The sequence below is a fragment of the Calonectris borealis genome, chromosome 4 (genome assembly GCF_964195595.1).
Source record: "Calonectris borealis chromosome 4, bCalBor7.hap1.2, whole genome shotgun sequence".
NCBI classification, from domain to species: domain Eukaryota; kingdom Metazoa; phylum Chordata; class Aves; order Procellariiformes; family Procellariidae; genus Calonectris; species Calonectris borealis.
In genome coordinates, this window is record NC_134315.1 from 64,857,614 (window position 1) to 64,929,702 (window position 72,089).

Genomic DNA, 72,089 nt, shown 5'->3' on the forward strand with positions numbered 1-72,089 from the left:
AAAAAGCAAGCACTTTATTAAATATAATCATGCATTACACTAAGGGTATTTAGCAAAGCGATTGTCTTACCAACCCGAGGCGCAGAAGAAAGATGAACCATCCGTACATTCTTGCATCGTCTTGTGTCACGAACTCAGCCCAGCAGTTGGTAGGTGTCAGCTTTACGTGGGCGTTCCCACGGAGGCAATGGTGACTTTGCTGTACACCGGCCCACTGTTCTTCGGGAAAATCCCGGTATTTATACATGTGCAAAGGAAACGGGTTCCGACACATGTGGCTAGCAGGTGCCGAAACGCGCCTCGATTGGAACATAGGGAGCCTATAGTACATGAGCTTGCTGATCAGGCGCGCTGCACGAGTCATAGCCACCCCGTCTATTGGTTCGTAGGCCTTGTTTACGCGACATATTACCATAGTTCAATTAACCTATACTCACGCCAACAGCAAAATGTAACAAAGCAAGCAAAATTATACATTGTAGTATATATTTTTTCATTATTGCACGTCTCTCACATCCTTCGTGTCCTCCCCTAACATTTTCTCAACCTTTCTTATCCACCTGTATTCAGCATTTTCACACAATAGACAATAAACCTTCTACTTCCTATGCTGACTACGGTTTTCTTAGTTATCTATTTCTTACTCAGTGTCCATCCACGGACCAAAGTCCCATCTTTTAACTTTTCCATATACATGTTACCGCGTGGTCCATGGTTGGAACACGACGATATTCTACTATTTGTACTACATGTTGGTGCAGCAAGGCATCAATCATTTGTTGTATTAGTTGGATAATGTAAGGGGCAAAATACATGATATATAGAAACACAAGACATAAAATAACAAAACCTAAAATGAGTTGTTGTAACTATGTCTACCCCTATGTCCATCCAGCAAAGGGGTTCCACCTGTTTGTTCAACAAGTTGGTGATTTAGTCTTTATAGCTCCTGCATGTGTGCATGAATAGATTTGGAGTGATTACTCAGGTTCATGCAACAGAGTTCGTCAAAGTCTTGGCAACCATGTCCATTAACAAGTAATAAAAAGTCGATTGCAGTTCTGTTTTGTAAGGTTGCATGTCTAATGCTGTCTACATCTAACAATAAGTCAGATAATGCTAAACTAGCATTATATTTGGCTAGCCAACATCCCAGTTTGTTTAGTTGAGATAGAGCTGCAGCATTTGCTACTCCAGGTGAGAATATGGATGCTGCAATAATTTGTGGAGCTTTTTAAAACTCCACGTTGTTCTTGCAGTTAGGAGCAAAAGCATGTATTTGCTGTGTTTTCCGATTACGGTTTTTCTGCATTCAAATCGCAAGGGTGATGTTCGGGGCTAGCAAGGTGAGTCGGCCCAGGGTACAGGGTCCATCTTTGATGGCCCGTGGTATCCCTCGCCAAGCTCGGTCACCACATATCAGAAACAGTTATGACGGCAAAGACATATGCGTAGAAAAGCTCATTGTAACAGTCTTGGAGGTGGTGTTACACCATCGCGACGCGTTGGAATATCTTGGTAGGGTGGCATTAACCCACCACGACTCACTCTCCTTTTTGGCGTACCTGAAATAGGTACACCAATCTGCATTTATGGATCTTAAAGTTTGCAGTTCCTGGGGTGGCAATGAAGGCGAGTGCCTGATTTGTGAGAACGAGGCATTCTAATTCATTGAGTTTATGGTTACTCGTGCGGCAGTTGTTGACAAACCTTTGAACTCCTTTGATGACAACGGAACTCCGATTAGGCACGTGGAAAAGGGGTTGTTTGGTGTTGCGGTATTGAGACACAAGGAATCTTGTCCGGTCACGTTAGTCAGGGTTACCCAGATGTTTTCCTTGGGTTGCGGCAGTATTCTTGACTGCGTCCATCTGTGAACACAAGAGGGGCGGGGGGAAAAACACTATACCCTACTCCCGCCTCAATAAATGTTGTGTTGGCGCACGCCGCCACGCAGATTCTCCCTGCACTACAATAGTTACAGCTTGTGAGTTATCAGCGGCTATAACTTCAGCCGCAACTGGCTGTCCCAACGGGGGTTGATGCTATACCCGCGCTCCAGCAAACCACCATGTGGTCTCTGTAACTGGTGGTGTACTCAGGATATGATATACTAAAACTTATGGAGCGGCAGGCAAGACCACCGCCTGCAAAGAGGTATTTTTAATCCCAAGCATGAGTGGTCGTTGTTCAGATTCCTGAGTTGGGTTTAATAATATAAGGCCTTGAGCCAGGAGTCCTGGTGTTAAGCACAGTAAACGCAGACAGTTGCCGGAGGCTGGATACAGCGTGACATCAGTACGAAGCGTCTCCTGACTAGTCGTGGTTATATCTGTAGTATTTTGCACTGCATATCCACCTCCTTGGGGTGTAGCCGTATAGGCCGTCTCTTGTAAGGTGGATATTCCTGGATTTGCCACTTTTGTGGTTCTGATCTGTTTTTGTTTTATGCGTAAGATGGGAGTTGAGCTTTGACCAATGATACGATTATTCAGGATGCGTACTGCTTCAGTTAGATGGTTTACCCACCTGGTGAACGTGCCACCTCCTAAGCGTTTTAGCTGCTCCTTTAATAATCCATTAGTGCGCTCTACTAGTCTTGCACCCTGGGGGTGGTAAGGGAGATGTCATGTCCACGTAATTCCTCGGTCACTAGTCCACTGTGCTACCTTGACATTTTTAAAATGCATCCTGTTATCAGATTGGATCTCTACAGGGGTACCATAATAGAATTCTATTATTTCTAGACATCTAATTGTGGTGTATGCATTGCTATAGCGGCTAGGAACTGCTACCACGAGTCCTGAATATGTATCCACAGTTACACAGATATAGCGTTGTCGCCTATGTTCCTGTAATGGTCCAACATAGTCGATTTGCCATACTTCACTTTCATTTGTGCCCTGTCGTATGCGCCCTACTGGCTGATCTAAATAAGGATGTTTCTTCAGTAACTGACAGGTTTTGCATTGGGCAATACACGTTTGAACATTTTTGGCTGATAGTTGAACACCTCGAGCCTTAGTCCATGCTAAGGTGGCATCCCTTCCCCCATGGCCGGCTTTTTCATGAGCCTACCGTGCCAATGCAGCATTACTCTGTTCTTCTAGTTTTACTGTTTGAACCTTTGCAAGGGCATCGGCTTGTGCATTTTCCAAATGTGTCTTAGACTGTTCTTTTGTATGTGCATCCACATGAAACACACGAACATCTCTACCTTGAAGGAGAGCCCAAATGCGCTCCCAGTAAGGACGGCCCCATGCGTCCTTACTTCTAATGTGCTACTGATCGGCATGCTACTTTGGCAACTAATGTACAAGTCCCTGGGCTACAGCCCAAGAGTCAGTATAAAGATAACAGATATGATTGGGTGGGGTGGCATCTATAGTTTGCCAAGCTGCTATTAATTCTGCAAGCTGAGCACTGCTTGTTTCACCTTCAGTATTGAGAGTTGTGCCAGTGGCAGGGTTGTAGGCGATGGCCCTCCAGTGGCCTTTTGCAGAACAGCTGCCGTCAGTAAACCAGGCTAACTCTTTCTGTTCTTTTGTGAGCTCTTCATATGGCACACCCCACAAACCCAGCTGATAATTTACCACATCGTTAGCGGTTTTCCCTTCCTCGAACACCCCATTGCTTACTGCTTCATGAAGTTGGTGTGTACCCTTTGGTCCTGGCTTAGCTCTCTTCTGTAGATACTACTGTATTTTTATAATTGTGGCTTCCTGTGCATGACCAATTTTATGTGTTGTGGACGGGGTGATTGCCCAAGCTATCACAGGTGTTTTAGTCTGAACTAAGACATCGTGTCCAAGGGTCCTGGCTTCAGTATGGAGAAGGGCCTAATATACAGTAACTAGTTGTTTTTCAAATATAGCGTACCGCAATTCGGCCCCAGTAAGCCGGTGGGACCAAAACCCCAAAGGTCGTCTGCGACCATCCTGTAGCTGTCATAAGTTCCAGAGAGCTACATCTCACTCTAGTGAAACATGTAGCTCAATAGGCCTGTCTTGGACAGGGTGTAATTCCAAATATTCTTGGACTATGTGCTTTGCTTGCTCAAAAGCCTTCTGTTGTGTTTGTTCCCACTGGAAATGGGCTTTCTTCCGGGTCACAATATACAGGGGCTTCAATATAACAGTTAGGCGAGGCAGGTATGATCGCCAGAAGCCGAGTATCCCTAAAAATTGTTGCACCTGTTTTTTAGTGGTTGGTTGTGGCCATTCCTGTATGGTTTTCAACACAGATTTAGGAATTTGTTGTTTTCTTTGATGCTACATAATACCTAAGTATTTAACAGTGTCTGAGGGTTCTTGGACTTTCTTGGGGTTTACCACCCACCCATCTTGTTTCAGTCTGTCTAGGATATAATCAAGCTGTTGTTGCACTTGCTTTTGGGATGGTCCCTGAATCAAAATGTCATCAATATATTGTACTATTTGGGTTTCAGGTTCTCTACTGGCCTGTTTTAGGGTTTTGTGAATAGCTTGGTGACAAAATGTTGGGCTGTGTATATATCCCTGGGGTAATCTGGTAAAAGTGTACTGGGTCCCGTCCCAGGTAAAGGCAAACTGCTCCTGAGCGGTTACAGGAATAGGAACAGTGAAAAAGGCATTGGCTACATCAATTACAGCGTACCAGGTGCCTGGGTGCACCTGGATCTGATGCACAAATTCGGCTACTTCAGGAACAGTAGCGGTTATCGGTGGGGATACCTTATTTACCCCTCTATAATTTACAGTCATCTTCCAGCTTCCATCTGACTTTTTTACCAGCCAGATAGGACTGTTAAATGGAGAGTGCGTATAACGCACCACGCCTGCTTGTAGCAGATCTTGTATTGTTTGTTCAATTTCAACCTTCCCTCCCGGAATTCTGTATTGCTTTAAGTGTACCACTGTGTGAGTCACAGGTATATTTGCCTCATCAGGGATCTTTCCTACTTGGATAGCCTGAATATGCAGTCGTCGTGCAGAACCAAAAGCCTACAGACCATCGGGTAATTTTAGAATTTGGCTCTGGAGTATGTCCATACTAATAATATATTTTCCAATTCAAGCTATCATGATTTTAAAAGACCTGGGGGGCTATTCCCCAATTTGCAATTTTACATGCGTTAAGCGTTCAATAACTGGTTGATCTCCCAAACCCCATACGGGGCTTGTTTCTTCTTTATGTTTGTCTGGGTTGCCACGTATAATCGTGACCTCCGCCCCGGTGTCCACTAGAGTTCGCACTTGCTGTTTATTTACAGGGGATCACCAAATTGTGCAAGCTACAAAGGGACGCGGGTCATGACGCTGTACAAGGCAATGCAGACCCGGGGCTTGGTCTGACCCTCATTCGGATTGTGGGTGGAACTGGGCTATAGTTTTGTCTAAATTTTTCCATGGGTATTGTGGAGCCAGTGAAGGCCTGAGTTCGGGATGGGGTTGATCATGAAAACCAGGCATATTACTCTGGAGTTTACGGACTTGCTGCTGGTTTCCTTGGTTGGCCAGGCATCGTAACACAGATAGAGGCTGTCTATCTATCTCTGTTTTAGAAACACCTTGTTCTAACAGCTGTTTAAATAAATTATTTTGTTCTCCCGGCTGTCCTTGTTCAGGACGAGGGTCTCGCCTGTTTGGTCGGGGAGTATTATTCTCTGTTGTCACAATACCTGGCAGGTCCCCCATTTGGCTCAGCTTTTCTATTACCTGCGATATGGGATTTCCTTGCTCTGACATTAAAAGAGGAATCAAATAGGGTTTCCAATATGTCGGACATCCTTCAAGGAGAGCATTACGGCTGCCTGGGAGCAAGGGCTGATCAAGATATAGATGGGGATCCTCCATAGATACTGCTAGTTTTATTCCTTCTGCTTTTAGTAAAGCAGCAGCTTGTTGTAAGGTAGCCCAGCTCTTTGCTCCCGGGGACCAGGCTCCATCATTAGTGTGTTGGTCTCCCAACCCCTCGGCCACTACTGCGACTAGGGACACATTATTTCCCGGAGGAATACGGCGTAAAGCCAATTGGATATAGGAGTTGGTGGTAAGCCCCAAAAATTTTCTAGCATTCTCGTGGTCTAACAATACTGTATCTCCCCCTTCTTCCATAAGTTGTACTAGCCAGTTTTGTGGTTTTTCTCCTGACCTCTGTTTATATTTCTCTAAAAGGTTTTTAACATCCTCAGGGGAATAATTTTTCATCTGGTCTTGTCGGATAAATACACCGGTAGGGTCAGCCACCGCCTTTCATTTTACTATGGGGGCAGCTCGCTTCCCTAACTCTGGTACTGCAGGGGTTGAGGGCACTGCCTCCTCCCCTTCTGTTTCTGTGGAATCATTTTCACTACTTCCCCATATATTTCCATCCCATGTTTCTGGATCCCACCCGGGGTTAGTTACAATCGCCTGGACATGAGGACCACCCTTCTGCTTTCGGGATCCTTTTTTCCTCCATCGGGCTACTCGTACCGCAAAACGGGTAGCAAGATTGGCACATTTTTGCACCAACTCCTCCCGCTGATTTGTTTCACTAAGGAGAGCTTGTTGTTGTACAACTGTAGTTGCTTTAAGCTCCCGCAACTGATTCTTCAGCTGCGTAACTTCTGCCTCTAATTCCTGTGTTAGCCCCCATTATACTTTATAAGCAGATAAGAGGGCTCCCTCCATTCGCCCAGCATGTTTAAGGCGGTCCTTCCTTTTCATATGTGAAGTTTCTATGAACCTTTCCCAATACTTTAAAACCTCCATAGGAGATTCATTGGTCCATGGTTCTGGGCTTACTTTAGTACAGGTTTCCCACTTATCCCAAAGAGTATTCCAAGGTTCCAGGGTCCAACCTGATCACTCAACTGGGGGTGCCTGTGGGGACCCACCTGTCCCTGATCCAGATTTCCAAAAAGTAGCCATACCGGGTAGTCAAAAAAAAATTGACTTTTAGTAGAAATTACAATAATAGTACGCTAATCATGCCTGAGGCAATAGGAACCATCTCACAGCAAACAGACAAAAAATCACAAAAGAAATTCAAGACTCTATCTAGTCTCAAATCTCGGGGCAAAAGGTGTCTCCTACACTACTTAACAAAACACACACAATATTTACACAAAAGAACAAGGACCAGCAGTAGACCTTATCATCAAATATATATTCCTAACTTTTGAACGGCTGCTCATTCACTAAATTACCAGCTGTATAAACCACAATGTAAATTAACAAAGCACGGACAATTCTATACAAAACAACAAAAACTCCATCTAGCAGTGAGCCTTGTTAACAAATTTTAACTCTGCAGATTCATGCAGAAAACTTCCCATTCACCGACCCTCCCGCATCCAAGTGGCGCAACTGACAGATAGCTATATCGACTTCACTATCCACGTCTCACCCAATTGTCTATGTGTCTCCTTCAACACAGGAATCCCATCCTCGTCGCCAATTTATGTTTTGGAGTGGGTTTCGAGGATTCCTTTAGAAGGTGAGCACACATAGACAGACTATAAGGAAGGGGAAAAAAAAAGCAAGCACTTTATTAAATATAATCATGCATTACACTAAGGGTATTTAGCAAAGCGATTGTCTTACCAACCCGAGGCGCAGAAGAAAGATGAACCATCCGTACATTCTTGTATCGTCTTGTGCCACAAACTCAGCCCAGCAGTTAGTAGGTGCCAGCTTTACGTGGGCGTCCCCATGGAGGCAACGGTGACCTCGCTGTACACCGGCCCACTGTTCTTCGGGAAAATCCCGGTATTTATACATTTGCAAAGGAAACGGGTTCCGACACACGTGGCCAGCGGGTGCCGAAACGCGCCTCGATTGGAACATAGGGAGCCTATAGCAAATGAGCTCGCTGATCAGGCGCGCTGCACGAGCCATAGCCATCCCGTCTATTGGTTCGTAGGCCTTGTTCACGCGACATATTACCATAGTCCAACATTTACGTATTAACCTATACTCATGCCAACAGCAAAATGTAACAAAGCAAGCAAAATTATACATTGTAGTTTATATTTCTTCATTATTGCACGTCTCACATCCTTCACGTCCTCCCCTAACATTTTCACAACCTTCCTTATCCTCCTGTATTCAGCATTTTCACACAATAGACAATAAACCGTCTATTTTCTATGCTGACTGTGGTTTTCTTAGCTATCTATTTCTCACCCAGTGTCCATCCACGGACCAAAGTCCCATCTTTTAACCCTTCTGTATACAATCACCATAAAAATATGTGCCAGGAGAGAACAGCCCTTGTGAAACCTGTACTCTACCAAGAGTCAATGTTGAACACAGAGGCAATGCTCCATTCTGGGGCAAGCCATGATGCTCCAGCTTGAGTGAGGACAGACCCTGGGACATGAGAAGGTGCCTTGCAGGAGGGCTGTGCAGTGGTGCCTGGGAGTCAGTTTTAGAGAACAAGGCCTGCAGGATCTCCGCTGCAGCTCAGTTGTGTGCCCGATAGTCACGTCAGGACCTCTCCAAAGGGCAGGGGAAAGCAAGCAGGACGAACACTTGTCAACATGGCCCGAGCTGGGCCCTGCATTTACCTTTCTGCGAAGTGGAATGGGCTGAGGACCGCGGCTTGTCCCTGCGGCTCCGGATCCTGCCCGCCTGGGACGGGGCATCCGCCTCCTTGCCGAGTCTGGCCACCGCACCGGAGGCTCCCCACGCCCTGCAAATCCCTGCCTCTCCCTGGGCGGGGGACAGCCCAGCGCCCCTGCAGCGCCCGCACAGCCGAGGCGGGCGGGCACCGCCGCGGCCGCTCCCCCTCCCGCCCCCTCCGCACCTCCCGGCCGCCCATGACGGGCAGCGAGCGAGGCGGGCAGCGGCGTTTCCGCCCGCCCCGGCTCCGCAGCGAGCGCGGGAGCATCAGTCTATCCCTACCGCCGCCCGGCCCCGTCCTGTTTCGGGTCTCCTGGCCCAGCCAAGCGCGCAGGTGAGGGCAGCCCCGCGGGACCGGGACCGAGGAGGAGGCGCCGGCGTGTGCATGCGGGGACCTGGGGAGGCCGGGACCGCGCCGCGGCGGCCGGGGAGCCTGGAGGAGCTGTGGCCTCCCGGGGGTGACGCCGGGCTCCGGCGGGGCAGGGGTCTTGGCGGTGGTGCTGGCCCGGCAGCACCGGTACCTCGCGGCCCCGGGGTGGACCCGGTTTCTGAGGAGCGCAGCCCGGGCACTCGGCGCCGACTTGCGCTGAATCCCTTGAGCAGCCCGCGTCGGGTGGGCGGGCTGGGGCATCCTCTTCTCTCCCGGTGAGTTTTGATCTGCCGGGTTCCCGGCTGCATCTCTGCCAGTGGCAAACCCCTCGAAGAAGCATGTGAGGTGCCTTGTAGTAAACATAGAGCATGCTCTATTTTTGCTTTTTGTCTCATTACTTGTCAAACCTTGGAGGCATAAAGTTTTAAGCTTTCTGTTAGAATTAACTACTGTAATGCTGAATTACCTGTCAGTCTTTTCTTAATTCCTGCTATATACTTGGCCATGAGTTTGCTGTACTAGTAGCCAATAAAGAGCACCATGTGGAATCAGGGATCTGTCAGATCTGACTGCTTGTCCATTGTACACTGACGATTATTTGTGCATATACAATGGGAAGACAGAGGTTCCTAACGTTTTCACTCTAGTGCAGTTGTTATATTATGAACTTTAATCATAATCTCTTTATACAGTAAACCTGTTCTGTTTCTGGATACAATCTAAATAAGTAGGTTTTTCTGTGCCCTTGGGGCAGTCACCCTGTCCTTTTGTAAAGGTCATTTTAAAATGTCTGTGATATCCTTTTTTTGAAATGCGGTGACTGCCACTGCATTTAATAGCAGAAGCTGCCACCGTGTTGTGTGTGATGACATATTTCCTGTAATCTCCATTGTTACTCTCTATATTGTAACATTTAGTTTAGGTTGGTTCGTGTTTTGTTGTTTTTTAAATATGGTTGCATGCTGAGCTAAGATCTTTGGTTGAGCCATATGCAGTGACACATAGGTCCCTCTTCAGAGTTATTTGATTTGGTACCTTGATGTGCAATTTGTTTAAATTCTCCTGTGCAATACACATTTACCTTTATTTCTGACATATTACCCTGTTACTGAGCTGAAGCACCAGCTGTCAAAATGCATCCAGGAAATTGGGGCAAAAGGAAAATATTATGCAAAGTCACAATAAGCAAGACAGAGTTGAGAAGAAAGACTTATAAGGAAAACTAGATTTGCAATGTAAGCAAGTATTTCAATTCTAACCCATTGAATGCTTGTCAAGTATTTCAATTCTAACCCATTGGCGGCTGCAAACCAGATTAGAATTGCGCATCTGGTAAAAGTATGGTTATACTAGCCAGTAAAATCAAATTGCTGACGCTTCCTAATTTATTTCTTGTTGCCTGATCAGTGTACCTTGTCAGGGGCATGTTCTTACCTGGTTCCAGTGAAATGGTAAAAGAGATCAGCTTAAGCCACATCACTTGGGGTTCAACCTGAAAAAGTTGTACTTCATTCATGAGGCAGACCAACAGCTACTTTGGGCCTACTGATGACTGATCACAACAGCAACATGATTGCCTGGTTAGTGCACCAGTACTTATATAAAACTTACTGAAATAGCTTATTAATGAGGCAAAAATCAGAGTCCAAGTAAACAATTTTCTGTTTCATCTAAGGCAGGTATTTCCTGTGCTGCCTTCTGCAACAGCAGGATATAATTGAACAGGATTCATCAAGAGCCAGAGCAGGGGTTTTGAGAAGAGCTCTATGTGGTGCTAAGGCCTGAACAATACAGCCCTAAGTTCATTCCTTCTCTCTTGGTGGAGGTGTCCTTATCCTTGAACTAAACCAAACTATAACCTGGCACTGTTGTGGCCCACAGATGGGATTTATAGGCAGGCATTGCTCCCCAAGACTAGTTCTGGGGTACAGTGGATTAGTGATTGTTGAACACCAGACTCCCAAAAGCAATGCATTAGTTTTTTCCCCTCATCAACTTGTGCATTTAATATAGTCTGACCTAAACAGCAGGCACTTCTTCCTTGCTCTTCTTAAAACGATACAACAAAATATGCCAAAGATAGTGCCCAGGGAAGAAGGTGGATCACTGCAAATCTACTGAAGGCTGCTAGTTGCAGGAAGTGCTTGGAGCATAGGTGTTCAGACAGGAACAAGCTCTTTTTTTTTCCTGGTCACTTTTCATGAGTAGAGAATGGAAAGAGGTAATTCCCCATAAAAGGTAGTTGTTCCTTGACAGCAGTAGCTGCTATTACACTAACAAATGTGAGCCAGTTTTAAATTATTAAGAGAGCTGCAGAAACAGTGCCAGCTGCCTGCTTTTGGTAGGAGTAAATTAGGTCTAACTCTGCCCTGAATTTGTCATCAGCAAAAGACAGCGAAGTTGGTCAAACTTTTGGAGTCATGTCTGTATGAGGAAGGACAGAGTAAGCTAGGACTTGTCATTCTGGGAAAGAATTCAGGCATACGTTCAGGCAGAGAGGTAGGACAGAAATTTACAAAATAGTATAGAAAAGGTTAATAGAGATAAGCCTTTCTGAAGCTGGCTTTTTCTAACTTTGATGTCCCTGGTTTTGTACTGGAAGAAACAAATAAAAGGAGGTGGTTCTTCAAGAAGCAGACCTGTGCAACTCCTTGCTAGAGTCCTGCCAGGGTCTGCAGATACGAAGTTTACAGGGGTCAGAAGGGAGATGGGACAAGTACTAGGATTAGTGATCCATTGAGGATTAAATAAAGCATATCAGGCTCAGTAAATCTGAAATTTCAGACAGTATTTCAGTAAAGCAGCTTATACACTCATCTTGTTGATACCCTTTCCTGGGCATCTACTTATGGAGACAGTTTACAAGCTAGCCAAACCCCTGTTCTGAGCAGTATGACTGTTCTTTTATGGTTATAACCCTTAAAGTTTTTTTTTTACATTATTATTACCACATATGCTTAATAATCCTTTATGCCAGGCAGGTATGCACCCACTGGTTAAATTAGTCTTGTACTCAATAATTATTCCTCAATGGGCAAGTGACACAACTTTCTTGCTTGTAGAGCACAAGCTTTTTTCCTTCCTGCTGTTTGTTTTGTCTTTGTTAGGCTGATAGGAGCTTACACATCTCTTCTTCAACTCACAAAAAAGAAGTGGTAGCCATCCAATCTTTTGCTTTGTGTCCACCAACCTACCTACCTCTTTTCTTTCGCCTTTACTCCTCTGACTTTCAGGACTGGAAAGGATGAAAGGAATTGACTATGTTTACTATAATTGTATATCTCAAAGTAAGCTCCCAGTTAAATACTAAATTCGTTACTCACCATTCCATGAATTTTTTTTTCTTCTTGTTGGGGAATGAAATAAAACTGCAAATTTATTTTCTCACCTAGGTCTCTGGACAAAATGGGGAATGGATCAGTGAAACCCAAGCATCTGAGGCAGCCAGATAGACATGTAGTAAACCTCTCAGTTGGCTGTACTGGCAACCATAAGTTTTTGAAGAACCCAGGTTTAGGCATCAATGCGATCAATGGGCAAGCTGATGTTCTTTGCAGCAAGGTGCTTGAACTGGAAAAGAAACTGAAGAGAAAAGATCAAGAGTTGCAGGAGGGTCAAACTCGTGTTGCTGAGCTTCAGGAACAGCTGGCTATGCAGACTAAGGTCATAGCAGAACTCACCAAGGAACTTCAGAGCAAATGTATACAGTTGAACAAGCTGCAGGATGTTGTTAGCACTCAAGGAGAGCACTCTCTTCAGCTTCCTCCATTTAAAGTGGCTTCAAGGATTCAAGTCTCTGCCAATAGAAGGATAGGAGCCAAGGAAGGTGTATCTGCAGAGCCGACAACACAGCTGTATGATTTGAACAGGCAAGCTACGTTTTCCTTTGAAAAAGCAAGAATTCAAAAGGATTCCAGGTGAGCTCATTTCAGGGGGATTATATGCTTGTGTTACAAGGATATTACTTTTATCACAATGATATCCTATTCTCATAATAAATCAAGATTAAAGTATCCATCTTTTTAATATAGGCTTTGTCACTGTGTTAGTTAGATGCTAGTTGAGTTTGAGTGTAACTTTAACCAAGAATCATCCATGTCCCACAGACTTCATATGAAGAGTGGTGGGGAGCCTCTGTATTTTAGTTGAGGAGACTTTTTACTGCCAGCTAAGCAGAACCTAAGCCCCTTCTCAGGTCTAGGTCTGTCTACTGCTTGCAGCTTAGGCTATACTCTGGAGCGCTGATGAGTAGAAGGCTGGATGCCTTCACATGGGTTCAGATTCTTATTCCTATAGCATGGATGGCTTGGGAAGGAGCAGGTGGCCCCAGCTCAGCCCTCCCAAATGCAATACGGACACTACTGATTCTGAGCTGTGTACAAAGTTTGTCAGCCCAGTTTCAACTCAATCTGGTGTGAAATATAATGAAATGTTTTGTGTGGTGTGATTATCCTCTTAGCAGCTTCCTCCTGCCCTCCAGCTTCTGACAGTCATGGTGTAGGAACCTGATTTTACTTGTTGCTCTTTGAATCCAATTATACTTCTAGCCTCTGCCAGAGCCAGAAATACCTGTGGTCACAGCTAACCTTGTAGACAGAGGTATCAGACTGGTATCCTTAAACATACCTTAGACCCTCTTTTACCTTGCAATATAGACATAACCTGAGTATCTGTCTTAACGTGGTAGCCAGAATCTATCTGGACTTCAGCCAGCAGCTTAAGTGCCTCAGATTTGAGGGGAGCTTTATTATTCTGTTAAGAATTCATGGCACATTTGAGTCTGTACTGGAGTAGACCTGAGAGTTATCAGACTTGATTTCTCATCCATCATATCCAGCATTGCACATTAGAGGCTGTCTTGTGAACCAGAAAGGCTGCCTGAGTCACCATAAGGAGCCAAAATCTTTGGCTAGCTGTGTTTTTCCAGAGTAAGGGAACTTACTAACATTTTGTCACAAGTACCTGGGCAGTTTAAATAATTGTTTGTTTTAGGAGAGTTCTATTTGTATTTACCTGTCTTCTCCTTGGCATGATCCTTGTACTGCAGTCCACCAGATGGTTTTCTAGGGTGCTTTCAGAGACAGAGTTGTAACAACAGTGAGGAGTGAAGCAAAGAGAAGAGCTAGTTGATTAGCTAAATGCAGCACAGACTTTGCCGTTCAGAACAAAAACAGACATTGCAGCTTAAGTAATCTAAATGTAATGCTGATCATGCAACAGAAACAGAGTTAGAAATTTTCCTTCTTGATTCAGTGTTCTAAAAACATCTTTTTTGTTGTATGCCATCTCCATTTTCTTGTCTTTCTAAAAGATTTAGTGTAACATAACAGCATAAAGGAGCAGTTCTTTTCCTTTTCCCTCCTTTCATCTCTTACAATCTGGTTCAGAGATTGTCATTGTTACTAAGGCTCCCATGGATTCATAACAATTTAGAACACACCATTCCTAAATTTATTCTGATATTTACCCCTCTGTGTCGTGGTTTAACCCCAGCCAGCAACTAAGCACCACACAGCCGCTCGCTTACTCCCCCACAGTGAGATGGGGGAGAAGATCAGAAGAGTAAAAGCAAGAAATGGGTTGAGATAAAGACAGTTTAATAAGTAAAGCAAAAGCCGTGCATGCAAGCAAAGCAAACCAAGGAATTCATTCACTACTTCCCATCGGCAGGCAGGTATTCAGCCATCTCCAGGACAGCAGGGCTCCATCATGCATAACAGTTACTTGGGAAGCCATCACTCCAAATGTACCCCCCTTCCATCTTCTTCCCCCAGCTTTATATGCTGAGCATGACGTCATATGGTGTGGAATAACCCTGTGGTCAGCTGGGGTCAGCTGTCCCAGCTGTATCCCCTCCCAATTTTTTGTGCACCCCCAGCCTACTCACTGGTGGGGTGGGATGAGAAGAAGAAAAGGCCTTGATACTGTGTACGTGTTGCTCAGCAATAACGAAAACATCCCTGTATTATTAACACTGTTTTCAGCACAAATCCAAAACATAGCCCCATACTAGCTACTGCAAAGAAAATTAACTCTATCCCAGCCAAAACCAGCACACTCTGGAAACAACTGACTGCTTAAGTATACACTGCATTGGCAGTAAGAGCACACCATCCTCCCCTCTCCTCCCCACCATTTCCAGCTTTTCTATGATTCTGTACCTTTGTTTTCTTCACTTCAGTACTTGCACATTCTTGAATTTTCATTTAAATTCTTGTCTTCCATGATGGCTGTTAAACTTGGATTTGTCTGCTAATTATTGTCTTTAGAGTAAGTAATTTGAGAGTGAAGTGGAACTCACAATTTGTTTGATTATCTAGTGCTAGGAAGTGTATCAATTTGGCCAGAGCAAAGCATTAGAGAGTTTGCCATGTGTTCTATACAAAAAAAGAAGTTGCTCCTCAGGCTTCGGTGCGAAACTAAGTAAAAACAATTTTGGACGTGCAACCAAATCTTTAACTTTTAATACTAAAATATTAATTTAACGTAAATGTATGAGGTTTAAATAACTAAAGAGCTCATGTAAACATCTTTCATGGGAGTCGGGATTATGACTGAAGAAAAACATATCTTGCAGCAGCCCTGCAGGAGAGGACTTGGGGGTACTGCTGGATGTTAAATTGAACATGAGGCGGCAACGTGCGCTTGCAGCCCAGAAAGCTAGCTGTATCCTGGGCTGCATCAAAAGAAGCATAACCAGCAGGTCGAGGGAGGTGATCCTCCCCCTCTACTCCACTCTCGAGACTCCACCTGGAGTACTGTGGTCAGCTCTGGTGCCCACAGCACAGGAAAGACATGGATCTGTTAGAGTGGGTCCAGAGGAGGGTCACAAAGATGATCAGAGGGCTGGAACACCTCTCCTGTGAAGACAGGCTGAGAGAGTTGGGGTTGTTTGGCCTGGAGAAGAGAAGCCTCCAGGGAGACCTTACTGCAGTCTTTCAATATATAAAGAGGGCTTATAAGAATGACAGAGAAAGACTTTTTACCAAGGCCTGTAGTGACAGGACCAGTGGCAACAGTTTTAAACTGAAAGAGGGTAGGTTAGATTGGATATAAGGAAGAAGCTTTTTTATGGTGAGGGTGGTGAGACGCTGGAACAGGTTGCCCAGAGAAGTTGGAAGTGTTCAAGGTCAGGTTGGATGGGGCTTTGAGCAACCTGATGTAGTAGTGAAAGATGTCCCTGCCCATGGCTGGGGCATTGTATTAGATGATCTTTCAAGGTCCCTTCCAACCGAAATCATTCCATTCCCCCATTCTTTCCTCCATCATCTTACAGTTGATCTCTTGAATAGTAAATCATCAGAGGGGCTAGAATTAAGAAAAAGTGATTCCTAGGGTATCCTAAGTATTCCATAGATCATTGCAGACATTAAAAATTTATTTTCTTAGAATATTAAACTTATCTTCAACTTCATATTTTACCCAGTGTTTTTAAACTTAATTTTCTGCAATTAACCATTTTCCAGCTTTAGCTCGTGGTACGAAATAAAGTGGCAATCTTCCTGTGTTTTACATGTAGGTCTGTCGTGGTTTAACCCCAGCCAGCAAAAATAAACGCCACGCAGCCGCTCGATCACCCCCCCCGGTGGGATGGGGGAGAGAATCGGGAGGGCACAAGTAGGAAAGCTCCCGGGTTGAGATAAAAACAGTTTAATAATTGAAATAAAACTAAGTAGAACAGTAATAATAACAATGAGAACAACAACAATAACAGAATACACAAAGCAGGCAATGCACAACGCAACCGCTCACCGACCGCGTGTCACGAACGGGGGGCGAGCCCCCCCACACACCTGGTTTTTATACTGAGCCTGATGTCCCATGGTATAGAATACCCCATTGGCCAGCTGGGTCCACCACCCTGGCTGTGCTCCCCGCTCCTGGTGCAAGCATCACCCAGCAACAGCCAAAGCATCAGTGGGCCATCAACGCTCCTTTCACACCGAACCCAAAACACAGCACACCCCCCAAGCTACTGGGAAGAAAGTTAACCCTGTCCCAGCCGGAACCAGGACAATATCCACCCCTTATTCTATACCATCTACATCATGCCCAGGTCTCACATTTTCCCATACATTCCAATTAGTCACCGCTACTTTTCCCTGCCTTTTGATATATACACACACAGAGATATCATTCCCTTAGTCCATGGGCCATCCCTCTAAAACGTCCATTGAGTTCATTTAGTCCATGACTTCGGGTTCCACCTGTCATAACAGTCTTGCAGGGCAGGAGAGATGGTGTGTGGTGTTGGGCTCTTGCATGTGGAGGCCAGTTCTGGGCGCTCGTCCGGTTCTATCATCGTTGCACCTTGCTCAGTTTCATCGGAGTTCATCTTACATTAATCTGGGTGATTCTTACTGTAATACTGTTAATATGGCATATGGTAACCATAGAAGTGATGACATACAGTACTATGTAATAACTAACATCGTACAATTCAGTTAATTGGCTATTTTCACCCAAAATTAAATCCCCTTGAGGTACACACCGGACTTCCCCATCCCTTCTCATCACCCACCAAGTGCACCCAGATCCCTGAGCAAAAGCAATCCCACGGATGGGTTTTCCCTTGCCAGAGGCAGGAGCAACCCAGACTGTCTTCCCCAGCATATTTCTCATATGCACGACAGGGACTTTATCCCCCTCTACAGCACGTAAGGGTTTGGATTGGGCAGGGCCAGCTCGAGTGACAGATCCCCTAGTGTTCACTAACCAGGTGGCCTTTGCTAAATGTGTGTCCCAATGCTTCAATGTCCCACCACCCATTGCCCTCAGTGTAGTCTTTAGCAGCCCGTTGTATCATTCAATTTTTCTGGAGGCTGGTGCATGGTAGGGGATGTGATAGACCCACTCAATGCCATGCTCTTTGGCCCAGGTATCTATGAGGGTGTTTCGGAAGTGAGTCCCGTTGTCTGACTCAATTCTTTCTGGGGTGCCATGTCGCCATAGGACTTGTTTTTCAAGGCCCAGGATGGTGTTCTGGGCGGTGGCACGGGGCACAGGATATGTTTCCAGCCATCTTGTGGTTACTTCTACCATGGTGAGCACATAGCGCTTGCCTTGGCGGGTTTGTGGGAGTGTGATATAATCAATCTGCCAAGCCTCCCCATATTTATGCTTCAACCATCGTCCTCCATACCAAAGAGGCTTTACTCGCTTGGCTTGCTTGATTGCAGCGCATGTTTCACATTCATGGATAACCTGTGCAATAGCGTCCATGGTTAAGTCCACCCCTCGATCACGAGCCCATCTATATGTTGCATCTCTCCCTTGGTGGCCTGAAGCGTTATGGGCCCACCGAGCTATAAATAATTCACCTTTATGTTGCCAGTCCAGATCTACCTGAGCTACTTCGATCTTGGCAGCCTGATCCACCTGCTGGTTGTTTTGGTGCTCTTCACTGGCCCGACTCTTGGGTACGTGAGCATCTACGTGACGTACTTTTACAGTCAGGTTCTCTACCGGGGCAGCAATATCTTGCCACAACGCGGCAGCCCAGATGGGTTTACCTCTGCGCTGCCAGTTGTTCTGCTTCCACTGCTGCAACCACCCCCACAGGGCATTTGCCACCATCCATGAGTCAGTATAGAGATAAAGTACTGGCCATTTTTCTCATTCAATATCTAAAGCCAGCTGGATGGCTTTCACCTCTGCAAACTGACTCGATTCACCTTCTCCTTCAGCAGTTTCTGCAACTTGGCGTATAGGACTCCATACCGCAGCCTTCCATCTCCGATGCTTTCCCTCAAGGCAACAGCACCCATCAGTGAACAGGGCATATTGCTTCTCGTTTTCTGGCAGTTTGTTATATGGTGGGGCCTCTTCAGCACGCGTCACCTCCTCTGGGGATATTCTGAAATCTTTGCCTTCTGGCCAGTTCGTGATCATCTCCAAGATTCCTGGGCGACTGGGGTTTCCTATTTGGGCCCGTTGTGTGATCAGTGCAACCCACTTACTCCACGTAGCATCGGTTGCATGATGTGTAGAGGGGACCCTCCCTTTGAACATCCAGCCCAGCACCGGCAGTCGAGGTGCCAGGAGGAGCTGTGCTTCAGTACCAACCACTTCCGAAGCAGCTTGAACCCCTTCATATGCTGCCAATATCTCCTTCTCAGTTGGAGTGTAGCGGGCCTCGGATCCTCTGTATCCCCAACTCCAGAACCCCAGGGGTCGAACTCGAGTCTCCCCTGGTGCTTTCTGCCAGAGGCTCCAGGTAGGGCCATTCTCCCCGGCTGTGGTGTAGAGCACATTCTTTACATCCTGTCCTGCCCAGACTGGCCCAAGGGCTACTGCATGAACTATCTCCTGTTTAATTTGTTCAAAGGCTTGTCGTTGCTCAGGGCTCCATTTGAAGTCGTTCTTCTTCCTGGTCACGTGATAGAGAGGGCTTACGATTTGACTGTAATTTGGAATATGCATTCTCCAAAAACCCACAACGCCTAAGAAAGCTTGTGTTTCCTTTTTGCTAGTTGGTGGAGACATGGCTGTTATTTTATTGATCACATCCATTGGGATCTGACGACGTCCATCTTGCCATTTTATTCCTAAAAACTGGATGTCCTGTGTAGGTCCCTTGACCTTACTTTGTTTTATGGCAAAGCCGGCCTTCAGAAGGATTTGGACTATTCTTTCCCCTTTCTCAGAAACTTCTTCTGCTGTGCTGCCTCACATGATGATGTCATCAATGTATTGCAGGTGTTCCGGAGCCTCACTCTGTTCCAGTGCGGTGTGGATCAGTCCATGGCAAATGGTAGGGCTGTGTTTCCACCCCTGGGGCAGTCGGTCAAGGGGTACTGGACGCCCCTCCAAGTGAAAGCAAACTGTGGCCTGCACTCTGCTGCCAAAGGGATTGAGAAGAACGCATTAGCGATATCAGTTGTGGCGTACCACTTGGCTGCCTTTGACTCCAGTTCGTGTTGAAGTTCCAGCATGTCTGGCACAGTAGCACTCAATGGCGGCGTGACTTCGTTCAGGCCACTAACAGTCTACTGTTAGTCTCCACTCTCCATTAGACTTTCGCACTGGCCATATGGGACTGTTAAAGGGTGAGCGAGTCTTGCTGATCACTCCTTGGCTCTCCAGTCGACGAATCAGCTCATGGATGGGAATCAGGGAGTTTCAGCTGGTGCGATATTGCAGCTGGTGCACTGTTGTGGTGGCAATTGGTACCTGTTGTTCTTGGACCTTCAACAACGCCACAACAGAAGGATCTTCCGAGAGACCAGGCAAGGTAGTCAGCTGTTTAATTTCCTCCATCTCCAGGGCAGCTACACCAAAAGCCCACTGGTACCCTTTTGGGTCCTTAAAATACCCTCTCCTGAGGTAGTCTATGCCAAGGACGCACGGAGCCTCTGGGCCAGTCACAATGGGGTGCTTCTGCCACTCATTCCCGGTTAGGCTCACTTCGGCCTCCAACACAGTTAACTCTTGGGATCCCCCTGTTACTCCAGAAATACAAATGGGTTCTGCCCCTCTATAGCTTGATGGCATCAGGGTACACTGTGCACCGGTGTCTACGAGAGCCTTATACTCCTGTGGGTCCGATGTGCCAGGCCATCGAATCCACACAGTCCAGTAAACCCGGTTGTCCCTTTCCTCCACCTGGCTGGAGGCAGGGCCCCTCTAGTCCTGGTCATCGTATTCGCTACCCACTTCTTGTACCTACGAATCAGAAGTGCCTTTATTAAGGTGGGAAGTGGAATCAGCCCTTCTGCTCTGTCTGAGGAACTGCTCACTGGAGACTGGAGCAGCAGTTTTCCTGGAAGAACCCCCTTTTGTGGATGTTTTTCCCTGCAACTCATGTACCCGTGCTTGTAGGACTGAGGTATGTTTTCCATCCCACTTCCTCATGTCCTCTCCGTGGTCACGCAGGTAAAACCACAGGGTGCCCTGGGGTGTGTACCCACGATGTCTCCTCTCTTGAGCAGAGGGACGCTTACTCCTAATGGCTGAGACACTGGCCCATGCAGGTGGGAAGCAGGACACATCCTCTTTGAGTTGCTGGACTTCCCAAGACAGTTTCTCCACAGCAGAGACGCAGGCCCGTAGGGAGGAAGAGAGACTTTCTTCATATTGCCGCAGTTGGCCAGCCAATTCATCCACCGTTTGTTCCTCTCCATCTTTCCAGGTCATTACCGCCAATGAGTTTGCATGTGACGCTGGTGCGCTCCCTACAAACTTCCGCCACATGGGTCGGGTTCATTTGACTTCATCTGGATCTTTGGGTAACTGCTTGTTGTTCAGGTCATCATAAATCACTTCCAGCACGGCTAATTCCCCCAGGTACTGGCTACCTCTCTCCATGGTGGTCCACTTGCCTGGGTGGCAGATAACATCTTCCTTGAAGGGATACCTTTCCTTCACGCCTGACAGCAGTCGCCTCCAGAGGCTGAGGACTTGTGCCCCTTGTCCAATCGCTTTGTCAATGGCCCCTTCCCTAGAAAGGGATCCCAGCTGCTTGGCTTCCCTACCCTCTAATTCCAGGCTACCCGTTATCCCAGCATCGGAGCAGCCAGGTGACAATGTGCTCACCTGGACGACGGCTGAAGTCTTTTCGCATATCTCACAGCTCACCCAGAGATAGGGATCGGGTGGTCACCATCTCATTTACGGGTTCTGCCTCCTCCTCCTCCTGTTCTCGTGATGGCCCTGGTTCATCTTCATCCCTTACTAGACGAGCTGATTTTCTTGTGCGTTTTCTTTTTTGTATAGGGGCGACTGATACCGGCACGGGTTGGTTCTCGGTCACAGGGGGCAGAGTAGCTGCCGTGCCTGCCGTGGGGGGTGGGGGAGCCACAGGGCCTGTTGCTTTGTCATCAGCTGCAGAGACGTTTCCTCCCCCTTGGGGGTTCTGAGTGGTGTTGAACAGGGCTCGGTAGGCATGGGCCAGGCCCCAGCACATTGCAGTGATTTGTGTCTCCCTAGAATGGCCAGGGTGACAGCATACTTCTTCCAAATATTCTACTGATTTTTCAGGATTCTGTGCTTGCTCAGGGGTGAAGTTCCAAAACACTGGAGGTGCCCACCGTCCTAAGCATTTGCCCATGCTATCCCACTCGCCCTGCCACTGATAACTATCCAGCCTTGGGGCAAATCTCTGGATAACATTCTTAAATGGGTGGGATGGGGGAGAGAATCGGGAGGGCACAAGTAGGAAAACTCCTGGGTTGATATAAAAACAGTTTAATAATTGAGATAAAACAAAGTAGAACAGTAATAATAACAATGAGAACAACAACAATAACAGAATACACAAAGCAGGCAATGCACAACAGAACCGCCGACCACGGGTCACGAACCGGGGGGGGAGGGGAGCGAGCCCCCCCCCTCCTGGTTTTTATACTGAGCCTGATGTCCCATGGTATAGAATACCCCATTGGCCAGCTGGGTCCACCACCCCGGCTGTGCTCCTCCTTCCCCGTGCAAGCATCACCCAGCAACAGCCAAAGCATCAATGGGCCATCAACGCTTCTTTCACACCGAACCCAAAACACAGCACACCCCCAAGCTACTGGGAAGAAAGTTAACCCTGTCCCAGCCGGAACCAAGACATGCTGGAAGTGCAAACATTTGGTTTCCTTACCTGGGCTGTAAATACTGTAGTAGTCAAATTAAGACAGTTGGCATGTAAGGACAAAGTCTAACCTTCACTGTGTACAGAATTCTGTCCACTGTAATTAAAAAATACTGATCCTTTAGCCTAACAGTGTCTATAGAAGTGTTCAGAGTTGCTGATAGAAGTAGCTGCCTCCCCTTTACAGAGAGAGGACTTAATGCAGTCCCACTTCCGCATAAGACAATTGTACAGTGTTGCTACGCAGTTGTGAAAGGAGCTATTTCAGAAGGAAGGGAAGCTCTATGCTATGTTCTTGAATTTGCATTGAGTCCAGAGTGTTACCAGTCCCTTTTAGAAACATTTGTAAAACAAATGGCACAATTTCATGCTATTCCTTTAGCAGGGTTTTAAGTGCCATACTTTTTCCTGGAGTATCTAAGCATGAACGATTTTACTGAAAGTTTTAGAAGTTTTCAATGGTTCTTTATCTATCCCATATGAGTGGTTGTTTTCTCATGTATATATTTTGTCTCTTGAGCTAGTTGGATAAATCTATCTCGGTTTCCAAAAATATGAGTTTTTCCTTAATGGGAGTTTGAGCATTGAAAATTTTACTAAAGCCTGAAGATTTTAGAGTTTGAGCATAGTATATGAAAGCAGATCTCTCAAACAAGTCTTTCAAATGGAAATATTTTTATCTCTTATCCTTTGCGGTGTTAAGAATCTAGGTGTCTCAGTATCTGCAGGACTTGGTTCTCTGTTTTTCTGTGTCCTTCCAGAGCATGCTATCACCGTCAGCACCATTTAAGCTGCCTATATCAAGTCCCTTCCCATTATGGGCTCAGGATCATGACCCTGTTCTGTTATCAGCTGTTATTGGTTGGGGAAGAACTATCTTGACACTTGACATTGATGTCTTTTACCAGTCAATGTCAGCAGAAATAACCAATAACCAAAAATCTCTCATTAGTAGCAGAAAGGTATATTAAGAGAAAGTATTGCTCTGCAAAGTATATGTTGTTCTCTTCTACCTGTGAGATGATGTCTATCTTATGGTGGGAGTAAAATTCCCAATCCTGTTCACAAAAAGCCTTTCTTTGAGTGTCAAGTGCTGTTCCTAGGGGTTGACTGGGAATATCTTGAAAGGGACAGAGGGAACATTTCCACAAGGGCTAACAGCAGGGAGGGGAACAAAGCCTGGAGAAGGATGCTATGGCAAATCTGGCCCTGGGCGATGAAGAAAAGTCCTACTAGCAGTGGGACCAAGAAATACCTCAACACCAGAACAGTTGCGTGGAGCTGTGCACCCCCTTTTTAGCCTTTTAGTAGTATTCATCAGGATAGTGACTGGCGTGAGTATGGGATTAAATGTCTTCTATCCTTTCAGGACATCTAGTTATTTCCAGCATGTCCTGGTTTCGGCTGGGATAGGGTTAAATTTCTTCCTAGTGCTGTGTTTTGGATTTAGTATGAGGAGAATGTTGATAACACACTGATGTTTTCAGTTGTTGCTAAGTGCCCTCCTAGTCCAAGGACAGCTCCCGTGCCTACTGACTGAGCTAGGTACACAAGATGGGAGGGAACATAATCAGGACAGCCAGCCCAGCTGGCTAATGGGGTATTCCATACCATGTGACGTCATGCTCAGTATATGAATGGTAGACGTGATCCAGGAAGTACCGATCGCTACTTGGTTATCAGTCAGCGCGGGTGGTGAGCAATTGCATTGTGCATCACTCATTTTGTATATTTTATCATTATTATTTTCCCTTTTTCTGTTCTATTAAACTGTCTTTATCTCAACCCACGCGTTTTTCTCACTCTTACCCTTCCGATTCTCTCCCTGTCCTGCGGGGGGGGGGGGGGGGGGGGGGGAGTGAGCGGATGCATGGTATTTGGCTGCCTGCCAGGTTAAACCACAACACAGTTCTCAAAAGTGGGGCAGGTATAGGAGAAGCTGAAGAAAACAATGGAGAGAAAACCGTGCTGGATGCCCATGAAATGAGCAAGCAACTGATTCAAGAACCTGAGCTATGGTTATAACACTTATGTGCCCTTCGCTCTGTGGCCAGCTGTACTTTCTGAAAACAGCATAGTCTCCTATTCTGTAGTTCTGGAAGCTTTAGTACTCATTTTAAGTATCAGTTTATGAGCCATTACGGTATTTTATTGCAGAATTGTATGCAAGATGCAGGCCAGGGTGAATTAAATAAGCAAGGTTGTTTTTAGTAGAGATTATATTCTAATAACCCTATTGCTTTCAGCAGAAACTAAGTTATGATCTCTATTTCTAAACACAATCCTCACCATAGCTACCTGATTTTATTTTTCTTGCCTCATCTCATTACCTTTACTTATTTCCAGTCATTATATGGCTAGTAACATTGTAGGTCTACTTACTTCCTTAACTGATTGTTCATTCCTGGATTTTCCTCAGGAGATTTTCCCACATAACCTAGTTTTGATGATAACCTTGCATTGTTTTATGAATACAAGCAAGAGTGGGCCTTAAATGCCTCAGAAAGTTGTTAGGGTGTTGTCGTGGTTTAACCTCAGCCGGCAGCTAAGCACCACACAGCCACTCGCTCACTCCCCTGCAGTGAGATGGGGGAGAATCAGAAGGGTCAAAGCAAGAAAACTCCTGGGTTGAGGTAAAGACAGTTTAATAAGTAAAGCAAAAGCCGTGCATGCAAGCAAAGCAAACCAAGGAATTCATTCACTACTTCCCATCGGCAGGCAGGTATTCAGCCATCTCCAGGACAGCAGGGCTCCATCATGCATAACAGTTACTTGGGAAGCCATCACTCCAAATGTACCCCTCTTCCATCTTCTTCCCCCAGCTTTATATGCTGAGCATGACGTCATATGGTGTGGAATAACCCTGTGGTCAGTTGGGGTCAGCTGTCCCAGCTGTATCCCCTCCCGATTTCTTGTGCACCCCCAGCCTACTCACTGGTGGGGTGGGGTGAGAAGAAAAGGCCTTGATACTGTGTAAGCGTTGCTCAGCAATAACGAAAACATCCCTGTATTATTAACACTGTTTTCAGCACAAATCCAAAACATAGCCCCATACTAGCTACTGCAAAGAAAATTAACCCTATCCCAGCCAAAACCAGCACAGGTGTTTATTTTGTTATGCAGTTTCCTTACACATGCACATTAGGAACATAGGGACTTAAAGGCAGAATTTATCTTTCACTTCAGCAATAAAGGAAAACCACTCAGTAGGTCCATAAAAGCTCCATCAGTGCAGCAGCAGTTGTTTAATTGCATTCATTTCTGGCTTGGGTTCAAGGCACTGCTTTATAAGAAGCCCTTGCCCCAGAACATACACAAGTCAATCAGAACTCATAGATTGCCCAGTATGTACATACAGCCAGCTTTGTCTTGGTTGGTTAGTCATTATTAGTGGATTCATCCACTGTTGATTTTTCCACATTTTCTTCTTCTTAAAATCCAGCCACTGGGCTCTGCCACCAGCAGCTCAAATAGACTATTCTTGTCTTTACAACTCACCCATTTATATGTATTTACTAGTGCAGGAAATGATGCAAAAGGTCCCCATCTCAGGGAGCAGCAAGAACAGGGTTGCTCCACAAGAGTAAGTGAACAGGGGGTGACTACAGCACAGACAATCCCCTCACTAACCAGGGCACCATACCACAAGGTCTGCACAGGGTAGGCAGAGCAGGGTGGTGATAACAGGGTCCACCAGGAGTCCCACAGAAGAAGAGATCAATCAGATGCAAGCTTTAACCAAGAGACAGAAACAAAGTACTTACAATATTGGGCCAATACCCATCCAGAAGACAAAACCAAAATTAATTATTTCTGTAACATAGCTCAGGCAAGAATTGAATGCCCAGACCTGAGCTTAAATAGTGTATGCAGGCCAATGGGCAGAGGATGCATGGGTGGTGGTCCCAGCTGAGGCTGATCAGTGTAGTTAAGGCCTATTACTGCCCTCAGGGCCCTGACAGGCTAGTCCTTGATCACTGATGTGCCTACTTTACCTGCTTTTTGTTTGACTTTTACGGATACCCTGAAGCTTTTCCAAAGACTTTAAACAAAACAACTCAGAATGGCTGTAGTTTGCTATAGCATCACCAAAGTGCAATATAATATAAGTTTATTTCCCTGAACGCTGAATTTCAGAAAGCAAAGAGGTCAGCATTAAGGGCTGCATACCTATATCTGCAAGCTCTTGTGTCATATTTTTACTTCTGATTATACCCTAAAAATTCCTAAAAGCAGTAGAGGAAGGGGCCTGCTTTGGGAAGATTCTTTCATATCTGTTCATTCTTAAGGAGACAGAGTATATTTGGTATCCCACATGAGCAGACTACTACAGGATTTTTACTCAGGTAGGAGCATTTATGCTGTTTGTTGTAATCTGTGCAAAGGAAGTGGGCACAGCACAGGTAGGAAGAGTTTTGCAGGGAGGTGGATGGAGGGCAAAGGGCAGTGCAGAAGGGGATCAGCACTAACCCTCCACCTCCACACACACCTCTCCTGGATCCTGGACTTATTTGGTGAATTTTGGGACAACGTTCAACAGGTACTTTGCAAGCTGACCTTGCGATCATGTCCTGATCATGGATTTGCTTAGTAGCTATGACCGGGGAGTGCCACAGGATCAATGTTATTTTGCAGGTGCAAGGAAAGTTCTCTGTAGCCATTTTTCAATCACATTCATTTACAACTTGCTTCTTTTTTCCCACCACCAATGTCTTCTAACATTCTCCTAAGAAACAGCAGCACCTGTTAATTGTGTTTTTGCGTACTTTTCTTTCCTTGCATTTTTCCTCACCACAAAGGAGAAACTCTTGATGAGGTCTTAGTACCATCAGTGTTGACTTTAACCTTATTACTATCATCGGTGTTATGTTTTTGCTGGATATTAGAAAAAATGTATTAGAATGTTAGAAAAGTGGACCTGATTTTATAACAAGTTGCCATTCCTGTATAGGCAGTGGTATGTGAAGACATATGCTTCACATTTCTTTTCTTCAGATAAGCAAGGCTATATACATGCAATGGGGAAAGAATATGGTGAGAAACAGTGTGAAACTTTCTGGGGAACGTGTCTCCTACTGGGAGCCTTTTTACATCTAACTTGATGCTTTCTGCAATCAGGGTCACACAGGAGGAGAGAGGCCATAGTGTGGCACAGCTAATGGGATGCATACTAATTGCAAGGATTGTAACATTTGTCAGTGGTACTGGTCATGTTAGAAATGAGAGGAAACGTCTTGAGAGGAATGAATGCCTGGTGAATAATACACCCCAACCATGCTGGATCTTTTAAACTTTGGTTTTTTATTTTAAACCAGTGAGAAGAAGCTTATCACAGATGCCCTGAATAAAAATCAGTTCTTGAAGAGACTGGAGCCTCACCAGATCCGAGATATGGTAGAATGTATGTATGAAAGAACTTTCCAGCAAGGGAGCTACATCATCAGACAGGGAGAGCCGGGCAATCACATTTTTGTGCTCAAAGGTGAATACTGCTTACTTGTACAATGCACAAGCGCGAGAAACGGGAAAGTAATTTAGAAGTCTTTGCAGGAAACCACAATGATGATGTTTGTGCTCTTAAATTGTTTATGCTGGCCCTGCTAAGGGCAATGCAAGTTTTACCTGTGACTTTATGAAACGGAGTGAGAGCAACAAAAAGCGCCTTAGAAACTTGAACCTTAATTTAATGCTATTTCGTCACATCTTTCATTTCTGAAAGCCTAGAGGCCAGCAAATCCTTTCTGTTGTAGGTTCAGCCAACCCTTTCTTCTCCAAAGGAGGAGCAGGTGTAATTTAAAATACAGAAAACTGCTCAGTAGTGAAGCCATTTCTGAAATAAACTTACTTTTCAACATTCATAAGAGCTTATACCAGTTTTCTGTGTATGGGAAATTGAGAGATGAGGTCTGAGCTTACTGTTATCAAAGCTTATTGTTTTTTTTAAAACCAGCTGCTTCTTTTTTCTGGGAAAAAAAAGACAAAACAAAAACCAAGCTTTAGGATAATAAAGCTTTCCTAAAATAATGCCAAAAGGTCTGAAGTAATCTCACTACAGTCGTCTGTGCTGACTGCTACTATGCTTACACTCAAATCTCAAATTACAGATCAGCCATAGTAGAGCCCAAGTTTAACACCTGAAAGTTGCTCCTAGCGGCAATACTCTCTTTCATCATCTCACCATAAAAAAAAAATTAGTATTTGTGATTAATTTGCATACTTCATCCATTTTGGACCGCTAGAAGGCCCAGAGGCTCATATGAAATAGAGTTCATGCTGTAAGGAGTATGTAAGGAGTTCTGTTGAGGGAGGAATATTTAAGCCAGGAGCATACTGGTATAAAGCACATCCTCTGTCTTCTGGCTTCATATGGATGTGTTAGTTTGAAAAATTGATGGTGACTGTGTTAGGATAACATAGATGGTGCAGGGAGAAAGAGGAGGCAGGATTTGTAATGGGGTAGTCATATTCTTGCTAGACAAAATGATAACATTTTGAAAAACAGATGAAATATGAGGAAGAAGTTGTGCACCTGGAAATTTTTTCTGGCACATTAGACCTTTTCTGAGGAGTCAGTGGATGTCTTGGAGAGAAGAGGGCCAAACTTTCAGAACATGTTTAAGGGAAGATTTTTTGGGGCCATAACCTGTGAAGAAATTCAGACTTGCTTTGACTTTTGCTAGGTTTGTAGTAAGGCTCAAAGGCAATTTCTTAAAGGAAGGTTTAATATGCTTTTTGTTTTTCTGCCCTCTTCTTTGCATTCTGCACATATATACACATACACATGTATGAACAGACAAACCTCATGAGAATTGCTCCTGTGATCACTATTTTAAGACTTGTTTGTCTACACCACACTAGGCTATCTGAACCAGTACTGACTGTTTTGTTGTAGCAAAGGCTTATGCCATCAAGATTTAGAATTGCCCTTTTCCGTGGCATTTTTAGTGTTGGAAAGTTTCTGTCAGCTTTCCCTCCCTTCCAGAGGGATTTGTAGATTAGCAATACGTTAAAAAAAAAAATCTCTACTGGGTTGTACCTGTGTTTCAAAGCACTGTTTGCATCGTTGCTCCCTTTCCTGTGTTCCAGGGAGTGGCGAAGCCAGAAGTATATTGTTTTGTTTTCCCTTCACTCTGTGCAGTTGAGCTCAGTTTTAATACCTATTATCCTGATGATTTTTGGCAGAAGGCAACCTGGAAGTCTTTCAGCAGAATAAACTACTCTCTTCAATACCTGTGTGGACGGCATTTGGTGAACTAGCCATTTTATACAACTGCACACGGACAGCCTCTGTGAAAGGTACCTAAGGTTCATTATAACAACGTTGCTCAAAATGAAAACTATGTACTTTTGTGAGGTCCCTGTTATATCCAGATTTTCTTTGAAGTTTTCATTTAATAGATGTCTGCATGTCCTGATTATCTATGGTAATCTCATGTTTCCTTCCTTGAGTTCTTTCTGCTTGGGAACTCTAATCATACTATGCCATGAATATAATTCCATCTCTAGCATGACCTTTGATAAACAATTAGGCATCTCCAGAGTATGCTGGTTAGCTAGATCTGTACCAAACTAACTGCTCAGGAAGTATTATGTTTCAATGTTGAATGATCTAGTAGCAGCAATGGTCTTTGGCTCTTATGTTCTTGTGTCAAAGAACTGAGGCTGAAATTACAGTGAGTTTGAAAAGAGATTAGAATCATGGCGTTTTTAATAGAGCAGATAAAGCCTAATTCAAGAGGAAATAAATTATGTAGCAATAGTTGCTTTTGTACTTCTTTTAGTTCTGAATGATTAAGTTACTGAGTCTTGCCAAGATCCATTTGCACCTGGCATTTGCGACTGACGCTTGGGAGAAGATCTGAGTTTGATCTCAAATGTGGTAGTGGGAGAGATGAAACTTCTAGGTGAGATGTGCTGTTTCTCAGAGGGAAATACTGGCTCTTGCTTTGTGTTTACCGGCTGACCAAGATGGAGTTGTTAAGTGTTGCTCTGATACAAATATCCCTCTTCCTGCATAAGACTGGGTACTCATCCATTAAGTACCCCTTGATTCCTTTTCTAACCTGCCATAATTATTCTGTGACAGACCAGTAAGTGACCAAATATGATTAAAGTCATCATTTTTCCACTCTCCATCATTCCATACATACTACTTGTGTTTGAAGGCTAATTTCTGTTCTTGTCTAAATCTGTAGGAACTTCGAACCACCAGTAAGTATGAAGAGTTCATGTTGACTTAAAAAGGAGCAAATGCAATAAAGCAAGAAGTTGTTCACTTTAAAAGCTTCTGGTCTTTTTTCCTGCACCCAGTTTAAGCACTTAATCATTGCTGGCTGTGCAGATGGAAGTTATTACGTGTAATCTGTTTTTGTTGCTGCCTGATAAACAGAACAGCATAAATAATGTGATTATTTTTCTTACGAGCACACTGTTCTACTTGAATAAGTTCCCTATTTTTCTTTTTTGCCTGCTGTATAGTATTAGCATTATAAAGTAGTGTTTCTGCATAGTGAGATGTCATGCTGCTTTAGACATTTGTAACATTAATTGGTTTTGAGGTAGGACAAGAATTGTCCAATTATGGGCAAGAAAGGGTGTTTGAATACTTCAAATCACTGCAGAAACCCACCCGTCCCCAATAGCTTTCCTGTGTTTTAGTTGTGGAGGAAGAGCAGTACAATGCCATAACTGAGCATGACTAGTAAATGCATATGTGAAAACCCTTTCTTAATGCTGGATCTAGTGACATCCTTTACCTGCAGTCTTTGAAAACTGACAAATGAAGGCCTTTAGCCGGACAGCATTTCAACGGCTGCTGCTACCCAGCAGCATCTTTACATGCAGTAGCTGTATTTGAAACTGGGAACATGATTTACTCCTATGTTTATGAATTTCTCTTTCTGTCTCATCTTTGAGATTATAGGCTTTTTTCTAGCTATATAGTTGCTTTATTTAGTTAAGGTGCAAGGTACAGGAAATGCATTTGCTACAGCTTGGATACTTGCCATATTTTCTTCATGCAAAGTAAACTGAAAGATGTTATTTAGGAGAAAAACAAAACCAAAGCAATACCTTTGTTCTCCCTTCCAGCATCCAAAAATATTTTTTGGGCTATTTTGATAAATGGCAGTTAAGAGCATATGTGTATATCAGGGTTAAGTACAAAGACTGATGACTGTGCATCATTTTAAATGGCATTTTTCTTTCCTGTAAAAATGATTCTATGTTTGTGATATATTGAGGAAATCAATTGCTCTAATTTTTTCTGTAGCTTTGCTTTATCCCAGAGAAAACACTTTTGTTCCGTCTTATGACAGAAAGAAAACTGCTGAATATGGTGTAGCATCTTTTAAGAGATTAAATTAAATAGAATCATCTTATTTTGCTTAAAAAAATAAAAAGTGCAATGTGTTCTGTCGCGTCAATGATTGCACTCAGAGGCCGCTTAGTGATTTGCATCTTTGATGCTAGATCTTATGCATGCTTACTGTGTTAATATTTTGATTACCTTTCAAAAGATAATCATTAATGTTTTGATTTTTGATTATCCTTTATTATCTTATAAAAGGGCTACACTGGAGGAAAACTGTGTGAGGGTCACAGGATTAAATGAAATGAAATGTATTTCTTGACCTCTGTTTTTTCTATCTTATTGCATATCTCACAACCATTTGCATGTAATCTGAATTAGAGATGGATCCAAGCCATAGTATTCAACATTTACCTCATAAGTTTTGAAAAACTTCAGCCAAGTTTTTGTTTCTTTCAAATCAGCTTCTTTGCAGATTACATTGCAGCTTTTGAGTGCAATGACTATCCGTGATTAGGAGTAGATCTTCACAAGCATTCAGCCCTGTTTGTGCTCGTAGTAAATGGCTAGGTTTTCAAAGTTACTTAGCCTGTGAATTGCATGGAAAGTGCACTGTGAGTTGCATGGAAAGTGCACTGAGGAACCGTTTGGAAATCTATGCCTTACTTTAGTAAGCATTGTTTAAGTGGGAGCTGAATTCTTTTAAAAGTCTGATTGCAGTAGGTGCTGGATATTTTAAAAATTGGTCTTGGGCATTTTGAAAGAGCTAGTCTGTCCTGTACTATGACTTGATACTGTAATATCTTTGATCAAATCATTCAGAAATGTTGTTGATTTTGTTGTTGGTTTTTGTTTTCTTAAAGCAATCACCAATGTTAAAACATGGGCATTGGACAGAGAAGTGTTTCAAAATATCATGAGAGTGGCAGCACAAACAAGACAAGAGCAATACAGAAACTTCCTTAGAAGGTAAATATAATGCATTTCTATTTCTAATACTAGTTTGGGCTACTTCCTAAGGTGCACAGCAATACTGTGCCTGTCTTACAAAGCGAAAGAGGTGCTCTTAATGCAAAGGGTCTCAAAAACCTGAATATTTATGTCTTGATTTTTTTAGGATTCACAAAATCATTTTTCTCATTTTGATTGTTTTTCTCCTGTATTACATTAGGAAACAGCAATAGGTGCTTGAATGCTTTTAAGTAATCACAGAATCATAGAATCATAGAATCGTTAAGGTTGGAAAAGACCTCTAAGATCATCGTGTCCAACCGTCAACCCAACACCACCATGCCCACTACACCATGTCCCTAAGCGCCACATCTACATGTCTTTTAAATATCTCCAGGGATAGTGACTCAACCACTTCCTTGGGCAGCCTGTTCCAATGCTTGACCATGGAACAAAGGTATAGGAAGGTTACATGTTAGAAGTTAAAACAGTATATTAAATAAATAAATAGAGTTAAAGAAATTCTCCAACTAGAATTTAATTTGCTGCTGGAGTAGATTAAGGAATATTCCTCATGCCTTGGAGACTTGAATATGAGAACTGCATGTCTCTCTTAGTTTATGAACTAATTCCGACATAAATTACTAGGAAATCTGCAGAGAGTAGAATAGTTCTCTCTCCTGCAGGGAACACTGAGAGTTGTACAGTGCTTTTCCTTAGGAAGAAGGTCAAATTAGAAGTTCCAAACCATAATTAGCTGGTTTCATATTTTCTTTCTTTAACAAAGAATAACCATTCTGTTATGGCTTCAAATCGAGATCTCAAGCCTGGCCATGCGTAGAATGTCTTGTGTATTTTTGCATCCATCTCCATCTTTGATTTCTATAAATAATTCTTTGCTGAGCCTGCATAGCTAGAGAGCTCTGTGAATTCCTAACTTTTACAAGTCCAAGTGCTCAGGGTGGGAAGTTTTTTCATTCTTACCAGCAAGTTCACTAAATCATCACTGTAGTTGGAGTCTCTTTTAACAGTTGTCCAAATAGTGCTGAAGTTGTTACCTTTGTCTGATTTTGCAGTCTCTGCAGTGCATTTGAAAATATATTATTGTTACTATTATGTCTCGGTTTTGCAATTAACGGATTCTGTATGACTGAATTTTGAAATTAGACCATGTGCCCGCTAGAGTTTTTTCCCCTACTGAAATACAAAGTTGATTTACAAACTGACCAACATTTGCCACATTTCTAAGTCATAAGTTGTGCGAGTTCTGTTTATCTAAAAAACAAGATGAGAATGCTTGAACTTTCCAAATTAAGATTTAGTTGTATATTATGTGTTTTGTATAGCACCACCAGTTTAATGAGTTATAAAATGTGGCTGTACAAATTGTACAGATGAGAAGAGATCATGAAAAAAGTGTTAATGATAACTACTTTTCGTGGTTTTTTTCTGCATTTCTGTTTTCTGGAAGTGTGTCCCTGCTGAAAAACTTACCTGAAGATAAATTGACCAAGATCATGGACTGCCTGGAGGTGGTAAGATACTGTTAAGTTTTTCCAAATAGTATTCAGTAAGCTTTCAAAATAACAAAGAAGAATAAATAAGTAAAAACAAAACCAAAAACCAACCAAGCTTTTTTTAATATAACAGTGTTTTTGGAGTGGTCAGAGTGGAATTCCAGATTGGCAGCAAATAATAACAATTAGTGGCATAAAATTAAGTTATATCTTTGGCATCGAAGGAGTCAAGCAAGTAGATAAGAGGATCTATAATCTAGCCTTTATTAAGGTTAAGCACAAAATTGCTGTCCAGGTCTCTGACTCTTTTTTGGTAATCATGCTTTACCTGTTTGCAACATGGATATGTAATACTTTCATATGCCTTGGACCACATACACTGCAAAATATAAGGGGAAAAAGGCCTAACGACTTCGACATATGAAACCAGCCAAATATCTCTGTGTCTTAGGGCTGCATCTGCCAGCAGCCTTTGGATGTAAAGGCTTGATATATAGTCATAGCTGTGATGTTTTCCAAGAGCAGTGGTAACTCTTAATGCTTTTTGTGTAGGGAAAGTCTGTAGGAAACCCAGTCTTGCACCAGTTCTGCAGATGGAGAACAAGAGTTCCTCAGAAAACTAAGAGCCTCAGTCCCAACGAGTCAGAGGAGGCACATAGAGTGATGCATGGCCATAGCACAAGGGGATGAGGAGATCATGGTGTTGATTATGTGAGACAGCAAATGGTCTTAGCACAGCAGTATCCTAAGCAGTGACTTTTTTTTTGTGGGATTCCTGGCAAGGGAGAACTTTTAGGAAACACTCGGAGGAGAAAAAAATTAGGTGGTTGTTTATGAGGAACAGATCACACAGCTGAAAGTTAACATGAAAAAAATGCTTGATTGAAAGTTAAACGATCAGGTAATGAAGGCGGGGCTCCTTAGCAGAGACAGAAAAGTTGGTGCTTTGGTAGCTTGCAATAGATAAGTTAGGCATTCCCACTGAAATGTCAAGCCCAAAATTACTTTTGGAAATGGGATTTTGATTTAGAACTCCTTTACGAGCTTTTGATATTTTTTTTCCTCGTTTTCCTCTGCTTCATAAAGATGATACCAGTGTTAATATTTTTTTAAACAAATAACATGCTGCTGCATTAAGATATGTTACAGATTGGCCACCATGCTTTGTATAGTGGAATGCTTGCATATTATTATGGGATGCAACATATGCAGGAGATAGGAAGTTAAATATCAATGGAACATCCAGATGTATTAAGAACTCTGCATAATAATCAGAATTTTCAAAAAGGCTAATGATATATTGGACAATATTGTCTCTCTCTTCCCCCCCCCAACAGGAGTACTATGACAAGGGAGATTATGTTATTCGGGAAGGAGAAGAAGGAAATACCTTCTTTATAATAGCAAAAGGAAAGGTAAGATATAACAAACCTAACTTACGAAGCAACATACACAAACACCTGTATTTCAAAAGCTGCCTAGAGGGGTGTGGTCTTCAGTAAAATCTGTGCAGAGAGTTTTTGAGGATGCTATTAAATTCACAGTACTGTGATAAAAGCCTGGAGCAGCGTTTCGGAGATTCAGGGAGCCTAATTTTTATTCACAATGAACCCATGTTATACTGTTGTAAATATAATGTAATTAAAGTATGTCCTGAAGCCTCTTGACACTGTAGCAGAGACGTAAAGTCAATCTTTTGTAAATGAGATTTGGTCCTATGTCTTCTCCTGGATGTTTCGATATCTGATGGGCAAAACATAGACTTGTGAAATATCTAAGAAATAATGAAGTCCTAGGTTTAATGGAGAATGGCCTTCTAGGTGACTATTCCTTTCATTTGTTAGTCCCAGAGGAGTAAGGCAGCAGCTTACTCCATCAGCTGTTATGTTGGAGGCTGACACAGGACTCTGAAGAATCAAATCAGGAGAATTTTTATCAATAAACTTCCAGTAGCGGTTTCAAGTTTCCAGAATGTGTCTGTGTCTGGAGTTATTCCAGTTTGTTTTTTTGCTAAAGGGTGTGGGCATCAGCAGAATATGTGCTACTATGGAAGCGGAGTTTCATGAGGGGGGAAATGTTAGTTAGTGTTTCTGGAGGCTATCTGTTAAGATGAGAAGACAAAAAGCTCATATGATGCCTGCCCACTGTGGGAACTGAAGTATTTTTCAGCTTTTCATTAAAATGTGATTTATTTTGCTCTGTTTTAAAAGGTATAAGGAGAAAATGTTCGGGGGTGGACAATAATGAATATATTCATTTTTCCATCTCTCAGCAAAAATCAGAGAGGTGTCAGGCAATGTTTAATGGTTTTAATTTTTGAGAAGAGGGAGTAATTATATATATTTGTAACTTTCTGCAGCATTACTGAGTTTAAAACATTTATGAAATACACAGAAAAGAAGGAGAAACCATGCAATACTTTGAAATTTACCTTGCTAAATTTTTGTTCCTGTACTTTCCAGGTGATAGTTACCCAGAGTACTGCAGATCACTCACAGCCTCAGCTGATTAAAAATCTACATAAAGGAGATTACTTTGGAGAAAAGGCTCTCATTAGGTTAGTTCACATTGTCTGATTCAGGATGTATAGTATTTCAATTGACCTATCAGTGTGTCAGATTATACAACTATGGCTGTTTTGAATATAATCTTTGTTTTGATTGTAAAGTCAGCAGATGAAGGCAATGGCTGAATTTGTCTTAATGCTTTGTTTTTTACAGTGAGAACTTGAAAGTATACACTTTCATCTACCTTCAGTTTTCCCTGAAAAAGTCAAATGCTGGCCGTCTCTGCATTGTTGCTTATTGTTTATATTTCAGTAAAAGCTGTGATGAAAACTTGTGCCAGGCTCTTTATGACTCCTAGCATGGATAAGTTCCATCATTACTGGACTGAGCTGTTGTTTCTGTGCCGGTGCCCGTGATAGTAAGAGACAGAGAAAAGGAGTACAGAGAAGATAGGACCTATTAGCCAAATAGCTCATACAGCACATATTTATGTGGGTGATTGAGTAGGGATCATTTGGTCTCTGGAATGTTTTCTATCTGAGGATCATTTCAGAAATGAGTAGTAAGTCCTGATGTAATGCTAATTACATCTCACCTGATTTCTTGGAAGGTTGCTAAAGGAAGTCATGATCCAAACCCTATTGAAATTGGAAACAATACTGTGCTAGACAATAATAATGACTAGTAAAATGCTATAATTGTGTTTTTGGTTCAGCAATATTAATCCAGATATAGGCTGCAAAGGCCTTCGAGGACTTTCACTTATAGCAGCTGTGACCCACCATGAGTACAGTGTGAGGTACTTTGAGGATTTTAATATGCTTATGAATTCTTCTAATCTGTTTCAATTCTTAGTGATGATGTCAGATCAGCGAACGTTATTGCAGATGAAAACAATGTGGAGTGCCTTGTTATAGATAGAGAGTAAGTATCATGCTACGGTTTAATGAAAGTCTTGCATCCTCTTTCAGTAGGTTAACAATAAGATGTGACTTCACTGTAGGCACAATCACAATGTTTTCTGAAGTGAATACTGAACGAGTGGTTATGCTTTTGGAATACTGAGCTGTGGCTATGCTTTAGACAAAGACCTAATGAAGAGACAGAAGGTGCAGGAGCACAGAAGCTTGAGTAGTTCAGAGTCATTATTTTCTTTCTCTCCTTGTGATGGTGATGTTTCACATTTGTTAAGTGCTATTCATTGGCTCAGGGAACAACAAAAGCCCCTGCGTGTCCCTGGTTTCACGATGTCCTTTTGTCGAGTGGGACATGCAGCCAAATTCCTGGTTTTGCCAGGTAGAAGCCAATTTTACACTTCGTAAAGTGGAAAAGAATGGAACAGATGGTGGATATAAGAAAAGAAGCTCCCAGTAGAAAGCGAAACAGCAAACGTGCATTTCTCAGGGCTAGCTGTAAGGATGCTTACTTGGAATGTGGACAGCCACATTCCTTGCTGAATCCCAAAAGGGCTCTTACTGAGGGCTAAGATTCTACCCCAACCCAGGAGATGGCATCTTGGGCTGTGAATGCATTTTCCTCTTCTCTTCTTTAGCTTGTTTAAACAGGTTGAAGGGAAGCATGCCAAAGCTGATGCATTCTAGGGGAAGGGGGTACCAAAAGGATTGCAGTAGGTAAACCAAGGGTTGGCATGGCATCACTGGAGGGTGGCAATGCTAGTGGGAGCATTGACACTGCTCCTGGGAGCACCGGAGGGCTCAGGAGCATATCTGAAATGCTTGTACACCAACGCATGCAGTATGAGAAACAAACAGGATGAACTGGAAGCGTTGGTCAGCTCCCAGAACTACGATATCATTGGTATTAGTGAGACTTGGTGGAACGAGTCCCACAGTTGGAGTGCTGGGATGCAGGGCTACAGGCTGTTCAGGAGGGATAGGCAGGGCAGGCGAGGTGGAGGTGTCGCACTATACATAAAGGAAAGATTTGATTGTACAGCCCTTACAGTTAGTGATGATGTGGTTGAGAGCCTCTGGGTAAGGATTAGGGGGATGGAAAACAAAGGAGATGTTGTATCACCCAACCAGGATGTAAGCACTGATGAGTTATTCTATAGGCAATTAGGAGAAATTTCTGGATCAGTAGCCCTTGTCCTTATGGGACATTTGAAATTCCCAGACATCAACTGGGAATATCATACTGCTGTGATGAGCAGGTCTTGGAAATTCTTGAAGTCTGTACGAGATAACTTCTTGTCACAGGTATTCAGTGAGCCAACTAGGAAGGATGCCCTCCCCGACTTGCTATTCGTGAATAGAGAAGGACTTGTGGGAGATGTGATGGTAGGTGGCTGTCTTGGTCACAGTGATCATGAAATGGTTGAGTTTAAAATTTTTGGTGTAGTGAGAAAAAAGGACAGCAAAGTTGCTACCCTGTATTTCAAGAGAGCAAACTTTAAGCTATTCAGGGAGCTATTTAGCAGAGTACCCTGGGAATCTGCTTTTGAGGGCTTATGAGTCCACGACTGCCAGTCAGCCTTTAAGAACCACCTTTTAGAAGCACAGGAGCAGGCAATCCCACTGTGTCATAAGTCAAGCAAGTGGGGCAGAAGACCAGCTTGGCTGAACAGGGAACCCCTCGTGGAGCTCAATAGGAAAAAGAAACTGTGTAATCTCTGGAAGCGAGGTCAGGCTTCGCAGCAAGATTACAGAGCTGTGGTTTGTATATGTAGGGAGAAGACACGAAAGGCCAAAGCTCAATTAGAGTTGAAACTGGCCAGTGTTGTGTCAGACAACAAGAAAAGCTTTTTAAAGTATGTCAATAGCAACAGGAGGTCTAAAGGAAACATTGGACCGCTACTTGTTGAAGACTGTCACCTGACTAATAGGGGTGAAGAAAAAGCGGACGCATTCAATGCTTTTTTTGCCTCAGTCTTTAGTAATACTGATAGACCTTGGGCTGCCTGGTCCCCTGAGTTGGAGGACCGCGAGTGTGGGAACAGTGACTTTCCATTTGTGGACACTGAAATTGTAAAGGACCAGCTGTATCAGCTGAATGTTCACAACTCCCTGGGGCCTGATGGGATTCATCCCAGAGTACTGAAGGAGCTAGCGGATGTTATGGCAGGACCCCATTCAATCCCCACTCAATCAAAGGTCTTGGGAGTCTGGGGAGATCCCTGCTGGCTGGAAGCTAGCCAATGTTATTCCAATTTACAAGAAGGATGTGAGGGAAGACCCAGGGAACTACAGACCTTTAGTCTAACCTCAGTTCCTGGAAAAATTATGGAGAAGATTATACTGGGTACTATTGAAAGGCATTTAAAGAATAATGCAATCATCAGGCACAGTCAACATGGGTTCACAAAGGGAAAATCTTGTTTAACTAATTTGATATCCTTCTATCATAAGGTCACCTGCCTAGTGGATGAAGGGAAGGTGGTGGGTGTAGTTTTTCTGGATTTTAGTAAGGCTTTTGATACTGTCCCTCACAGCATCCTTCTGGACAAGTTGTCCAACTGTGGGATGAGCAGGTACGCAGTGCACTGGGTGAAGAACTGGCTGAAGGGCAGGGCTCAAAGGGTTGTAGTGAATGGGGCTACATCTGGCTGGCGACTGGTCACCAGCGGTGTTCCTTAGGTCTCAGTCCTAGGGCTGGTTCTGTTCAATATTGTTTATCAATGTTCTGGATGCAGGAGTTGAATGCACCATTAACAAGTTTGGTGATGATACCAAACTGGGAGGTGCTGTTGACTCTCTTGAGGGGCAAGATGCCTTGCAGAAGGATCTAGATAGACTGGAGCATTGCACAATGATTAATGGGATGAAATTTAACAAGCTGAAATGCCGGATTCTGCACCTAGGACAGAGTAATGCCAGGCTCAAATATAAATTGGGGGAGAGGAGTGGCTGGAGAGCAGCCCTGCAGAAAGGGATCTGGGGGTGCTGGTTGACAGGCTCAATGTGAGTCAGTGTGCCATGGCAGCCAAGAGGGCAAACCGTATCCTGGGGTGCATCAAACACAGCATAACCAGCCAGTCAAGACAGGTGATTATCCCACTGTATTCAGCGTTGGCACAGCCTCACCTTGAGTCCTGTGTGCAGTTCTGGGCCCTACAATTTAAGAAGGATATTAAGGTACTTGAATGCGTCCAGAGGACAGCAACAAAGCTGGTGAAAGGGCTGGAAGAAAAGTCCTATGAGGAGTGGCTAAGGACTTTGGGTTTGTCTAGTTTGGAGAAAAGGAGGCTGTGGGGCAACCTCATTGCTCCCTACAGCTTCCTGAGGATGGGAAGTGGTGAGGGCGGTGCTGATCTCTTCTCCCTGGTATCCAGTGATAGGACATGTAGGAATGGTTCAAAGCTGCATCAGGGGAGGTTTAAATTGGACATTAGGAAGCATTTCTTTACCAAGAAGGTGGTCAAACACTGGAACAGGCTTCCTAGAGAGGTGGTCGATGCCCCAAGCCTGTCAGTGTTTAAGAGGCATTTGGACAATGCCCTTAATAACATGCTTTAACTTGCTCAGCCCTGAATTCGGCTGAATTGAGTGGCACTGTGTACCAAGGGCTCTATCCATTGGGACGGAAGGACTGATAGTCTGGACTCATGCCAAACTGGTTTCTGTGGTAGGGATGGTGGAACCCCCCATAGTGTGTGTGGGAGGCAAAGTACACCCAGCCTGCTCCAAATTATTTAAACATAACATGAAATGATCTGAGGAGATCAGGCAATCTGTCCCCTTTCCCTCTGGCAAACCAAGTTTGGTACTTCAGCTGGTTAACACCTCTTCAAAGCTCTTAAAATTTGTACTGTCAAAGTGATAGTGTAAAGCTCAATCTGGGTCACGACTTAGAGGCAATGTAAAGCCTTGGTGCAGCAGTACAGATACTGGTTTCTTTCTCTTTCCACTATATGTTCAGTAGTTTATACTGTTTCATTCATATTTTTAGGACATTTAATCAAACTGTTGGAACTTACGAGGAGCTCCAAACTTATCTTGAAGGTTATGTGGCTAATCTGGCCTGGGCTGATGAAAAGCGACACGCGAAGTAAGTCAGATCATTTGTTAGGCACATCTTTAGTAGGTAATCATAAAAAAGAGTGATATGTAAGTAAAATCATGGATGGTAGTTGATAGAGATGGGCCGCTAGGAATGATAGCAATCACTGTAATAAAACTGTCTGGATATGCTTATGGAGTCCAAGAATTTTTTTCTGAAACAAAAATTACATAGAATCTCAGTATATTGACTTCCAACCAAGAATTCACTCTATCCCAAGAAAACTGAGCTCAGAAAAGTAGTTAAAATGTGCTCAAATAATTTTTTTGCATTCGAATGGTAAATTCTTTGACTGGTAAAGCACCTAAATGTCAATTTTAACTCCCGATTGAGTTAATGAAACTGTATTACTGTACAAAAGACTAATTGCCATTTCAAATAGAAATAAGCAGACATAAAAGAAACAGTTTATTTTTAATGTTTCAGTGTAGCACTGGTGCTATTAAAGAGTTTGCTTTTAGCTGTGGACCACAGTTTTAGTTTATCTGCCTCTGATTTCAACCAGAGCTCTATTGGAAGATTAGCAGAGTATGTTTGTCTTCTGTTTAGAAATATAGCTGCATTTTTATTTCTGATCATTCTACTGGAACTGGTACACAGTCCTTCAGAAATTGGTTCTCCAACTTGGAGTGCCCAAAGTTTTGCAGCTGACTGCATAATTCGGAGCCTCACCACGGATCAGCTCTTGATAAAAATACCGTTGATTGTACTCAGTGAACTTCAGTAGTATTTTGCTTCTAATTTACTTCCATAGGATGTCCAGAAATAAAGTGCTTCTGCATAAAATAAAATTAAGATTTTGTTAGGAAATAAGAAGGCTTTTCTTTTATTTTTTTTTATAGGAGTATTAGAGTACTGTGATAGAGGTAGCTGGCAAGGAAAGCACTAACCTATGTTAATTTTCTTAATGCAGAGGAAGATCCATCTGTGGACAGTTGACCAAAGAGGTGTCTTTGGAGATGATAGAGCTGAAGGAGAAAGTAGCCCAGTTCCCTTCTTCCCCACACCAGAATTTAGAAGTTGTCACAACTCTGGGTGTTGGTGGGTTTGGAAGGGTTGAGCTTGTAAGAGCTTATTTTAAACATATTCAAGTAGTTATCTGTTTAGATGATTGATTTAAACCACTGAAAAATGTGAAGGATTTTAATATTCTGCTTGTGCCTCTCAGGCAGAGGTAATTCTATATAAAGCAATGCATAGTTAAAAAATATTTTCAGGACTTCAATATTCAAAGAAATAAATCCATTCTTGTGTGCCTTCATCTCCTGCTGTTAAAAGTATCTTCTTGGTCACTAGACATATATTCATCAGTTTGTGCACGTGGAGTTTACAGATGTGCCTACCTGCATTGTGTTCCCTGAATTGCAGGCCTTTTCCCAAGATTCTGCCTGGACCTGAAGTAATCTCCAGCATCACATAGTCTGTGTTGTTAGAATTGCTTCAGTATGCCCCACAGCAACTGTAATCAGTGTGATCTCGCTCTGAGCTGTGTTGACTTTGAAATTTCAAACAATTTGTAATGGCTCTTTTGAGTCGTATCCAGTAGCATGGAACAGCTGTGTTTCTGGGATGCGAAGAGCCTCATTAGACTAAAGTCTTAAATTCCACTCTCTTCTGGCTGACTAGCAAACATCTGAAAAATATGTGAACGCTTCTTGTGCAGGCTACTGAAGGTAATGATACATTAAAGAAGACTATGTAATTTTTAGTGAAGTCAATAATCCTATACAGTAGTTAGACCTTAAATTGTTTTATTCCGATTCATGCTTCACAAAACAAATTACCGTACTGGTTGACTGCCAGATTGGAAAATTCTACAGCATCACCTGAATAATAAGTTAAACATTGGATTCTCAGCCAGCTGTAGAACACCGATAGTGGCTTCCTTGGTTTCCTGGAAGCCCTGTTTTAACTTCCATCTTTTTATTGCATATTGGATAGTATTTCAGTGTAATGCAAAATCATTTGTAAACATTAATCATAAACTGCCTCTGCTTTTTGTTCTTTTGTATTATGCTGGTGTTTAGAAATCTTAAATTAAAATTAGGACCCATTGTGGTATAAACTAATTGTTAAATATAGTACCTGTCCAAACTGCTGCTGTTTTGTATACATAAAATGAACAAAGGGAACATTTCTTTTCATTTTACAAGTGAGGACTGGGACACTAAAAAGATCTGATGCTTGATTTAAAATCATACAGAACAGTTCTGCAGAAAATCTGGAATTTGTCCCTCTTTACAGTCATCAATTTCAGTCCTGTGCCGTGTTGAAAAAGATGGCTATCAGTGTACCTATTGAGAACAGATTGGTAAAACATTCTTTCTTTGCCTCACATGTACTCATAATTTTTATTCACAGGTTAAAATGAAAAATGAGAACATAGCTTTTGCTATGAAGTGTATAAAGAAGAAACACGTAGTGGACACCAAACAACAAGAGCATATCTATTCTGAGAAGAAAATCCTCGAGCAGATATGTTCTCCATTCATTGTCAAGTAAGTTGACCATAAGGTTTCCTTGAAAGTTGACCCCCAGTTTACCCACTGGACAGCATTATTAAGAATGAGGTTTGGCATATATGAGTTCTGGAGAAAAGACATTGCAAGTCTTGCATTTTATTTTGTTTTCCTAAATTGCTGCCATTTGTCTCCACAGACTATACCGCACATTCAAAGACAGTAAGTATGTATACATGCTACTGGAGGCTTGCCTTGGAGGGGAATTGTGGAGCTTGCTGAGAGACAGGTAACAGAAAATGAAGTGGAACCATGTCCTTTAAAATCACCAGTCAGCTCCATATGTCTGCTGAGTAGGTTCTGTATTCAAGGCCTGTCCAATGAAAAGACGTTTGGTTCAGTTTTCAACCACCTGAGTGATGTACTGAATGTCAGTGCTAAAAAGCTGGTAATATTCTGGGTGTTATATGTTATCTGGTTAATGAGCGAGGTGTTTTTAGAAGTTAATTTTCTGCAAGGATAGTGATTGTTTTTGTTCCAGAGGCAGCTTTGATGAAGGCACTACCAAGTTCTGTGTTGGGTGTGTGACAGAGGCTTTTGACTATCTACATCACATAGGAATTATCTACAGAGACCTGAAGCCAGAAAATTTAATTTTGGATGCTGAAGGTTATATAAAACTGGTAAGATGTAATCCTTTTGTAATATTATCCTTTTGTGCCTGTATCCTGCTTCCTTGCAGGGGGATATAAATAGACAGCATGTAATTGTAGTACCAGGATCCCGGAGTTTAATAACCCTTATGCTTCAGTAGAAAAGAGGGCAGACTACTCGTTGCACAGTGAGAAACAAAGCCATTGTAAAGCCATTGCAAGCCACAGACAAACTGAGGATTTGCAGCCTCTGAGAGCTTTTGCCACAGCATAAACATCAAAAATAATTTCTCCCAGCAGCCAATCTTAATATAAAGACAGGAACCACATTTCCCAGGTGCAGAATTATTCCCTGTCCAGCCTCAAGCAATCATAGGTTCTGCATCATCTCTGTAGAGAGGGAACACAGTAAAGAGCTCCTGCCGTACCTGACTGTGACCGTGAAAAGTGCAAAGAGAATACCCTTCAAAGAGCTTGAAACATCCACTCTGATGATGAGCAACCCACCATTTTCCATGGGCTGTAAATCTCATGTCCTCAAGGAAAGGATGGGTTGTTCTATCCAAAAGGAAAATAATTCAGGAAATTACTCATGAGAATAAATGGATCTGTTTTATAACATTTGGTAATCTAGTGGAATTACTTCTTTCTCCTTCACAACAACACTGTGTAATTGTTTTAGTGGTAAACTGGCAACTCTGAGATCTTTGCAGGAGGTGAGGAAGCAATTAAGACCTTAAGGCTTCCCAGTGCAAAACACCTCTGCATTATGCAGCATATTTGATTTTGATCAGGTTGATTTTGGATTTGCAAAGAAGATCGGATCAGGGCAGAAAACCTGGACGTTTTGTGGAACCCCTGAGTATGTTGCCCCTGAAGTCATTCTGAGTAAAGGCCATGACTTCAGCGTGGATTTTTGGTCCCTTGGGATTCTTGTGTATGAACTCCTTACTGGCAGGTAAGTGCCTCCTACTCCAAGTTCTTACCTTGTTTGTTTGTTTTTAGAAAACATTTTCAAGGTTATTTTTAAAATAAAGTTTGGTTTTTTTCCCATCAGTAAACAGGAATGACTTGCAAAATTATACTTCTTTTTGCCTCTTATGCATGTCATATCTTCCGTCATTTTAGAAACGCCACGGACAAAGTGTGGGACATATTCTCAATTCTGGTTTATCCATCCAAGTAAAGGGCCAGACACCGGCTATAAGTGGCTGGTGTAGAGCTCCTTTAACCGATTATGATGTTTCCTGTGAGGAACAGCTGAAAACAGACTGTTCTTTTTTCCTTTAGTGGGTGACGGGGTACAGTGGGGTGGGTGAACTGTAAGCCAGGCTCGTTCTTTGCCTCCATGCACACTTCTGTGACAACTCTTTGTGAATGCTCAATGGTAGTACAACATGGAAGCTTCTCTGAGTTGGACTGGAGGCAGAGCTAGCTTAGAGGGAGACATATGATCACGCGTTTTCCCTGGTACCTACAGGCAGCTTCTCAGCTTCAAACCTTTGTAATATCTTAAACAGACTGAAAGGCTGAAGGTTGTAAAACTAGGAATGTGGGGGTTTTTCCATATTCTCAAATATTTGCTTTGATGATAAATGGCCACATCTGCTCTTGCCAGCCGTTCCATTTATCAGTGTTGCTTTCTTTTTCTAGTCCACCATTCTCTGGCGCTGATCAGATGATGACATATAATTTGATTCTCAAAGGCATTGAAAAGCTGGATTTTCCTAAAATAATAACAAGGCGGCCTGAGGATTTGGTCCGCAGACTCTGCAGGTAGGAGGGGCAGTTTGGGGCAGAGCCTGGGTGTAGATAGATTGAGTTATTTAAGATCCAGACTAGAGTGTTGAATTCCTGACAACTTCATTTAAAATTGTTATGCCTAGCATGGTCTATTCTGATTATATTCAGTACGCATGCATGCCTCTGAGTGTGTGTCACACCTCTTATTCTGCAGAGGTATCATCTACAAATGCAGGCTCTGGGCTTTCTCTGTAGCTGTGAATTTTTTCTGAAACACATTTTAGGGAAAACTTACTAAGTGTGGGCTGAGATAAGAGCTAAAAAAATTAATTTTATTGTCAAGTGCAGTGTTTTAAAAAAATGCTTCCAAAATTACTTAGGCATATAGCTCCTACAGAAACCATAGGGCACTTAAAGACTGACTTAAGCCCACCTGAAAATTTGCAAAAAGGTGGTATTTCAAAAGGGCCAGCATAATTCAGAAGCATTAGTGCATAGTGGCATGCACAACCAGTGGCTGGTGACACTGCTGACTTTGAACTCCCAGCTCCAGTGGGATTTCATCCATGGCACTAGGAACAGTATACACCATTTTTGTGCAGCAGGATCTTTGTAGCTGCAAATTTTGGTCTGCTTCCTTTTGTAACTCATGACCAGACCTGCTGGCCAAGAAAAAAAAGGCGTGCAACTAAAATTCAGCCAGTTGATTTCCCTCTGCTGCTTCTCACAGCAGAGTGACACTGTTTTAGCTTCCTGGAAGGTTTCTCCATCCTCAAAAGAAAGGAGCAGTGAGCAACACGTCGTTATGTCTCCTTATGACAATACATGTTGTATGCAAGCTCCATCCCTGTGTAACTGTTGGATGCAAGCAGTTAGGACCTATAAATGCTCTTTTAAAAAATAAGATTTTTTTAAGTTCTTATTCTTTTTCTCTTTTTTTAAGGCAAAATCCTGCAGAAAGATTAGGCAATCTGAGGAATGGAATTAATGACATCAAGAAGCACAGGTAAGTGAAAGAGACTGCCAAAAAGAAAACTTGGTTTTTAATTTGAAAATATTCTTAATATTTTAGAACCCAGTCCAGTAAACCCATAAAGCTCCAGGCACTTCCAGGCAGATTGCGTAAGAGAGATCTCTGTTGCTATCAAGTATATTTGCGACTACAGCAAGCAACGATATAAACATAAATCCTCAGCATGATTATCTAGAAACATCTTGTTGTTTACTGGTTTTGTTGCAGGTTGCTGATGTAGGAGTTTAATTCAGTTCTCAGAGAAATCAATGCCAATTCAGCAGCTGCCTTTCAGACCTCCCAACCCTTAACCAGTTGCTTTTTAAGAATGGTAGTTAAGAGCTCCAGAGCAATATTAGGTTTTTGTCCTCTTTCTAATAATGAAGAAAGTCCTCTGTGGATTAAACATTTTCTGCTATTTCTTTTTATCTGAGTTGTTTCTAAGCCCTGCAGTTTGTGCTGGGGAAAAGAGGGTTATCTCCCTCGTCGCATGCTGTTAAAAGAGGGTGGAATTCCAAGGGGGCGCATACGTCTTTGCATGGCTGTGCTTACGCATATATTAACCTGCCTGTCACTTTGACACTTCTATACAGAGAAGGTGCAATGTATCTGGTGGTCCTGAAGCTCCCCCTGCTAACACTCCCTTGTATGCAATGACAGTGCTCAAGTTTCCTCCTTCTAACAACTGTGTTGTCACATGGACAGAAGTTGTCATGAAAAAATGTCTTATAGCCTTTGTTCACATGTTTTTCAGCTGTTAATATTATAATGACAGAAAACAATCTGTCTTTCTTGGTCTCTCCCTGTCTGTTTCTCATTCCTTTTTAATCAGGTGGTTGAGTGGTTTTAACTGGGATGGTCTGAAAGTGAGGAAATTAACATCGCCTTTAAAAAGAGAGGTATTGGCTTTGGCTTTCAATATCATAATGCTTTACTAACATAAAGGTGCTTGGCTACGAAGAAACAACTGATGGTGAGAGCGAAATTTCCCAAATATGCATCTGAATTATTATAGCTCACCATTTTTAGTGAAAATTGAATGAAAGAAAGAGAGACAGCAAGTGATACATAACTTAAATTCAGTTAAATAATGGAAATATTATTCTGCCTGTATACTTTGCATTAGATTTTCACCATTACTAGAATAAATGGTGTTTGGTCAGAAACAAATACTGAAAAAACATATTTCCCTCGGTAATGGGTATATTATTAAGATGCACTGTTCACATTACTGTGCAGAGTACAAACTCCTGTATTCTCTTACTATTGAGTTACAGCACATCCTTGAATAAGCTTCCTGTTTTAAATGGCCCATTTCTTTTTGCCCTAAAATGAAAAAAGATTGACGGTAAAGAATTTGAAACTCACTTTGAACTCAATTTGAAAAAAAGATAATTCTGAGATCTGCTTTGAGTAGCTACCCCATGAGTGTAGATTTGGTCTTAAACAAATTTGAATCAAAATTGTACGCAGTGTGGTCCAGTTTTCTTACTGACTTTATGGGGCTTTGGGTGAAATCTAGGGTTTGACAGTATTTGGGGAGTGTTTTTGTGTAAGGAGGCTAATGCCATTGTTCTGCTGTACAATTTATTTACTGGAGGTTTATCTTTTAAAGAATGAGGAAATTGCATCCATTGAAAGAAGTCATCCATATCACTCTAGCCTTTCATTCCTCCACTGGTGGCAATAAAAATGATACATCATCAATGGACAGTATTTTCAAAAGTTGCCTTCTGAAACAACCGTTTGTTTGTGTTTTTAATGTCCTAGTTGTCTGGACCGACTGATTACAGCTACTTTGACAGCTATCCACCTGAAGAGGGAACCCCTCCAGATGAACTTTCAGGCTGGGACAAGGATTTCTGATATTTTTTTCTTCCAGGACATTTATAGAGACTCATAGCATCAGTTCTAAACCTGCTCTCTTGTTTCTTGCTTAAAATCAAATTACACAAGGTTTGTGACAAACACAACGTTCCTTGAAGGATAGAAGACAGTACAGCAACCAGAACTTGTTTGGATAATGCACCAAAGTCTGTGTGCGTCTCTTTATAACAAGAGCATGCATTCAGTCAGCAGATGTAACCTGAAGGTTTTTTTATACACAACGTCTCTATAAACATTTTCAGACACTATGGATGTATGGTTTTGCCATTGGAAATATCACTAGCTAATATTTTGATATTAACAAGGTTACCATATGTCTTCATTTTGAATGGAGAGGATGAGTATTGGAAGCCAATTAACTCTGTGGCATTTGTCAACAGCTGACACGATAGGCATTTATTTTTCATTTTATCTTAAGTCTGCTGTGTGTTTCACTTTTTCCCATAATGGCCAGTATTGCATTGATCCAGAAGCGTGTAGAAAAGACTTTTACTGAAAGATTGATCTGATCTGATGCTGCAGCTAAAAGGATATCACTGTGGAAGCTGCCTCTCTGTCAGTCTAGTTTTGCACCAGGTTGAATATTTGAGACAGGGTATAACAGGTCAAATGAAAATCCAGCAGGAAACAAGATATATACATAATAGAAGTTGCCTGGAGAAGCAGACTCTGGTATGTATTTTCCTTACTGCTTCAAAAAGCCATGTCCATTTCTTAAAATGTTTTGCTTTTATGTAGTGTGAATATAAAATAGATGGAGAAAAAGCATTTACCTTGCAGGAAAATAATATGTAAGTATAGAATCATATTTTTTCCTTCAGATACATTTTTCAGATTGATTTTTGCTGAAATGCTACATCTGTTCACATCAGTGCTAAAACTCCCACCCATTTCAAGGTTCCAGTTGGTATCACTAGATGTGAACTATCATTTCAAATCATATTTCGTCAGACAACTTATTAACATATAATTATTCTGACTTCTACTCATTTAGGAGAGAAGAAGAGAGCAAAGACTTGATTTATTTCTCTTGTAAGGAGTTCTATTCACGAATCAGTTTAAATATTCTTTTTTCTTTTGACCGCCTTCCCTTCTCTCTAATGGCTACTAATGAGGTTTAGAAGCAAGAAATTCCAAGCTCCTCTCAAAAACAATATAAAAATATAATTGTGATTTGTAGCCCAATTTTTCAAGCCCTGTCTTCACCTGCTTTGGTACAAGTAAACAAATTGCTAACCAGAACCATCAAACAACCTGAGCGAGGGAGTCCAGGAAACAGCTAAGATAGTCTGGAGCACGTGCCCTGTGAGGAAAGGCTGAGGGACCTGGACCCTCTTGGAGGAGGGAAGACTTTGCGGGGACCTTACAGCAGCCTGCCAGTGCCTATGGGGAAGTTATTGAGAAGACAGAGCCAGGCCCTTTATGGAGCTGTGCAGGAAGGAGGGGTCATAAATTGGAACAGGATAGGTGCCGACCTGACAAAAGGAAAAAAGTGTTTCCCCTGTGAAACAGGATCCCAGACAGGTTCTGCAATCTCCTTCCTTGCAGGTTTTCAAGACATGACCAGAAAGAGCCTCGAACAACCCAATCTGAATTCAGTGTTGACCCTGCTTTGAGCAGGAGGTTGGACTAGAGACCTCCCGAGGTCCCTTCCAGCCTGAGTGATTCTGTGATTCTAGGAATTAGTTTTATCTGTCAGCCATTTGTATAATCAGAGTATAGCACAATGTATGTTCCCGTATAAGTTTATATATGCCTGGGCTTTGCCATTTAACCTTTAAATTGTTAGAACAGGGGAATTAGTTTGAAGTGTTGATTGGATAATAAATGCAGTTGGATGTTGTGCATTCATGGTTTATACAGAAAAATTCTGTTGCTTTCTGTTATGAACAACAACTGCTGTAGAAACAGGGATGTTCCTGGGTGTCATGCTGGGCTTATGGGATCAATGCATCTGCAACCCCTGCTCGGATTTGTTTCAGCTTTCACTGAGACAAAGTCCAATCTAAATTTCGATATTGAAGCTGCCATAGCACACCGCATTTCACATGCTGGATGGAAAACCTCCCAGGCAACTTGTAAAATGTGCTCAGGGTTTAGTTACCCACAACTGCTGGCTGGCCTTCCTAGCTGCTGGTCATGACTTATCCCAACTGGGTGAGGGAGGGACTGCCATAGGGGCAGTTCCATGGTTTGTTCTATGGTTACAATTATTTTTTACTGCTGGGTGGCAATCGTTTTGAGAGCAAATAAATTTAAATATTTTGTATAAATTCAGTCCAAATAAAGGCAGTAGAATATTTTCCATTTAATTTAATGAAGGTTGGATTGAGCCCTTGGAGGAAGACACTACATGTTTAGCTGGTTTTATTTCCCTGCCTGGTTGTAAACTATTGTGGAAACTTGCAGCCAGCAAAGCCTGTGCAAAACGGTGGTAAGCGTACAGAGAGTGGAGCAGAGGCTGTAAGCTGGGACTATAGATGCTTTAGACACTTGCAACTAACTCTTTAGCAATACCAAGGACCAGACTTTCTTTTCAGGGTTTAGACAAGCACCAGACATTAGGTATGTGTGTTTCTCTGTGTGTCTGTTTGTCTTTCTCTCATAAATATTTTTATTACAGCCAAAATAATATTGCACCAAGTTTTATAAAAAGCTTTTGAATGTATTTTTCCATTGTATTTATAGGTAGTTTTCTTATATATATATATGTGTGTTTTTTAAGTGAAGAAATAGCTGTATGATAAGTTTAGTACAGTTAGCATTAAATCTGTGCAGCTGTAGAATATGTTTTCTTTATAAAGCTTGTTTAACTTGCAGTGTACACAAATAAAGTAAGCTTACAGTGCAGTGGGCAGGACATTCATTTTTTACAATTGCATTTCCATACAGCAGTCCGGATTCTTAGCCCTGAATTATACTTCTTGTCCACATGATTCAGAAGAGACTGAGACAGAAAAGGCTACCTTGGAGAGGGAGTCATTGATGGCATTTCTTGCAGCATGCCCCCACTCAGACTATGTTTTCCCTAGTGGATGTTGAGAAAATGAATGCATAAGAAGCTACAATAAATGAGGTCACAGATCGTTTTGTATTTATGTAGAGTTCCCGTGTACATTTGATTCATTTTATTTCTGGCATGTATGCAGTTGACTGAGCTGAAGTTTTCCAGAAACAGAAGCAGAAGCTGATACGATACAGGCTAAAATTAATTGAACTAAACCAAACTGTCTTTAACAGACAGATGTACTTCAGACTTCAACTCAGTACCAGTGGAATTATGCTGTTGTAAAACAAAAGGATAATAAGCGATTCAGCCTCAAGTAGTTTCACAGGGCAGGAGATCATAGGAGAATTGAAGGGATAGTTATGATGTTGATGATCAGATTATGCTTATTGTTGCATTTTCTAATTTAAGGTCAGTGAAAAACAGACTTTGACATTCAGGTTTTGGGCATGCTGTGGATATGTTAGTAATTGTCTGAGTTCTGTCCTTGGTGTTCTCATCTGTGTTTTGCCTTTCTGTCTTGTCAGCTTTGCTTTTATTGTGTGGCTTCCTGAGAAATCCAGCTATAGCTATGCTTTTTCCCCCTGTACTTCTGCACAAGAGAACATGCCTCAGGAGGCAGGAGAGATGACGATTCTTCCTGACAAAGGATAGAGTTGAGGAGCGGTCTGCCTGGGCTGGGTAGATGGAAGCACCTTTCCTCAACTACCAGATCAGAGCGGAGATGCAGGTGAGCACTTCAGAGAGACGTGTAGGCAGGAGCTGCAGCAGAGTGAAAGAGAAAATTCCCAGACTTATGAAAATTCCATCCAGTTTTTACTGCAAGTGATGAATTTTCACCATGTCCTCACAGCTGCCCCTTCAGGCTTTGAGAAGGGTGAGGTTGGCCATCCTGATGCCTGAATGCATCATCTGTTAATAGAGAGGGGAAGAATTGCCCCAGATGTTTGAATTCATACATAAAGGGGTGTGGGGTGGATGTTAGAAAGTGTAAGCCTGTAAGATTTTTGCATTGAATGAGAGGAAATAGGTGTCCTGACATTTAGAGAATCCCTGTGATTTCAGGCAGGATTTAACAAGTCTCACTTGCAATGAAAAGCATCTGAGATTCCTTTCTCCTCCCACTACTCAACAAGCTATCTCTGAACAGACACAGTTTTCCCCTGCTGTGGTCATAAAATCATAGAATCATAGAATGGTTTGGGTTGGAAGGGACCTTAAAGATTATCTAGTTCCAACCCCCCTGCCATGGTCAGGGACACCTTTCACTACACCAGGTTGCTCCATCCAACCTGGCCTTGAACACTTCCAGGGATGGGGCATCCACAACTTCCCTGGGCAACCTGTTCCAGTGCCACACCACCTTCATAGTAAAGAATTTCTTCCTTATAGCTAATCTAAATCTACCCTCTTTCAGTAATCTACCCCTTGTCCTATCACTACATGCCCTTGTAAAAAATCCCTCTCCAGCTTTCTTGTAGGCCCCCTTCAGGTACTGGAAGGCTGCTAGAAGGTCTCCCCAGAGCCTTCTCTTCTCCAGGCTGAACAACCCCAACTCTCTTAGCCTGTCTTCATAGGAGAGGTGATCCAGCCCTCTGATCATCTTTGTGGCGCTCCTGGACTCACTTTAACAGGTCCATGTCCTTCTTATGTTGGGGGCCCCAGAGCTGAACACAGTAGTCCAGGTGGGGTCTCACGAGAGTGGAGTAGAGAGGGAGAATCACCTCCCTCGACCTGCTGGTCACACTTCTTTTGATGCAGCCCAGGATACGATTGGCTTTCTGGGCTGCAAGCGCACATTGCTGGGTCATGTTGAGCTTCTCATCAACCAACACCCCCAAGTCCTTCTCCTCAGGGCTGTTCTCAATCCCTTTTCCGCCCAGCCTGTATTTATGCTTGCAATTGCCCCGACCCATGTGCAGGACCTTGCACTTGGCCTTATTGAACTTAACGAGGTTCACACAAGCCCACCTCTCAAGCCTGTCAAGGTCCCTCTGGATGGCATCCTTTCCTTCCAGTGTGTCGACCACACCACACAGCTTTGTGTCATCGGCAAACTTGCTGAGGGTGCACTTAATCCCACTGTCCACGTCAACAAAGATGTTAAACAGCGCCAGTCCCAATACCAACCCCTGAGGAATGCCACTCATCACTGGTCTCCACTTGGATATCGAGCTGTTGACCGCAACTTTTTGAGTGTGACCATCCAGCCAATTCCTTATCCACCGAGTGGTCCATCCGTCAAATCCATGTCTCTCTCTCCAATTTAGAGACAAGGATGTCATGTGGGACAATGTCAAATGCTTTGCACAAGTCCAGGTAGATGACATCAGTTGCTCTTCCCTTATCCACCAATACCGTAACCCCATCGTAGAAGGCCACCAAATTTGTCAGGCACAATTTGCCCTCAGTGAAGCCATGTTGGCTGTCACCAATCACCTCCTTATTTTCCACATGCCTTAGCATAGTTTCCAGGAGGATCTACTCCATGATCTTGCCGGGCACAGAGGTGAGACTGACTGGCCTGTAGTTCCCTGGGTCTTCCTTTTTTCCCTTTTTAAAAATGGGAAGCCCTCTTCCCTCTAGGACTTTATCCCATGGGACTCTACCAAGAAGATCCCTGAAGAAGCCAAGGTCTGCTCTCCTGAAGTCCAGGGTAGCGAGCTTGCTGTGTGCCCTCCTCCATGCTCTGAGGATCTTGAACTCCACCATTTTGTGGTCACTGCAGTCAAGGCTGCCTTTGAGCTTCACGGACCTTCATGGACCTTGCAGTATAGTGGTGAGAAGAATTTTTATCTTTATTTGACAAAGTGGGAGCTGAAGTCCTGAGAGATTTAAGCCCCTTGGTGATTTTTGAAGTCCCTCTAGAGAGCTGCGTGTAGCTTTGGGTTTAGACACCTTTGACGGTTTGACAATTTGGCTTCCTCAAGATTATGTAGAAAGTGTGGGAAAGAAGAGACAATTAAAGCCAGCCTTCTCAACTGTAGCGTAGCATGCTGCCCTAGATTCATCCTCCCTTCACATTTTTTGCAAGGCAGCACAAGACTGGTGTCTGTATCTCTTGAGTTCCTTGTGCTTGAATGTTGTAGGACAGTTATTCTATTGCCTGACATGGGTTTGAACATTTCTGATTGACTTCTTTTTACTTCTTGATCTAGGGCTGAACAAGCAGGAGTAAATCAAGAGATACAGACAGGCGTGCACACCTGTTACAGAATGTTGTTTCCCAGTTTCATTTCTCACCACTGAAGTGGCTGCATGTCCACGCTCAGATAAATGGTTCCTATGGATGTGGTGCTCTTCAAGTGTGTAAGATCTGTTGAGGTGAAAGGCCAAGGAAAATGGATTTGCACCACATTATGATTAACATATGTTGCGTGTGGTACAGTTTTAGGGAGAGACAGGAGGCAGTGCTGAAGAGGTAGAATGCAGCATCAGTAAAACTAGATAATTCCTCCCAAAGGTGGAAAGCAAGGAGGAGGTTGTGCAGAGAGCAGACGTGAAGATGTGAAATTAAACACATCTGTAATTGTGCACAGCCACGATCTGTCTTCCTTGAACCTTTATGTCCCTGTGGCCTGTGAACCTGGGTCACCTCCAGGCGAGAGCAGGGCGTTACTCTGAGACCCAACACAAATTTACTCGGTAGGTTGGGCCAGCAGGGAACGATCGAGCAGTCAGAGGCATCTTTTCTTCTGTACATTGTGTGCAAGATGATGCTAGGCAGGGAGTTACAGATTGAAAGCAAATTGGCTTGCAAACCAGCCACAGAAAAGGTGGGTAATTATTTTCTCGCAAATCCATGATTCATTGTTTGCCACACAAATATTGCCTGGTGATATATTTTGGGGATAGCAGCAAGACCGCAGCAAGATTTACATCAGTGTTCAGGTGCATCCTTTGGCAGAACTCCCAAATGTGAGCTCATTGTGACTCCTGATATGCTGTGGCTTATCGCTGGTTGGTGGGAGTTAAGACAAAGCTGCTGAAATAAGGTGAACTCCTTATCCACAGAAGTCAAGAGTATACTGTGGCTGACCTCCACTAGCCAGCATTTCATCAATGTGTGCAGCTGCGAAGTGGCAAATGTAATTTTAAAGCTCATCTGATGTGCTTGCAGAGCCAAAAGCTGTTACCCGTATCGAGCTGCAGGCCAGCAATGGCAAAAGACAGAATGAATATTCCAATCAAATTATGGGCAGCAGGAGGCACGGCTGCTGAAGAGTCTAGCTAGTCACTAGGGAAGCAAAGTCCATCCCCAGGTAGATTGTTTTCCATGCTGTCTTGCTAAGCAAAAAGCATTCCAGAAAAAGAAGGCTGAAACCCACGCTAATGGGACTCAGAAGGGCACCCAGCAACATTGTACAGTTATACTGCTGTAGTGCCTGGCTGCCGAGAGCTTGCATTAGAGGCATTTCTGATCAACTTCCCTGACTGAGAGGAAGAGCAACAGAAACATGCTGGACCTTATCTTGCACTATGTCCTCTGTGGCGCATCATCGTGCTGGGGACAAAGCGAGAGGTACCTGTGTCCTAGTTCCTTCAGCTTGTGTATCACACGTCACTCAGGGGGCATTGTACTTGGGCGCCAGAAGCAGATACTCTCCTGGGGGACTGACTGCCCTTTTCCGAGGCAGCAGTCTTGTTTGCAGTGTGATGACCCCACAGCCCTCCCACAGGGAGTTAGAAAGCTGCAGGGTACTTCCTCCTCTGCACTGTATTTGGGAAGAGGTAGTCTGGTGCTATTCTAAGAAAGGAACATGCTGTAATCCTAACAGAAGGCAACGTGGGGAGAAATCCAGCTCTCGAGGGCTACTGAGCAGCTCCCACCTTTCTACTGAGGATTTGGGGTATGCACCTCAAGAGCATCAAAAATACTGTAAAGGAAATTATTTTGGTGATAGAGTCATCACCAGCCAGCTCACCTTAAACAAAGAAATGGGACGTATTAGCACAAAGCTGAGGTTGCCTTGTCAAGCTCTATGAAATCTATTTTGCAACAAGCTGTCTACAAATTGAAGATTAGATTTAGTTAGGTTTATTGTTTGAGCTTGTATGTTTTTTAACAGTAGCCATTGTCACACTGAATTTTATAAACTATGAATTTATTTGTGCAGCTGTTACAAAAGACAGCTATTGGAAACCACTGCATCTGTTTTTGCTTGCAGGGCCTGGTGTCTACTGAAAATCTGAGCCTGCTTCCAGCTTAGCAGGTGGCATCCCCCATGTGTCCTAATGACACTGAGCCCAGGAGTGGACCAATGGATTAAAACGTGAACCCTATGGCACAGTCAGCCTGTGCACATCACTACTTCTGACTGTCCTTAAAGTCAAGACAGGAGCCTACACAGCTCCACACCAGAGAGGCAGGCTCTTTTTCATTACCGAGACACAGCAGTAAAAAGCTCTTTGCTGTCTGCAACTGTCTCTCTTTTCAGCCAGGAGAAAAGCACAGGTTTTGTCTTCCAGTTTTTAGGTCCATGTGAATTGCATACAGAGTGTCTGACTTTTCTCCTGCCCATTTGCCTTAGAAAAGGCTTGCAGATTTGGGCTCAGCCTGCCCAAATAATAGCTTAATGGTTTTCAAGTTCCTTCTGCCTAAAAACTACCAGGGTGCTGCTGTTTGCATTTTATTTATAGAAGTACAGAAAAAAAAAAACAAAAAAAAACAAAAAAACCCACATTCTCACTATCTCCTGCCTGATAGTTTTTACAGCTCTCGTTACAAAAGACTCGTAACATTACTAGAGCTCAAAGAGGCTAGAATTTGGCCCGTATTGTTTTTCGCAGGCTGATGGCAGCCAGTGACTGGTTTCCCCTGGTTGCATGGGCATTTCATATGGCAACAAAGGAAAGAAAGGCATTTTGAAAAGGAAGAGAACATAGTTCTTAAACCACAAGAATTGGCCCAGGGGCAGGTGTAATACCTAAAATTACTTGAAATTCAGTCAATAAAAGAGAGTTTAAAGTAATTTCTGATTGTATAGCTTTACGATAACATTATTAGAGGGACCCTCCAATTAAACTCGACTTTTTTAAACAACTCATTTGCAAGATATGTTCCTTTACTGATGCTATGATTAAAAGTGCTTTCAAAAGCAAACTGAAAGTCTTGTGTTCGAGGCTTTTATCTTTCCAATGTCTTTTATTTTTTCCAGGTTGAATCCTTCCTCCAGATCCAGAGCCTCAGAAGTTGCAGATCAGCGCACCTCTTACGGGAAGAACTGAAGGTAAGTAGATCTATATCAGTAAGAGGTCTGGTCATTCAGTAGTTTTGCTAACTGGCAATAGAAAAGAACAGTCATATGCAGAAACTGATGCACAGACTCGGCCACAGTTTAAAAGTACACTTGCCAGAATTGTCAGCGTTCAGCTCACGTATCATCTGACCTTCCTAGCTTTCTTTTTAGAGTCACAAGGGATGGAAAACCACTCACTCTTGTGGTACCCGCAGGCAAAGAACCAGAAAAGGCTCCATCTTAGGATTTTTATTGAAGCAGAGCTCACCGTGAGGCCTGGCCTAAGCAAGACAAGGGCTGCTAGTGTCAACCCAGAAACATCCCACAACAATGACACAGCTATCACAGAAGTCACAGGCTGAACATCCTTTGACTTGAATACGTAGAAATAAATTAGAGTAGTTAAGTCAATGAGGGAGAACAGTGCTGGAAAATAACTAGATATACTGTGAATGATGTACTTCTTTACTTCACTTGTAATGGGTTTGGGGCCTGGGGTTTCTTTCAGCTTTGTCATGGGCATCAAAGATTACTTTTTTGAGTGACTCAGACTGAACAATTATGTTTTGAGATAATTTAGCAAGGTTAATGGAAAACAAATTTGCCTGAATAGAAGGCAAATCAAAATGAAAGCCCAAAAACCCCAGCCCAAACAACAGTCCCATATGGCCAGTCTTGCTGATCACTCCTTGGCTCTCCAGTCGATGAATCAGCTCATGGATGGGAATCAGGGAGTTTCAGCTGGTGCGATATTGCAGCTGGTGCACTGTTGTGGTGGCAATTGGCACATGTTGTTCTTTGACCCTCAGCAATCCCACAACAGAAGGATCCTCTGAGAGACCAGGCAAGGTGGACAGCTGTTTAATTTCCTCCGTCTCCAAGGCAGCTATACCAAAAGCCCACCGGTACCCTTTTGGGTCCTTGAAATACCCTCTCCTGAGGTAGTCTATGCCAAGGATGCACGGAGCCTCTGGGCCAGTCACAATGGGGTGCTTCTGCCACTCATTCCCGGTTAGGCTCACTTCGACCTCCAACACAGTTACCTCTTGGGATCCCCCTGTCACTCCAGAAATACAAATGGGTTCTGCCCCTCTATAGCTTGATGGCATCAGGGTACACTGTGCACCGGTGTCTACGAGAGCCTTATACTCCTGTGGGTCTGATGTGCCAGGCCATCGAATCCACACAGTCCAGTAAACCCGGTTGTCCCTTTCCTCCACCTGGCTGGAGGCAGGGCCCCTCTAGTCCTGGTCATCGTATTCGCTACCCACTTCTTGTACCTACGAATCAGAAGTGCCTTTATTAAGGTGGGAAGTGGAATCAGCCCTTCTGCTCTGTCTGGGGAACTGCTCACTGGAGACTGGAGCAGCAGTTTTTCCTGGAAGAACCCCTTTTTGTGGTTGTTTTTCCGTGCAACTCATGTACCCCTGCCTCTAGGGCTGAAGTAGATTTTCCATCCCACTTCCTCATGTCCTCTCCGTGGTCACGCAGGTAAAACCACAGGGTGCCCCGGGGTGTGTACCCACGATGTCTCCTCTCTTGAGCAGAGGGACGCTTGCTCCTAATGGCTGAGACGCTGGCCTGTGCAGGTGGGGAGTAGGACATATCCTCTTTGAGTTGCTGGACCTCCTGAGACAGTTTCTCCACAGCAGAGACAGAGGCCCGTAGGGAGGAAGAGAGACTTTCTTCATATTGCCGCAATTGGCCAGCCAATTCATCCACCGTTTGTTCCTCTCCATCTTTCCAGGTCATTACCGCCAATGTTGTCCAAAAAGCGGATTCGTGCCCGGCGTGCAAGTAACCAATTCCACACGCTCAGGAGAGATATTGTTTTATTCAGGCCTGGGTGCCCGGTGGACTTGCCACAAATCAAGCACACCTGGTCTAATCACCTTTCTGTTTATATCCATGCTTCTCATACGTATTTTAAGTTTCTCTTTTACATATTCATTACATTTCCGAGAACTAATTATAATATTACATCATCTTAAACACATGCGCACTAAAGCCCTTAGGGTCTCCTTGAGGGTCTCGGGTGGTCTCTGGTGGTCAGCAGGGTAGTGAACTCTTCATGAACTTATTTCTTCTTTACCTTATAGGGTCGCAATTTGTCCCTGAGCCATGCTTGGACCACATTTGTTTATAGTTCCCAAGGTTATTCTTCACTAGAGCCTAACAATGCTTCCGGGATACACAATTTAGACTAGTTACAATTCTACACACCTGCAAACACAACACCTGCTGGTTACCTAACTTCTAAGCAACAAGTCCTGATTGTTTAGAATTACAGAAGCGAACAGTAAAATTACAGAAGCAAGCAGTATGGAATAGTAGATACTGTACATCAATTCCCCCCTTTGAGACTTATGATGTTGAGCATCATGAGTCTCACATCATTTATTTATTTGGTCTACAAAAAGACATACGTTAAATTGTACAACAAATTATTATAACTAAGATGATGATCAATATTGCAAATAAGAACAATTGTAATTTCTATCTTATTTTGGCAATAGAAATTGGGATTCAGCTTTACTGATCGTCATAATTAATATCAACAGGCTTTATATTTTCTACTCTTAAATTTACAATTTCTTAATTAATTTGGTTTTTTTTTCTAACAATAAATATTTTAAATATCACAAATAATTTAACAACATCTTTGATAACTCATCAAGTACGCCTTAAAGTTAATTTCAGTGGTCCCTTAGGTATAGGTGTTCACAGTTTAGGATATATTTTTTTTATTCTGGTGTAACATTTTTCTCCTATTACATGCATTTGTTTAGATCTTCCTGTTAGATTAACATCATAAGGTTTACTATACAAAATTTCAAATGGACTTACTTCTTCTTTAGTTTTCGGGGTTACCCTAATTCTTAACAAGGCAAATGGTAAAGCTTCAATCTATTTCCACTGAGCTTCTGGATATATTTTAGGAATTTGTTTCTTTAATATTTGGTTCTTTACATTTTTAATAACTTCCGCTACAAAATGTGGGCCTTTATCAGAGGACATTCCTAAAGGGACTCCAAACCTTGAAATTATTTCTTTCAACAAATGTTTCACAACTTCTTTTGCCTTGTTGGTTCGACACGGGAAAGCTTTCGGCCATCCAGAGAAGGTATCTACCAATACCAATAGATATCGGTATTGGTTACATCGCGGTAACTTTGAAAAATTTATTTGCCAATATTCACCGGAAGTTATGCTTTTCTTTACCTCTCCAGGAGGGGGTCGGATTTGTATTGTTCCTAAGATTTCACTATTGTCTTTGCTCCCATATGTGTTTCAGCATGGGTTTTGACCATTAATTTCTTCATAATTTCAGGGGTTACTATACATTGTCCATGTGAAGTTATCCACCATCCTTGATCATTCTTCTTACAATGTAATAGCAAAGCTAATTTATTTTCTTTCTCATTATAATTTGGGGATTCCACCTGAATTTCTTTTGATGGAATTAAAACATAAATCATAGTATTTAATGCTACACATTTAGCAGCCTCATCTGCTTTCTGATTTCCTTGTATTACTTTTAAGTCCCTTTTTTGATGAGCCTTACAATGAATCACTGCAATTTCTTTAGGTTTCTGTATTGCTTCCAACAAATTTAAAATCTCTGTTCCATATTTTATAAGGGTATCACTGGCAGTGATACAAAAGTCTTCGTTCCTTCTATATTGTTCCATGAGCATGCACAACTTCAAAAGCGTATTTAGAATCTGTATAGATGTTGACTCTTTTATCTTTAGCCAAATTTAAGGCTTTTGTCAGGGTTATAATTTCTGCCTTCTGGACGGATGTATTTGGAGGTAATGCTTTTACTTCTCGATCTTCAGTTGAAGTTACCACGGCATAGCCAGCCCTCCTTTCTCCTTTTACAACAAAGCTGCTTCCATCAGTAAATAATTCTTCATCCGGAGTTTGGGGAGGGACATCTTTCAGATCTGGCCTGCTGGCATATACCTGTTCGATAACTTGTAAACAATCATGGTTAAGATCACTTTCTTTTTCACTTGGCATTAAAGAGGTAGGATTTAAAATTGTACTCACTTTCAAAATGATGTCGTCTTGTTCCACTAACAAAGCCTGATATTGTAACAAACGACTAGGGGTTAGCCAATGATGTCCTTTTTGTTCCAGTACTGCAAGTACCGCATGCGGGACGTGAACCGTTATTTTCTGTCCCAATGTCAATTTTCTAGCTTCTTGAATGATGGGAACTGTTGCCGCAACTGCCTGCAAGCAGCTAGGCCATCCTGAGCTTACTTTATCTAATTGTTTGGAAAAGTAAGCCACTGGTCTTTTCCAGTCTCCCAGAAGTTGAGTCAAAACCCCCATAGCTACATGTTTCTTCTCATGAACAAATAGCTCAAAGGGTTTGCTCAGATTTGGAAGTCCTAAAGCTGGAGCTTTCATTAAAGTCTGTTTAATGTCATCAAAACGTTTTCGGCACTCTGGAGTCCATTCTAACAATTCTTCAGGGCCTTTGGTTGCCTCATACAGTGGTTTTGCCATCAAACCATAATTTGGAATCCAAAGGCAACACCATCCAGCCATTCCTAGAAAACCTCTCAACTCTCTTTTAGATTCAGGGGGTGCCATCCTGCAAATGGCTTCTTTCCTACCATTTCCCAGTCTTCGCTGTCCTTGGGAAATCTCAAACCCCAAATAAATTACAGTTTGTTTTGCAACTTGTGCTTTCTTCTCTGACACCTTATACCCGGCCATTCCCAAAAAGTTTAGGAGGCTGACAGTCCTTTTTTTGCAGATTTCAATAGTATCTGCTCCCAATAGGGTGTCATCAACATATTGAAGGAGGGTGATTTGATCTTCCTTACTGGACCACTGTTCCAGTTCCTTATTCAGGGCTGCTCCAAAGATGGTTGGGCTATTTTTAAACCCTTGTGGCAGCACGGTCCAGCAGAGCTGAGTCCTCCTCCCAGTTGACGGATCTTCCCATTCAAAAGCAAAAATCTTTTGGCTGTTTTCTTCCAGAGGTATACAAAAGAAAGCATCTTTCAAATCTATAACAGAGAAATATGCATTTGATTCATTGATAGTTGTTAACAGCATATATGGATTAGGGACTATTGGATGAATGTCCACCACTAACTGGTTTATCGCTCTTAAATCTTGAACCAGCCTATATCCTTGGTTATGTGGCTTTTTCACTGGAAGGACAGGAGTATTATAATCAGATTGACATTCTCTTAAGAGTCCGTATTTAAGAAAATTATTTATTATTGGTTCCAAACCTTTTTTGGCTTCTATACTAATAGGATATTGTTTCTTTCTTATCGGTCGAACTCCTGTTTTCAATTCAACTTTTACCAGTTCCATATTTTTCGCTCTTCCTGGTTTCTCTGTTGCCCAAACAAAAGGGTAAACTGCATCTTTAATCTCTTCTGGAATTTCTTCAGATTCATTTGTGTTTGTCTGTAATAAATAAACTTGGGCTTGCCAGGCATTAGCTTCAGGAAAATGAACTTGGATTCTTCCTTTTTTAAAGTTGATTTGTGCTCCCAATTTATTCAATAAATCCCATCCTAAGAGAGGCGTGGTGCATTCCGGTATATATAAAAATTCATGCATCAATGTTTTTCCTCCAATTTTACATTTTAAAGGTTTCAAAAAGGCCTTATCTCCTTCGTTCCTGTGACCCCAACAATAGATACATTAAATTTACTCATTGGTCCTTTACATGTATTTATAACAGAATATTTTGCTCTAGTATCTACTAAAAAATCGACTACTTCATCTCCCAGTTTTACTGGAACCAGGGGCTCAGCTGGGAAAATATCATTTTCTATCCCCGGTCCCCATCATTCAGAATCTCCTCCCATCATAAGTAAATCAGCTTCAGGTGGTATCTGCTGTGACTGAGTCACGACTGCTCCTTTGTTCTCTGGACACTCACTCTTCCAGTGTCCCTGTTTCTTGCATACAGCACATTGATTAAATCCTAATGGGGTATATTGTTTAAACATATCTCTACCTCCTCTGCCTTTTCCTCTCAAATACCCTCTACCTCTACCTCTCAAATATCTTCTACCTCTTCCTCCAGCTGATCCTTGGGCATTTACAAAAGCAGCTGCTAGAATAGCAGCTTTTTGTTTCCTGTCTTTTATTTTTTCTTTTTCCTGATTTTTCTTTTCCTCCTCTTCCCTATTGTTATACACCTTATAAGCAATTTCAATTAACTGTGATATAGTCATTCCTGTAATCCCATTCACTTTCTGCAATTTCTTTCGAATACCTGGAACAGCTTGCCCTACAAACAAAGTAGGAAATATTGCTCTATTCTCATCACTCTCAGGATCTAAGTCTGTCCATTTCCTAGCTGCCTCACATAATCGTCCATAAAAGGTGGATGGGTCCTCTGTTTTTCCTTGAATTATTTGAGTCAATTTTGCCAAATTTTTTGGGTGGGATATTCCATTCTTTACTCCATACAAAATTAATTGTTGATACTGTTTAATCATCAATTTCCCATCATTACTATTAGGATTCCAATTTGGGTCTTGAGTTGGCATAAAATGAGCAAGACCTTCTCTTGCATTTATTCTCTAATTTTCTATATTTGCTTTTTCTAATATTACCCTCTTTTCTTCAGGAGTAAACAAATTATTCAAAAGAATTTTAATATCTTGCCAATTTGGATTATGATTTTCAATAATTGTTTGAAAAGGTCTATACTCCTTTTCAGAATTCTTTCTATATGATCCTGCTAATTCTTTCCAATTCATTAAATCAGAAGCTGTAAATGGTACTTTCACAAATACTGGCTCCCCCCTTGGGCCCGCTGCCTGGCGAAGGGGTGCTAACAATACAGACCCTTGCTGGGTTCTAGTCCTGCCAGCTATCGGACTAAAAGTATTGCTTCTTCTTGCTTTGGTTTCAGAAGTTTCATTTTTACTTGGTGGTACTAACATTTGTGTATCCTCTTCTTCTTCTCCTAGTTTTAATCATCATTTTCTTATGCTACAAGCAGAACAACAATGCACTTTTGGTTCCTTATTTTCCATCATCATTATCATCACATTAAAATCTAAATCTAAAAGTTTACATTTTTTCCAAATTTCATGATCATTTATCAAAGAAAAAAAAACAAATTACATAAGGTACCTCATAACATTAATTGTAAAATAGTATTATATTGCAAGGTTCCCAATTCTGGCCATTTTTCCTCATCTTCTAATTTATACATTGGCCACCATTTAGTACAATATTCAATTAATTTATCCTTTCTCAAAGGATTACCCCCAAATTTTCCCCAATGTTTAATGATGCATCCTAAGGGGGAACAAGGTGTTACTTTTGCTGGTTGAGCTCCCATATCTTTACCAAAAAAGAACGTTTTTTACCACAACTTCATATACTCCAGTCGTCACTGTCAAACGCATATGAATATACCTCTTTACCTGTGGCCACAATTCCTTCACAGTTTTATACCCCAGAACAATATCTCATTTACCTTAGCGTTGCACCATTGAGTCGCTCACCTGCTCTGGTTGGGGAGGATACTCACGGAGTCCCCGATCAAAAGGTCGGTGCGCGCTGGAGTCCGGAGAGCAGGGTCTCCCCACCGAGAGCCGGCAAGTCGATCCGGGCAAGGCTTCACAGCAGTCCCATCTGGGTCGCCAAAAACTGTTGTCCAAAAAGCAGATTCGTGCCCGGCGTGCAAGTAACCAATTCCACACGCCCAGGAGAGATATTGTTTTATTCAGGCCTGGGTGCTTGGTGGACTTGCCACAAATCAAGCACACCTGGTCTAATCACTTTTCTGTTTATATCCATGCTTCTCATACATATTTTAAGTTTCTCTTTTACATATTCATTACATTTCTGAGAACTAATTATAATATTACATCATCTTAAACACATGCACACTAAAGCCTTTAGGGTCTCCTTGAGGGTCTCGGGTGGTCTCTGGTGGTCAGCAGGGTAGTGAACTCTTCATGAACTTATTTCTTCTTTACCTTATAGGGTCGCAATTTGTCCCTGAGCCATGCTTGGACCACATTTGTTTATAGTTCCCAAGGTTATTCTTCACTAGAGCCTAACAATGCTTCCAGGATACACAATTTAGACTAGTTACAATTCTACACACCTGCAAACACAACACCTGCTGGTTACCTAACTTCTAAGCAACAAGTCTTCATTGTTTAGAATTACAGAAGCGAACAGTAAAATTACAGAAGCAAGCAGTATGGAATAGTAGATACTGTACATCACCAATGAGTTTGCATGTGACGCTGGTGTGCTCCGTACAAACTTCCGCCACATGGGTCGGGTGCATTTGACTTCACCTGGATCTTTGGGTAACTGCTTGTTGTTCAGGTCATCATAAATCACTTCCAGCACGGCTAATTCCCCCAGGTACTGGATACCTCTCTCCATGGTGGTCCACTTGTTGTCCGAAAAGCGGATTCGTGCCCGGCGTGCAAGTAACCAATTCCACACGCTCAGGAGAGATATTGTTTTATTCAGGCCTGGGTGCTCGGTGGACTTGCCACAAATCAAGCACACACAGTCTAATCACCTTTCTGTTTATATCCATGCTTCTCATACATATTTTAAGTTTCCTTGTTACATATTCATTACATTTCCGAGAACTAATTATAATATTGCATCATTCTTAAACACATGCGCACTAAAGCCTTTAGGGTCTTCTTGGGGGTCTCGGGTGGTCTCTGGTGGTCGGCAGGGCAGTGAACTCTTCATGAACTTATTTCCTCTTTACCTTATAGGGTCGCAATTTGTCCCTGAGCCATGCTTGGACCACGTCTGTTTATAGTTTCCATAGCTAAAATTAATTATCACTACTTCTAAAACACACACCTGTTAGTTACCTAACTTCTAAGCAACAAGTCTTCATTGTTTAAAATTACAGAAGCGAGCAATATAGAATCCACAACAAACTAAACTATCTATCACCATAGTGTTCTTAAATTAAAACATATACATCTTGATCTCCTCCAATCAAACACCCACTCACTAGCTTCATCATTCTGGTTTCTTATTAACTGGTCTTTTAACCCAGTTCTGGGTGAGGGCTATACACAGGATGATAACACTTTAAAGATTAATGTTGATTAAGATTAACATTAACAATTCCCCCCTTTGAGACTTATGATGTTAAGCATCATGAGTCTCACAATACTTATTTTCTACAAAAAGATACAAATTGAATCATACAACATATAATCATAACTAAAATAACGATCAGTACCACAAACAAAAATAATTGTTTAAGCCAATTTAAATTTGGAAGCCACGAGAACAACCAAGAAAAATCTAAATCCTTCCCGTTCTTTAAACCCATATGCCAAATCTTTTAATTGTTGGATTTTCTTCTCTACTAACTGTAAATTATCACTCAAATTAAAACAACACATTCCTTTAAATTCTTCACAACCATGATTGTGTCTTAAAAGTAAATAGTCAATTGCAGCCCTGTTTTCAAGTGTGGCTTCTCTTATTTGTGTCATTTCCATACCAATAGTCGAAAGTGCTTGGGAGGTATAATTTATATCTTTTCTTACCAAACAAGAACTATACATCTCTCCCACAGAATTTTCGGCTGCAATACAAAAGGAAGACATGTTGGTTACTTCTCGGGCTAAAAGTTCCCAGATATTTCAATTTCTATAACAAAAATTGAGAATCAATCTGACTGATCGTTATTATTAACAACAACACATTCCACATCTTCCCTCTCTCTCTAATTCTGTTCAATAATCAAATTGTTACACTAATTTAGCAGCATCTCCAGTATCTCATTGAACACGCCGCAAAGTTAACTTCAATGGTTCCTTAAATACAGATGTCCACAGTCGAGGTGGAATTTTCTTAATCCTCGTATAATGAATCCAAGAATCTATTCCTTCCAGTTTCACAGCAGTGTTTGTTGTTAACAGCACCTGGAAAGGTCCTTTCCACTTTTCTCCAAGAGGGTCATCCTTCCACATTCTCAAATAAACTTGATCCCCTGGATTAAATGAGTGTACTGGAAATTCAAGAGGTAAAGGTGTCTTCAAAGGGACATACTTATGCAAAGAATTCAACACCTTACTCAAAGATAAAAGATATTCAGTTAATACTTTTTCTCCTATTACATGCATTTGTTTAGATCTTCCTGTTAGATTAAGGATCATAAGGTTTACCATACAAAATTTCAAATAAACTTACTTTTTCTCTAACTCTCGGGGTCACCCTAATTCTTAACAAGGCAAGTGGTAAGGCTTCGATCCACTTCAATTGAGCTTCCTGACATATTTTAGAAATTTGTCTTTTCAATGTTTGATTCATCCTTTCCACCTGCCCACTAGATTGAGGTCTCTAAGGGGTATGGAGATCCCACTTAATCCCTAATGTCTTACTCATGTTTTTAACAACCTCTGCTACAAAATGTGGACCTCTGTCTGAGGATATTCCTAAAGGGACTCCAAACCTTGGAATCATTTCTTTCAACAAATGTTTTACAACCTCGTTTGCCTTGTTGGTTCGACACGGGAAAGCTTCTGGCCATCCAGAGAAGGTATCTACCAATATCAATAGATATCGGTATTGGTTACATCGCGGTAACTCTGAAAAATCTATTTGCCAATACTCACCGGAAGTTATGCCTCTTTTTACCTCTCCAGGAGGGGGTCGGATTTGTATTTTTGGATTGTTCCTAAGACAAATCTCACATTTATTACTCACACTTTTAGCAATCAATAACATTTTGGTTCCTATCGCATATCGTCTTACTGATTCCACCATTGCCTCTGCTCCCATATGTGTTTCAGCATGGGTTTTGACCATTAATTTCTTCATAATTTCAGGGGTTACTATACATTGTCCATGTGAAGTTATCCACCATCCTTAATCATTCTTCTTACAATGTAATAACATAGCTAATTTATTTTCTTTCTCATTATAATTTGGGGATTCCACCTGAATTTCTTTTGATGGAATTAAAACATAAATCATAGTATTTAATGCTACACGTTTAGCAGCCTCATCTGCTTTTCGATTTCCTTGTATTACTTTTGAGTCCCCTTTTTGATGAGCTTTACAATGAATCACCGCAACTTTTTTAGGTTTCTGTACTGCTTCCAACAAATTTAAAATCTCTGTTCCATATTTTATAGGGGTACCGCTAGCAGAAAAGTCTTCACTCCTTCCATATTGCTCCATGAGCATGCACAACTCCAAAAGCATATTTAGAATCTGTATAGATGTCTATAATTTCTGCTTTCTGGGCGGATGTATTTGGAGGTAATGCTTTTACTTCTTGATCTTCAGTTAAAGTTACCACGGCATAGCCAGCCCTCCTTTCTCCTTTTACAACAAAGCTGCTTCCATCAGTAAATAATTCTTCATCCGGAGTTTGGAGAGATCTTTCAGATCTGGCCTGCTGGCATACACCTGTTCAATGACTTATAAACAATCATGGTTAAGATCACTCTCTTTTTCACTTGGCATTAAAGAGGCAGGATTTTCTTCAGGGCCTTTGGTTGCCTCATACAATGGTTTTGCCATCAAACCATAATTTGGAATCCAAAAGCGACACCATCCAGCCCTTCCTAGAAATCCTCTCAACTCTCTTTTGGATTGAGGGGGTGCCATCTTGCAAATGGCTTCTTTTCTACCATTTCCCAATCTTCGCTGTCCTTGGGAAATCTCAAATCCCAAATAAATTACAGTTTGTTTTGCAATTTGTGCTTTCTTCTCTGACACCCTGTAGCCATTCCCAAAAAGTTTAGGAGGCTGACAGTCTTTTCTTTGCAGATCTCAGTAGTATCTGCTCCCAATAGGATGTTATTAACATATTGAAGGAGGGTGATTTGATCTTCTTTACCGGACCACTGTTCCAGTTCCTTATTCAGAGCTGCTCCAAAGATGGTTGGGCTATTTTTAAACCCTTGTGGCAGCACGGTCCAGCAGAGCTGAGTCCTCCTCCCAGTCGACGGATCTTTCCATTCAAAAGCAAAAATCTTTTGGCTGTTTTCTTCCAGAGGTATACAAAAGAAAGCATCTTTCAAATCTATAACAGAGAAATATGCATTTGATTCATTGATAGTTGTTAACAGCGTATATGGATTAGGGACTATTGGATGAATGTCCACCACTAACTGGTTTATCGCTCTTAAATCTTGAACCAGCCTATATCCTTGGTTATGTGGCTTTTTCACTGGAAGGACAGGAGTATTATAATCAGATTGACATTCTCTTAAAAGTCCATATTTTAAAAAATTATTTATTATTGGTTCCAAACCTTTTCTGGCTTCTATACTAATAGGATATTGTTTCTTTCTTACCGGTCGAGCTCCTGTTTTCAATTCAACTTTTACTGGTTCCACATTTTTTCGCTCTTCCTGGTTTCTCTGTTGCCCAAACAAAAGGGTAAACTGCATCTTTAATCTCTTCTGGAATTTCTTCAGATTCATCTGTGTTTGTCTGTAATAAATAAACTTGGGCTTGCCAGGCATTAGCTTCAGGAAAATGAACTTGGATTCTTCCTTTTTTAAAGTTGATTTGTGCTCCCAATTTATTCAATAAATCCCATCCTAAGAGAGGCGTGGTGCATTCCGGTATATATAAAAATTCATGCATCAGTGTTTTTCCTCCAATTTTACATTTTAAAGGTTTCAAAAAAGGCCTTATCTCCTTCTTTCCCGTGACCCCAACAATAGATACATTAAATTTACTCATTGGTCCTTTACATGTATTTATAACAGAATATTTTGCTCCAGTATCTACTAAAAAATCAACTACTTCATCTCCCAGCTTTACTGGAACCAGGGGCTCAGCTGGGAAAATATCATTTTCTACCCCCGGCCCCATCATTCAGAATCTCCTCTCATCATAAGTAAATCAGCTTCAGGTGGTATCTGCTGTGACTGAGTCACGACTGCTCCTTTGTTCTCTGGCCGCTCACTCTTCCAGTGTCCCTGTTTCTTGCATACAGCACATTGATTAAATCCTAATGGGGTATATTGTTTAAACATATCTCTACCTCCTCTGCCTTTTCCTCTCAAATACCCTCTACCTCTACCTCTCAAATATCTTCTGCCTCTTCCTCCAGCTGATCCTTGGGCATTTACAAAAGCAGCTGCTAGAATAGCAGCTTTTTGTTTCCTGTCCTTTATTTTTTCTTTTTCCTGATTTTTCTTTTCCTCCTCTTCCCTATTATTATAATATAGTCATTCCTGTAATTTCATCCACTTTCTGCAATTTCTTGAATATCTGGAGCAG

At 42.3% G+C, this 72,089-nt stretch overlaps 1 protein-coding gene across 5 annotated transcripts; it reads left to right on the plus strand.

Moving 5' to 3' along the window:
- The first annotated feature begins 12,356 nt into the window (after positions 1-12,356).
- PRKG2 (protein kinase cGMP-dependent 2) lies at positions 12,357-49,571 on the plus strand. 5 transcript variants are annotated; one of them, XM_075149843.1, is made up of 19 exons: positions 12,364-12,442; positions 12,500-12,875; positions 27,850-28,016; positions 29,717-29,830; positions 32,708-32,813; positions 34,267-34,330; positions 35,650-35,727; positions 36,775-36,869; positions 37,675-37,743; positions 41,728-41,826; positions 42,752-42,902; positions 44,200-44,336; positions 44,497-44,586; positions 44,839-44,980; positions 45,745-45,908; positions 46,604-46,726; positions 47,637-47,699; positions 48,538-48,604; positions 49,476-49,571. In XM_075149843.1, exons 1-19 carry the CDS (start codon positions 12,364-12,366, stop codon positions 49,569-49,571), a joined length of 2,280 nt encoding a protein of 759 aa, XP_075005944.1. The 5 variants fall into 5 exon arrangements, with proteins under 5 accessions (XP_075005942.1, XP_075005944.1, XP_075005943.1 ...); XM_075149842.1 differs by having other exon boundaries at positions 12,364-12,436; positions 12,476-12,875; XM_075149844.1 differs by having other exon boundaries at positions 12,364-12,436.
- The last annotated feature ends 22,518 nt before the right edge of the window (positions 49,572-72,089 follow it).

Bases quoted from the DNA above. Each gene is read 5' to 3' on its own strand.
- PRKG2 (XM_075149841.1), top strand. From the start codon at position 12,364: ATGGGGAATGGATCAGTGAAACCCAAGCATCTGAGGCAGCCAGATAGA. The intron at 44,337-44,496 runs GTAAGTTGACCA...TTGTCTCCACAG, and splicing joins TGTTCTCCATTCATTGTCAA to ACTATACCGCACATTCAAAG. The intron at 44,587-44,838 runs GTAACAGAAAAT...TTTTTGTTCCAG, and splicing joins TGGAGCTTGCTGAGAGACAG to AGGCAGCTTTGATGAAGGCA.